The sequence below is a fragment of the Gigantopelta aegis genome, chromosome 7 (genome assembly GCF_016097555.1).
Source record: "Gigantopelta aegis isolate Gae_Host chromosome 7, Gae_host_genome, whole genome shotgun sequence".
Taxonomy (NCBI): domain Eukaryota; kingdom Metazoa; phylum Mollusca; class Gastropoda; order Neomphalida; family Peltospiridae; genus Gigantopelta; species Gigantopelta aegis.
This window is the reverse complement of record NC_054705.1, coordinates 14,160,057-14,232,145: the sequence shown is the minus strand read 5'-3', so window position 1 is coordinate 14,232,145 and position 72,089 is coordinate 14,160,057. Positions and strand designations below refer to the sequence as shown.

General features: G+C 39.6%; 1 protein-coding gene across 5 annotated transcripts; it reads left to right on the top strand.

Annotated features, from left to right (window-relative positions):
• Positions 1-25,625: 25,625 nt before the first annotated feature.
• LOC121377667 (protein FAM167B-like) lies at positions 25,626-61,855 on the top strand. 5 transcript variants are annotated; one of them, XM_041505741.1, is made up of 4 exons: positions 25,626-25,925; positions 40,354-40,448; positions 58,407-58,845; positions 60,683-61,855. In XM_041505741.1, exons 3-4 carry the CDS (start codon positions 58,471-58,473, stop codon positions 60,932-60,934), a joined length of 627 nt encoding a protein of 208 aa, XP_041361675.1. In that variant the 5' UTR covers positions 25,626-25,925; positions 40,354-40,448; positions 58,407-58,470; the 3' UTR covers positions 60,935-61,855. The 5 variants fall into 5 exon arrangements, with proteins under 5 accessions (XP_041361675.1, XP_041361671.1, XP_041361673.1 ...); XM_041505737.1 differs by having other exon boundaries at positions 25,644-25,925; positions 60,680-61,855; XM_041505738.1 differs by lacking the exon at positions 25,626-25,925 and adding an exon at positions 33,742-33,782 and having other exon boundaries at positions 60,680-61,855.
• The last annotated feature ends 10,234 nt before the right edge of the window (positions 61,856-72,089 follow it).

Sequence of the window (72,089 nt, the reverse complement as noted above, 5' to 3'; positions counted from 1 at the left end):
CGCGTTTATAATTTCGGAATTCACCCGTTACGATTCGAGTTGACACAAATCGTTACCACACAAATCGCAACGTGTTAACGCCCCTTAAGCTGTATAAATGCTAAAAGACGGATACCCAAGACGCCAGCTCTAAGGTTATTTGTATTTGGTTTGAGTAATCTTCCTCCAACTTGTTCGGTTGTGATGTTAAATAGGGCAGTTAGAACATTTTCACTACTGAAACTGATCTTTTGTTTCTGATGAACCATGGGCACATGCGGGCTTATTGTCGGTGGCAGATCCAGAAATTTAAAAGTGTCCATATTTGAAAGAGCTAAAACGCTAACCCCTGACACTCCCCCCCCCCCCCCCCCCCCCCCCAACTCCTGCCGACTAATACGTGTTAGGCTTGAACAGGTAGTAGAAAATGCCACTTTAATGATCGGTCCGATGTGTGGATTTAAGATCCCCAGTCTTTGTATTTTTATTACGGGTTTACTTTGAAAACTGGGTTTGTTTTGTTTGTTCCTTGCATATTTTATCCTAATTACATATCATTTAACGTAAAAAGCAAAACGAGCACTGTCGTGAAAAAAATAAAGTATTGTTTATGTCTTGATTTTGCAGCACATGTATAGGCATGTTGACAAATGTATTAAATACTACGCTTTTTTTCTAAACTTATTTTTCTTCTCTGTTTTTTAAAAATTATTTCCTTGTATTAAAGACTAGGAACCAGGAATTTTCTAATAAGACAGCCAGTTTTCTGGAAAGATTTCATCCATCATAAATGTAATTTTTAAAAAGCTATTTTGGCACTGAATGATGTGATCAGTATTCGTGTGGGAATTTTCCATCCTGGCAAAGGGTTTTGCAGCTATGCTACCACCTCGAATGTTCTATTTTAAGCCCCCCCCCCCCCATCCTACCGCCATTGAAGATCCGGAATAGGTGCCAGTTTTGTTTTGTTATTGTTCGATTTACTGTATACACTGTATAACCCAAGTGACATGCTTATGTACAATTATATTTGTATGCAAATGACTTGTTTTTACTATATTATATATTCATATCATTTAATGTATTCAATTTCTATGCAATGAACAAATCTTGTTTTTACTGTTAACTTTCTAGTCTGTGACACATTGTCATGATTTCAATATGCAATATTACTAGGTCAAGCCAATTAAAAATCAGATTTAAAATGTATATGCAATGTTACGAGGTCAGTCTAATTTAAATCTGATTTAAATATGCAATGTTATGAGGTCAGTCTAATTGAAATCCGATGTTACTGGCTGATCTACCGTTAGGTCTCTTTCAGTAGATCTAATAAAAACCAATGTTATAAAAATAATAAAAAGACTGCAGGCACTAACTGAAAGTAGTCTTTGGACATTAGCAATGTCTGTTTGCGAAGGAAGATAATTTGAACAGGTTATCTGTATTTTGTTGGGGGGTTTTGGTGTTATGGTTCGAGCATGTGTTGGTACAATAAAAAAAAAGAAGAAGTTGTATTTACAATACTGGCATTCTAAACATTCATTTCAAATTATTTTCGTGCTTATGTTCAATTAAGGTTTAAACACGCTGTCCTGGGCACACACCTCAGCTATCTGGACTGTCTGTCCAGGGCAGTGGATTAGTAGTTTGTGAGAGAGAAGACGGTGTAGTGGCCCTATACCTTCACATTGAACATATCGCGAGTTTTGTTGTCATTGTATTCATTTTGGAAGACTAAAAGTACACATTAAATACATTTTCCTGTTTAGAAGGCCTCGGTGGCGTCGTGGTTAAGCCATCGGACATAAGGCTGGTAGGTACAGGGCTCGCAACCCGGTACCAGCTCCCACTCAGAGCGAGATTTTAACGACTCAATGGGCAGGTGTAAGGCTGTTACACCCTCTTCTCTCTCACTAACAATTAACAACTAACCCACTGTCCTGGACAGCCATCCCAGATAGCTGAGGTGTGTGCCCAGGACAGCGTGCTTAAACATTAATTGGATATAAGTACGAAACTAAGATGAAATGAATGTTTAGAATGCCAGTGTCTGTAAATACAACATGTTTTGTGTTTTATTGTCCCAAACTCGATTTGACTTCCTAATAAAAAGAAAATTCGTACGTACGAAACCATTGAGACGTAAAATCAAGTTGGTGCTACTGCAAACATTAGCACGACCAGAAACTTCCTGTCAATACAGACACTAATAAATATATTGTAAATAATGAGATATATATTTAATACTTATGTACATGTATTTAGTTGGGGTTTTGGGGGGTTTTATTAGTCAAAAACAATGTCTGTAAACTCTTAAAAACCCTTTCAAACTCATCGTAACTTGGAGATGATGCTAGGACTTGAGCCTAGGACCTGCCAGCCGATGGCTTAACAACTACTGTAGATCTTGAAATTAATGCGATCATAATATTAATGCGAAAAATACGAGTTCATGTTATTCGCATTAATAATATGACGCATTTATTTCTATGTTTTGTCTGTCCAACATTATTAAAACAACAAAAAACAACGAAGATTAAAATTCTAATATATTTATAAAACACATCTGGAAAACAATTCATCGTAGGCGAGACAGACTAAAACAACAAAAAACAACAAAGATTAAAATTCTAATATATTTATAAAACACAACTGGAAAACAATTCATCGTAGGCGAGACAGACTAATTGCCCTATAGTCCAGGGACCCGTCTCACGAAGCGATCTTAACCCTAAGATCACCGTAACTGCACAGCTAATATATGCACTTAAAGTGATCTTAGGGCTAAGATCGCTTTGTGGAACAGGACCCAGCAAGATACCAGCCACATGTGACGATTGCAGTCTTTGGCCACCCTGTCAAAAGCCGACACGATTCCTCGCGCGTGAATTGAACCTAGGACCTGCCAGCTGTTGGCTCAACAACTACTAGTATATAACTTTCGGTTACAAAATGTCGTTGGTTGATGTCACTTTAACATATATTAAATAGGAGTGCCAGTAAGATCGGGTTTCTGTCAGGTTGTTATGGTATTACTGGTGGTGTTTGTTTCCTGCAAAACATATATTTTGTTTATAAATAAAGTTTTTGTTTACAACAAGTGTTATTGTTTGCTCTGTCGTAGAGTATCTACAGTGGCATATATATGTATGTGTGTGTGTGTGTGTGTGTGTGTGTGTGTGTGTGTGTGTGTGTGTGTGTGTGTGATGGCGTATGCTGCCATGTCTGCAAGAGCGCACACAATTGCGTGTAATATTAGGAACAAGACCTAGGTCCGCCGGTAGAGCGCTTACCTCAAGTGCTTGGTCGTAGGATCGAACCCCTTCGGTGGACCCATTCTCTGACTTGGTTTTGCTAATTTAGTTTTTGCCATCCCCAAAGATCGTGGTCTGTGCTGTCCATGTAATTTTCATTTTATTTTATTTCTAACTTATTTTCATGGTTGTATCCAATTACGGTTCAAGCACGCTGCCATGGATACACCGAATTTGACCTAGGAATGTTAATATTGTTTTTTAAGGGCGCAGCCAAAATTTATTAACCCCAATTTACCCCTTTTTTTATACTTTTGGTGTTAATATTCAAAATTTCAAAATTGACTGTATTTGTTAGGTTATCACTGTCCCGAGTCAGACCCTCGATCCTATCGGAGGCCGAACTCGGGATAGGCGTGTTCGAAACCCTAGTGGTATATGGACACGTTAAACTAGTTATTAAGCTAAACAAAAATTAGGAATAAAAATACTGATATTCTAAAGAACAACAAATATTTATTGTGTACCTGCAGTCGTTAAAAAGGCCTGAGGTGCTTGCGTCGCAGGATCGAACCACCTCGGTGGATCCATTCAACTAATTTGGGTTGAGTTTTTCCTGTTCCAACCAATGCACCACAACTGATCAAAGGCCATGGTATGTGTTTTCTGTCTGTGGGGAAAGTGCGTATAAAAGACCCCTTGCTACTAATGGGAAAATGTAGCGGGTTCCCTCTCTAAGTTTGTCAGAGTTACCAAATGTTTGACATCCAATAGCCGATAATCGATTAATCAGTCTGCTCTAGCTGTGTCGTTTGTTTGGGGGTTTTTTCGTTAAAAAGGCTTTTAATAGTTGTGGGAAATGTTATAATGGCGACAAACACGGGACAGTCCCTTTAAGTAAAATTCAAGTATCATTAAAATTCTGGCGCGTACCAAAATAAATATATTTAAAGGCAAAATCTTTGGGCCGATTTCATATGTCTGGGTTTCGTAACACCGGGTTATATTAAAACCTAGGTTTAACACAGGTTTACGTAAAACGCTGAAAAACCTGACCAAGACATACACCCGTGGTATATTTCACATGTGTGTGTTTTACCCGTGTATACAAAACTACGCTTTTTACATGGGTTACCCGTAGATTTGGAAAGGGACATAAGCGAGGAATAGCTTTCACTGCATCACTTTGTATACTACTCAAAAGAATTTAAGGGTCAGACGATATTTTCGACATTATTTTCTGAATGTCAATTATATTAGCTAGACCATAATGTCACGCATGGTATTGTTCCATTTTGACGAAAGTGGGTCTAAGCAACCCATAAATGAATTAAAATCCACTGTCATTGACACTGTCGACTAGTTCTAATGGCGAAAACATGCTTACATTTGCACGTAAATTAGGGCGAAAGCGAAAGGTCTGCTAAGTGCCCATAACTTGCTTTTTCACAAAGCGCTTCATTTGCACGCTTTGCATGTGTATTCCATGTTCCCAATGCTGAATTTCCGTATAATTGGAGCTTGCGTTCGTGTACGGTGCACACTCCAAATTCGACAATGGTACGATGTCAACTGACTATCGAAGATCAAGGAAGGGCAATTGCTTGGCTTCAGGATGGCAATACGCAAAGAAATGTTGCTCTGAAACTTGGTGTCAGTCAGAGTGTCGTTGGCCGACTGTGGCAACGGTACCAAGCAACGAATTCTGTTCGAAATCGTCCACGTTCGGGAAGACCCCGAAGCACTACAAATAGAGAGGACCGCTACATCACCAATATGGCTCTACGTCAACGCACAACCACTGCACGCCGATTACGTGACAATCTGCGGACTGCGACTGGAACTCGAGTGTCTGATCAAACCATACGCAATCGTCTGAGAGCCAATAATCTACGCTGCCGTCGCCACGCTGTTCGACCACCACTCCTACCACGTCACAGAACGGCCAGACGTCACTGGTGCACACTTCATCTGCGGTGGCAACGTGTTCAGTGGGGTCGAGTGATGTTCATTGATGAGTCCAGGTTTAGTCTCCAGTTCAACGACGGTCGGGTTCGTGTCTACAGACGTCCTGGGGAGCGCTTCGCTGACGTTAACGTTAGACAACGTCACCGGTTCGGTGGTGGCAGCGTCATGGTGTGGGGCGGCATCTCTATCCACCACAGGACCCCCCTCCCTCTATGTGGTGGATGGCAATGTGAATGGAATCCGCTATCTGAATGAGATTATCCGGCCGTTGGTTCTCCCAGGCCTTCAGCAGATTGGCGGCGGCGCAGTTCTGCAGGATGACAATGCCAGACCCCACCGCGCCAGGGTGGTAACGGACTTTCTCAGACAACAAGGTATCGCCAGGATGGATTGGCCAGCATATTCGCCTGACTTGGCCCCAATAGATAACCATGCCCCTCCGGCCAACCTTCATGATCTGGGTCAACGTCTTATGGCAGAGTGGCAGGCCATTCCCCAAGAGTTCTTCAGACGTCTGATCAACAGCATGAGGCAACGATGTGTCGAGTGTATTCGCGCCAGGGGTGGATTCGCACACTATTAAACGAATGTTCTAATGTGCAAAATCCATGTTTGACAACCTTCAACTTTGACAGCATGTCATGTGACTTTCTTGTATACAGTGACGTTTATTTGTGTTTTTTTTAAAATATGGAACAATAAATTAAATTTTTGGTGTAGTTTACATCATCAATCTAATACACTCTGAAACTTATTTGGTTATAAATTTTTGACCCTTAAATTCTTTTGAGTAGTATATTTGAAACTCGTTACCGGTATATTATTAGTATTCGCATTCGAGATGGAGGATTAGCTACCTCCTCCCCTCCCTCTCCCCCCTCCCTCTACCCCCACCCCCCAAATGTGGAGCTGGCCTGAAAACGTTTCACCATGTATTTTTATAATTTCACTCACAATATTAGTTATAATCCATGTCAAATGCTTACAGAACCCTACATAGCTGTCGGTAATAATGCAAAAATGCTTACAGAACCCTACATAGCTGTTGGTAATAATGCAAATATCAATAAACGTTTTGTTATTGGCATTTCCCTTTAATTCTAACATAATATTAAAAAACAAAAGATGGGACGCGTATGCCTGAGGGCACCGACATAACGTATGGTCAAATTTTCAAAACTGTGGGCCTGTACCGCCTTGTTCCCCCTTTATTAAGACGAGACAAACACGAAAGTATGTCATTATAAGACTGCAGTCTATACTCTTCAAAAGAAGAAACGCAAAACCACATTGTCGTAACATTTGGAGAATTGATTTAATTATTGAATGGTGAGTCCGATAATTACCAAATGTTGCAGGATTGTTCACAATTCACTCTAGTCCATTGTGAGTAAGTGATAGGACACACCACCAAGGTCAAGGTCATCTGGAGTCAATATCGGGTGTGGCCTCCGCGTGTGTTGACAACTGCCTGGCACCGCCTGCCCATTGAAGCAACCAGAGTACGGATGACGTCCCGGGGGATGGTGGCCCACTCGGCCTGCAAGGCTGCTGCCAGCTCGGGCAGGGTCTGGGGCTGTGGTTGTCGCTGTCGGAGGCGTCGGTCCAACTCGTCCCATAGATGCTCAATATTGGGTTCAAATCCGGTGATATCGATGGCCAAGGAAGGACATTAATGTTGTTGTTCTGTAGGAAAGCCGTTGTGAGACGTGCTGTGTGAGGCCTGGCGTTGTCATGTTGGAACACTGCGTTGGCGTTGGCCATAACTGGAACGATGTGTGGCCGGAGGATCTGGTCAATGTAGCCCTGTGCATTCAGGTTGCCCTGCACGTGGACCAGGTTAGTTCTGCCAGTGTGTGAGATGGCTGCCCACACCATGACACTACCCCCGCCGAATCTGTCCACTTCCTGCACGCAGTTTGCCGCTTAACGTTCACCACGACGCCTATACACGCGACATCTTCCATCATGACGTCGGAGCAGAAATCGGGACTCGTCACTGAACCACACCTGTCTCCATCGCAGTTGAGGCCATTGTCGATGAATCTGGCACCACTGCAGTCGGAGTCGACGGTGTTGTGGTGTTAAGATGACACCTCGAACTGGACGTCTGGCACGAATTCCTACCTCACGTAGGCGGTTCCGTACGGTCTGGTCGGATATCCTGCGCAAACCTGGTATTGCTGCGGCTGTGGAGGTGGCAGTAGTCAATCGTTCCCGAAGGTGGCGTACCCGGATGTAGCGGTCCTGCCATGGGGGTAGTGACCCGTGGTCGACCGGATCTAGGGAGGTCACGTGTTGATCCATGTTGCTGGTAACGGTCCCACAGTCTGGAGATGGTGCTTGGGGACACATGGAATGCCCTGGCAACGGCCGTTCTGGATTCGCCTGCGTCTAGTCGGCCGATGGCATTGTTTCTCTGCGGTTCACTGAGACGTGGCATGTCCTGGATTGTCAACTGTCGGCCAGATACAGAGGCCAGGCAAGCGAACACCCTGCACTTTTATACTGTCGGTGTTCATGTTGCACGTGCAGACAACGCACGTGCAGTGGTGACATGGTTTGCACGTGGCTGCGTTTTTGCGAATATTCACATTTTGGAACTTTATTGTACAGTAGCTGCGTTTTATCGAATGTAACCGTGGGAATGTGTTTGGGACATGCAATGACCTTATATTCACAAAGCATGAACCGGTAGGAAACATAAAATCGGAGTTATAACCCATTTGTACCCTTTTGCGTTTCTTTTTTTGAAGAGTATATGATAGACGTGTATTGCTTTAATACCGGTGGTAACCGATCAACTTTCATTACTAGTACTTCCTGTTTTCGTGCAGTTCATACACCATGAAGAAAATGTTTATTTTTACTAATTTAATAAATAACTATATTTATTACCCCCAGTGACCACTCATAACAAAAAAATATATATTCCGTATTTTCTCAATGAGAAATATTATGCAGTGTTGTGACGTACAATATTACTGGATGATTGACGCTTACAAAGCAATGACTTTGTCGGTACTAAATATAACATTATCGCGATTTGGCAAACACACAAAATGGCGTCATGTACTTTAAAGGGACATTCCTGAGTTTGCTGTAATTTAAAAAATATTATCGACTGACAGAGACTTTTTAACGATTGTAATTACATATCAAATATATTTTTCTGCATAATATATTAGTGGCTGTATATTAAATGTATTTCCGATCGTTATAATATTTGTACTAGGTTAAATTTCATTATATTTCCTAAGTACGAAATTATTTGAAAACAAAATCCAGTTTGGGCTTCTTACAAATATTAAGACAACCAGAAACACATTAAATATACAGATAATGATATTCTAAAGAAGAAAATATATTTAATGTATAAGTTTAATAAGTACAAATATTTAATTAGTCGGAAACATGATACAATGCAGCAAACTCTGGAATGTCCCTTTAATGAGTTTGCGTTCACGACTGTTTTAATATTACATTTATAACAAAATGTCATTTTAACGCAAATCATTATTTATATTTTTAGCAAAATAACGAAAATTTTGTTTTTGAAAATTATCTGTGAACGTGATTAAAATGCAAAGTTATAGCAATACCCAGAACAGTGTGTAAAGTGGTTTACATTGTTTCTATAGCCTACATATACGTGCATGTGCGCCTAAAATAAAGGCGTTTAGAGAAAACATAGCTGGGGTAATAAACAGAATAGCAAACTCAGTACCAGTTATTATCAATGTATGTCCCGAGTGAAATACTTTTCATTTGTCACTCGCTAAAGCTCGCGACAACTAAAAATGATTTGATTCGGGAAATAATTTTGATAATAACTAGTATCTCGTTTATTATCCTCTATATATCTCAGGCGCTTTGTTGTTCATTCGCCACGAACATGGTGAAGGGGTGAATCTAATTATACAGTCGTGCTAAAAAAAACACACAAAAAACAGGCAAAAGGGCATCTTGTCTAAAGGGGGAGGGAGTTCGACCCCCCCCCACCCCCACCCTGTATTCGTTTCTGTACAGTGGCTTAGGCAGGATTTTGTATTGGGGGGGGGGGGGGGCACCTGGCAGCCAAGTAATCAATGATATTGAGCTCCCCCCCCCCCCCCCCCCCCCCGTCTACGCCACTGTTTTTGTAGTGGCTTCAAATGATCTCTAAAATACGTTCACATTTCATGGCTCTGCAATATTGACGTAAAACACGATTTTGCTGCCGAAATTATCCATGAACAAAAGTTCCTTTGAGCAAACCCAGCGAAAAACCACCCCAAGGGCAGGTTTAAACAAGCAATACAATTGTAACCCAGTGTTAAACTAGGATTACTGAAAACCAGACATGTGAAATGCACAGTAAAAATGACACAGGGTTTAACCTAGGTTTAAACCATATGTTTCCAAAACCCACCGATAACCTAGACATATGAAATCGGCCCTTTAAGTTTCGACCAGAGTTATCCTGCAGTGCATTAGAGGGTGTATACCACCAACTCAAATTCCACAGACGACAATAGTAACACATGCGAAATAAAATTGCAACACACAACATTTCAGTTAACATAAATATAATAATAATTTAATACTGTCTTAAATACTTAACACGGCCTTTAAGAAAATCAGCGGGGTAACTATCCTAGTTCCGCACGACAATTATCTTAATTTTAGTAGGACCATGCACATTTCAAGCACAACAGTAGCTTAAGCATTGGAACTAGTTCAAATTAAATTACAGGTGGTTTACTGAGACGACATTTTTTTTTCTCTCTCTCTTTTTTCTTTTGACAACAAACACTGTAATATTTATCACCAATGACAGGACTGGTAGCGTTAACCGCGATATTAAAAGTTTGGTGTACTGCTACATAAAGGACTATTTATCCAACAATACTGCGATATTTTGTGATGTTTTTTGTTTAAATTCTAAGTTTCCAATGTCCCATATCAATTCATTTTGCTGACAATGTTAATGTGTACTTATAAAACTAATATAAGTATCGACACACCCAGGGAGCACACCAATTAAAAGTGTGGCAAACCTCACATTTAATCTATCTGCAAGAAAATAAGGGGTCATACACTATTTTAAGAAATTTTATTAATGGGTTTTGTTGTTGTTTTTGTTTTTTAAAATTATTATTAAGAATCTAATTTTACTGAAATTCGCAGTTCTTTTTTTGGGTGTACCCTGTACTGCTTTCTCCCTCCTGTGTTCACTGCATAACACCTACATATTAAAAGCGCAGACCCTAGTTTTAACCCGTACAAAAATATACACTAAGTGTAGTTAATTTACAAACCTGTAACTCATTTGGATAAAGTTACAATAGAGTGAAAGAAGAGTCTGTGACGTTAAAATGAGAAATATCCCTTAAAAATAGACTAGAACTCGAATCAATAAACCATTACTTCTCAGACGCACGTTCGTTTTTAAAAATATAAAATGGATAATCTAAACAGTAAAATATAAGTAATGTTTGATTTCATTGATCATGATAGTTAAAAATATGCTGTAGTGTTTAGAAACTAGGGTTTGTCCCTTTAAGTAAAACTATATTTATTTATTCGCAATGGATAATAGTATTTACTCAAATAATAAATGTCACATATTACTACTACCAATCAGAGTCGCGGGTGTTTTCAGTCCGTAAATATTTGATGGTGCACCTCGAACTTTAACACGAAACTTTTTTCTGTGGTACAATGCAACCTTTCCGGCAATGGTAGGACTGGTACTTAGGGATAGCATGGAAGTAAATGGATCAATGAGCGTTGTGTTACACAGGAATGCAGTACCTTGTAAATACAGCCTTGAAAAACAAATTCAGTGTTTGGCAACTAATTAAGGAATTGGCAAGATGGCACCCGTGTATGTTGTTCACAAGTTTGTTGAATGAGATATAATTTTCCATCACCTATTTCTGTGTACGTCGCTGCCCTAAATGCCATTAGGCGTGACAGGAAATGATGATGATGATTCTGTGTACGGAGTATGAATACAAGGTTAGGGTGTAGTGACTTCCTAGCGGCCGTGAAAAGGCAACCTAGGGCTCCCTTCCCTGTTTAGGACACATCCGCCGGGGAAGCTCGGAGAATGTGCCCAAGACAGTCGTGCTTGAACGGTCAGTGGATGTAAACACGAATCAAATGGTTGATAGATTGGGGTCCCCTCAAAAGTAAAAGCCTTTTTTTTTCCAGATTTAGGTTGATACCATCTTATAGTTCTTTTAGGTTGACAAACACTGATAGTTCAGATACCTCTGAAGCACAAACTATGAACTGGCAGCCAGTGGGGGGTCGGGGTTGGGGGGGGGAGGTCGACCCCCCTAACGGTGACATTTTTTTTTCCAATAAGCCCCCCCGGACCCACCTAAGCAACTCGCGCGCTTCGCCTAAACGACCCCCCACCCCTCTCAAAATCCTGGCTTTCGGGCCTGACTGGTTATTATCACTATGTATGTGATTCACCCAGGAAAATTCTAGTTCTCCACTGTTTTGCATTTATGTTAATATGGTGGACAGCGTTTTATTATTTACTTCCCTGCTACCCCTAACGTTAACTGTGATACTGAAGGTGGAGTGCACATTGACCTTTGACCCGGTGATATGCCATTTGGTACAATGCAACCTAGAGGAGTACTATTTAACAATACTGAGCGATTTTGTTATGTTTGTTGTTTACATAGTAATTCAACTGTGTAGCAAAAAGGTAATGACAAGGCGAAAGCGGCACTTGAGAAACAAATAGATGAAGTCAGGGGAAGTAATCGGGTTCTAACGCCATTGTAAATATGTCAGGTGGCAATAATCTAGAGACATACAAGATAAAATTGGCAACAAATCGGAAACAATATTTTTATTTCTTTACAAATTGTATGTTACCGGAATGTCACCGGAGCGAGCTCAAGATAAGTATTACAGAGGTATAAGTAAACAAGTAAACAAAAGAAGGTACAAAATGTTTCAGTAATTTAATTAGTTCACGGGGTCGTACGTGGGATAAACTAACTTGGAGTTGTGTTAGTAGTAAAACAAATAATCGTGGCACAGTAGAGTTTTTTTTTATTTATTTTTTTTAAGGGCAATTTTACGTATGTTTCGGGAGGGGTAACTGTCCCTAACCCTTCCGATCTTTACGCTCTGGTTTAGAATCTATTTTACGTATTTTTCTGGAAGGAGAGGGAAAATCCCTAACCCCTCCCACCTTTACGGCCCTGGGCCCGTATTTTCGAAGCCATCTTAGCTACGACATATCGTAGCTACTTACGAGCAAAATACGAATGTCGTAGATTTAAGATACGACAGATTTTCGAAGGTTTCGTAAAGTTCTCTTAGTGAGTCATGTTTTACGATATTTATCGTAAACAAAAATGGGAACTCTCATTAAGTGGAGATAGAAAAGATGGGGTATTTCTCGGTGACGTCATCAATGAAATTCCCTCTAAACGTCATCTCGGTACAGCCGACTTCCCAAAATGGATACTATGCAAGTGTCCGAACCACGGACAAAGAGGCCCCGTAAGGGAAACTAATGTTCCACTGAAGTGGAAATTTTAATATCGGATGTAGGGAAGAAGTCTAAAAAACATTTTCTCTTCTTTTTGGCTGGTTAACAATGATTAGGCTACATTAGTTCTAGAATACAAAGTACTATATATACACATAATCAGTTTTTAAAATTATTTGATCCTGAATATTTTAGACCAGTGGTCGGCCTGGGATCGATCCCCGTCGGTGTGGGGTCCATTGGGGCTATTTCTCGTCCCAGCCAGTGCACCACGACTGGTCCGTGGTATGCGTTATCCTGTCTATGGGTGGTGCATATAAAATATCCCCTGCTACTAATGGAAAAAATTAGTTTTCTCATTAAGACTATATGTCAAAATTACCAAATGTTTGACATCCAATAGTTAATGATTAATAATCAATGTGCTCTAGTGGTGTCATTAAACAAAACAAACTTTAATTTTATACTTTAATAACAAAAAATCGCAAGTCAAGAACGAAAATGGGCCGTTCAAATATTTGTCAAAATTAGATACCCTCCATAACGCTAAAACCATACACCCCGCAATTTTTTAAAAATTATTTAAAGTTTGGAGATCTCCCCCCATTTCCAAACAAGACGTGCTATGGGTGTAATATGATTTAAGGTGTGTTTATGTACTTAGGAATAAACTGATTTTATGTGATTTGGTTTGTTTTTGTGATTTGGGAAAGCGCTGATCAGTGGTGTGTGTGTGTGGGTGGGGGGGGGGGGGGGGCACGGGGTCATGCCACCCCAATCAAACCTTTTTAAACTATTAAATTTTATAAAATCATACATACATACATAGTGTGGATTTGTCACCTCCCCAATATGGGTTTACCTGCATATACAAGACGTGCATAATCTGCGCCATTGGCGTAGCTAGGATTTTATATTGGGGGTGGGTGGGGGGGATATAAAATCCTGGCTACGCCAATGGCGCAGATATACATGCATTTCAACTCGATTTATAATCATCATTGTGTATTTACATCTATATATATCCTCGCGGTATGGGTTTTGACGCAGATAAGCAACGATCTCCCGTAGTGTAAAAATAACGATGGTTTTTCTTATTATTATTTTACAGAGACATAACCTAATGTATATATATCATTGAAATATAAACATTAAATTCAATATATAGTGAGATTTTTTAATTTTAGTTTTTGCTTACATGTGCATACTGTAATATTCTACCTTTTTTATGCGGTATGTATTTTGACGCGGAACATCCAGATAGCTTGTGAATGACCAGTATTCAAGAAAAACAACTCCAAACAACTGGAAACGATGTGTGGTGGTCCATAAATTCCATATTAATAATACACGTAAAAAATAACACAATTAAAATACATTTTAACCAGATTGTCACATGTAAACCATATAACCCAGTGCAAACAGTCACTATTTGTACATTGATTGTGTGGAAGTAAATTTGACAGCCATTCGATACTTTTTTGTTTGTTTATTATTAGTATTATTCAAAACAGTGTCTACTTTACATTTCATGTGAAATAATTATTTTAAAACGTAATATGCACTTGAACGTCGTTTAATCTTGACCCAATATAATCGTATGCAGTGCATATATAATAAGGACTGGGGACTCATTCGGACGTCCATAAAAATATATTGACCAATCTAATTAAAATTAGCTCCACTATTACATGTGGATCTAAAGACAGCCAGTTGGAGCTCATGTCCACCAATAAAAACCTTACTTGCAGAATCCTGCCAGTGATTTAAAAATAATTTGAAAACATTCCGAATTATCCTGAGGGTATACGACATGTTTCGTGTGAATTACGAATGCCTTAAAACATGTTTTATTTTATAAAATAAATAATTTGTAATGTAAAACTGAAGACTGATTTATTTATTTTTTTAATTTTATAAATAAATAAATAATTTTTAATGTAAAATTGAAGACTGATAACCCACCCCGTACGTATTGATATGGTTCGCTGTACTGCGGCCACTAAAATAGACTCGCCCGATATTTTTGTATGCTCCCAAATAACGTTATAAAAGGCGAAGTGTGATTGGTCAATATTTAAATTATTATTTACAGACGAAATGTTACCTGGACATTGGGGACTACGCAGTGTTGTTAGTTTTAAATCACTGGCAGGATTCTGCAAGTAAGGTTTTGATTGGTGGACATGAGCTCCAACTGGCTGTCTTTAGATCCACATGTAATAGTGGAGCTAATTTTAATTAGATTGTATATTGACGTATGTTAAAAAAGTGCCTTACGGAAAATACTACTTTTAATTACATGGCATTTTTAATTGTTTATACTTACCGCAAACTGGCAAATTGATACATTGCATTATTCTTATAAAAAAAAAAACCAAAACCTTCCGTCAAATTTTTTTTCTGCATTTGACGTCATAGCTTTTCTTTGATGATGCACAATTGCTATTTAAAGATAGCGCGTCAAAATACATACCGCGTCATAATACATACCGAGACGATATCCTTTGTCGCATCCTCCTACAAAAATGTTTTTTTGTAAATAATTTCAGTTTTGGTTTTATTTAAGAAAGGTAAAAGTGTTTCGGAAATAAATTCTTTTTTTACTATTCTGTGTGCAGTTTAGAAAACAATCGCTTAGAAGAAAAAAATATATAGTAAATTTCATAGTATGAAAAAGGCGTTCCCTGTGAGAAGAACTATAGCTGTAACTACCTACGTTATAAACTGTTGCCGTGACAGTGTTTATGAGAAGGTAAAAAAAAAAAAAAACCCGCCCCACATTCAAAAACAAACAAAATATTTTAGTAATAAAAAAGTGCATTACATAATGTTGTTCAATTTTCCCATGTAACGCTACATAACGTTTTTACATACACCCACCCACCCCCTCATACATCCACACAACATATTTTACAATCTTAATAATGCAGTATAAATGTTATTTAATAAAATAATATTTTATTGAAATATTTTTTTTTAATCTTTACATTTTTTTATGTACCACTAAGACATTTCAAATATTAATTTTGGAAAAGTTTCATGTCTATTTTTTTTTTTATTGCTGTAAATAGTGAAAAATTGTCAATTGGGTTAACTTCAGTAATATTTCTTTTATTTGGGCTTTCCGATACATTATTTAGGTGTATATCACATTTCACGCCTGTGCCTTCTTCAACAACCCCGACCAGGCCCCATTATATCGATTGGTACATTTTCTGAAATAGGCAGCTTAACAATCAAAGGTCACGGTTGCAATAAACTGTTTTAAAGTTTTGACGGCAAAATACTTCGAGTTTACACAACTGGGGAGTTGTATCTTCGTCATTATCATGAAATAAGAAGTAAGGTAGTTGGTTCTAGTCTACGACAGGTAGGAACTTGTCGTAGGATCTACGATGTATTTACGATATATCTGAGTTACGACAATTTCGAAAATACGCTACGACATTTGCCGCAGTCACTTACGACAGATTTACGACATATCGTGGCTAAGATGGTTTCGAAAATATGGGCCCTGGATTACCCCTCCCACCTTTACGGCCCTGGATTACCCCTCCCACCTTTACGACCTTGGATTAAGATCCAGCTTTATGCCTGCTTGTACTTCATATACACATTAGTGTTGAAAGTCTAGAAATATTGTTAAAAGTTGCAAACAGGTGTGTTTTTACTATTTAATTCTCTAGAATACACCACCCCTATTAATTTTCATGACAAGCCATTATTTAGTATTATTTAGTTGAAATAGCTAATCGAGTTGACCCCTGGACAATGAAGCATTTCATTTCAACTTATTATGGTGCTTATATCCAATTAAGGTTCAAGCACGCTGCCCTGGGCACACACCTCAGCTATCTGGACTGTCTGTCCAGGACAGTGGGTTAGTTGTTAGTGGTTAGTGAAATAGAAGAGGGTGTCGTGGTCTTACACCTACCCATTGAGTCGTTAAAACTCGCTCTGGGTGTGAGCCGGTACCTGGCCCGAACCCTGTACCTACCAGCTTTATGTCCGATGGCTTAGACCACGACACTACCGAGGCCGGTGGACAATGGAGCAAGGTTAAAGCACTGGCTGAATGGAGCAATACTTGCCGACAAACTTTGGGGCATCAAACAAGACTTGATTCCACACAGCAGTATTTTTCAACAGAACGAGACTCCAAATCTAAAACATGATCAAATACACAAAGAAAAAGAAGATGAAGCTAATCTAACTTCAAAGATCATTTAACGTCCTTTACATAGGTGTACATGCTCCCGTTTGTGTAGGGGATGGGGAAGGAGGCAGGCTGGGTTTTTTTTACCAAAAATGCCCGAATCTGGAAAAGAACGTTTATTCATATTAGCATTACCGCCAAACAGCTATATAGGGTTAAAAACGAACCACTACGCATTTTCGTTCAAGTCAGTGCTCCACAACTGGTGTAACAAAGGCCGTGGTATGTATTATCCTGTCTGTGGGAGGGTCTGTCTGTGGGAGGCTCCAACCCAGAGCGAGTTCTAAAGGGCTCAACGGGTAGGTGTAAGGCCACTACACCCTCTTATCTTTCACTAACCACTAACCCATGAACTGTCCTGGACAGACAGCCCAGATAGTTGAGGTGTGTGCCCAGGACAGCGTGTTTGAACCTTAATTGGATATAGCACGAAAATAAGTTGAAATGAATGAAATACATGGCAAAAAGGTCCAAGGTTAGCACTTTTTTTTTACCAGCACTGGGGGGGGGGAGAGTTGCTCCCTCAGCCCCCTGTCTCGCACGCTTATGGTCATTTACTTGGACACTGAAGGAATGAGTCTGTTTAACTAATAAAGAAATAATACTTAAATACATGTTCTTGTATAATAGTTTTTTTGTTTTTTTTTAATATGCAGATTGTTTCTGATCATTCCTGTGTTTGTAATAGTCAAAATCGGACTTTTATCTCCACATAATTTCGTACGTATGAAAACAAGCAAACAAGTTTCAGCTGCAATAATATTAGCACGATATTTTAAACAATCAAATGTATTTACTAGTAATATGTAATTTCAATTATTAAAACAATGGCGAGTTTATGCCGTGTAACGACACCACTACAGCACATTGATTTATTAATATTAATCGTCGGTTATTGGATGTCAACCATTTTGTAATTCTGACAGGTAGTCTTTAATAGAGAATAGAATAATAAGTGGGTGGAGTAGCTGGGGATTGGGATGGAGTGAATCGGCGGGGGATTACTGTAAAGATAACATTAAACATCATTGAAAGAAAGAAATGTTTTATTTAACAACGCACTCAACACATTTTATTTACGGTTATATGGTTAAGGACCATACACAGATATATTAAGAGAGGAAACACGCTGTCGCCACTTCATGGGCTACTTCTTTCGATTAGCAGCAAGGGATCTTTTATATGCACCATCCCACAGACAGGATAGTACATACCACGGCCTCTGTAATACCAGTTGTGGAGCACTGGCTGGAACGAGATATAGCCCATCAGGTGAGCGCTGTACCACTGAGCTACGTCCCGGAGGGGGGGGGGGGGTAAACCCGATCAGAACACCTTACTTAGGCGGGCGCTCTAAAAAAAATGGAATCCAACCCAGGACTGAAACAAAAAACAAACAAAACCAACTTCTGACAAAAAAACAACAACTTAATCACAGATTTTATTTTTATGGACAGACATGCGTCAGCGATATGTTGGGGCTAATACCTGGCAGTTTTAAATCCCACGTTTTGTCACGCATCAGGGCTAATGACCGCAAACACCCGAGGACGCAATGAAGACAGCTACGTACCACACACAGAGTTAAGCCGCAGTGCCAGGACATGCTCATAAATTGGAATTTCCCCATGTAACTTGATAAATAATGTCTTATAAACAGCGAAATGTATGTTTTGACATGTTAGTATTGTATTCAATAAACAAAAGGGAAGATAAACTCTTTTAATGGCCCAGAAATGTCGATAATGTCAGTGATGGGGTCTTGAATCACTATCTTACAAATAATGTTGAACACATTAAATACATAATTATAATACATGAAAGAAGGAAATGTTTTATTTTACGACGCACTCAACACATTTTATTTACGGTTATATGACATCAGATATGGTTAAGGACCATACAGATATTGAGAGAGGAAACCCGCTGTCGCCACTTCATGGGCTACTCTTTTCGATTAACAGCAAGGGATCTTTTATATGCACCATCCCACAGACAGGATAGTACATACCACCGCCTTTGTAACATCAGTTGTGGAGCACTGGCTGGAACGAGAAATAGCCCAATGGGCCCACCGACAGGAATCGATCCGAGATCGATCGCGCATCAGGTGAGCGCTGTACCACTGAGCGACGTCCCGCCCCTGTAATACATGAAGAGTATTGTTAAGAATAATATGTTCAGATTGATTGTACATTTGTTTGTATAGAAAGAGGGAGGGAAGGAGTGAAAGAAAAGACAGAGAAAGAGAGAGAAGGAAAAGAGACAGAGAGAGAGGAAGAGAAAGAGAGATACAGAGAAAGCGAGAGAGAGAGAGAGAGAGAGAGAGAGAGAGAGAGAGAGAGAGAGAGAGAGAGAGGGGAGGGAGGGAGGGAGAGAGAGAGAGAGAGAGAGAGAGAGAGAGAGAGAGAGAGAGAGAGAGAGAGAGAGAGAGAGAGAGAGGGAGAGAGAGGAGGAGGAGGAGAAAAAAGAATGGGAGGGAAGATGTATCATGTTGTTTACACACTAGCAGATTTTTAAAATATACGGATATTAGATATTATGTTTAACATAATAACCGCAATGCTGGTTTAAAACGTTACCCTAGTTTTTAAACACTAAGGCATATTGTTTTACCATTAGAGGCGTTTTTTTATAACAAAAATCATACTTTACTTAGATTTTATTGGTTAGATTATCCATTTCCGTACATTCGAAGTGTTTTAGTTCATTCTGGTGTTTTTAATATAAAAAAAAATGTATTTATCACTCAGTTGTAATTTTATCCAAATGTGTTACAGGTTTGTAGATTAACTAAACTTAGTGTTAATTTCCACGGGTTGAAACTAGGGTGTATCCCTTTAAAGTTTGTTTTGTTCAACGACACCATTAGAGCACACTGATTTATTAATCGTCGGATATTGGAAGAAGGAAGAATGTTTTATTAACGACTCACTCACTCGACCCAGTTTATTTACGACTATATGGCGTCGTGCATATGGTTAAAGACCACACAGTAAAAGTTTGTTTTGTTTAACGACACCACTAGAGCACACTGGTTAATTAACCATCGGCTATTGGAAGAAGAAGAAGGAAATGTTTTATTTAACGATGCTCTCAACACATTTTATTTACGGTTATATGGCGTCAGACATATAGTTAAGGACCACACAGATTTTGAGAGGAAACCCGCTGTCGCCACTTCATGGGCTACTCTTTCCGATGAGCAGCAAGGGATCTTATATTTGCGCTTCCCACAGGCAGGATAGCACAAACCATGGCCTTTGTTGAACCAGTTATGGATCACTGGTTGGTGCAAGTGGTTTACACCTACCCACTGAGCCTTGCGGAGCACTCACGCAGGGTTTGGAGTCGGTATCTGGATTTAAAAATGCCATGCCTTGACTGGGATCTGAACCCAGTACCTACCAGCTTGTTGACTGATGGCCTAACCACGACGCCACCGAGGCCGGTCGGCTATTGGATGTCAAACATTTTGTATTTGTGATCGGAAGGAACCCGTTACATTTTTCTTAATACAGCAAGGGATCTTTTATATGCACTTTCCCACAGACAGGAAAGCAAGTACTCTTTTATGTGCAGCATCCCACAAACAGGATAGTACGTACCACAGTCTGTGTTACACTGGTTGTGATGCATTCTCTGGAACGAGAAATAGCCCACTGAATCCACCGACAGAGATTGAGTCTAGACCGACCGCACATTACGCGAGCGCTATACCACTGGACTACGTCTTGCCCCTCGTCAGTTATTGGCTGTCTAATACTTGATAATTCTGACGTGTAGTCTTAGAGGCATACTACATGAGTGGTCGTTAGATACATTTGGAAATTTGTTTCAAAACGTATCTCATGAGCGAAACCATGAGATATCAGATAAATGGTACTTAATAGATACGAATGTAGTATTCTATTTCTTACATATCTTTAAAAAAACAGGTTTAAAATAAATTAAAACGTATTTTCTAATGCTAACGTATGTACAAGCACTTGCGCTTAGAGTTTACGTGTGTGTTACAAAGCAGTTAATTTTAGGTTAACTTATACGTCACACAGCAATCAATTTCTATTGTGCGTATTTCATTGGATGGTAATGCAGTGGCGATCGGAACATCACCTAGAAGCAGCAAATTGAATGGGGTAGGGGTATTAATCAGTACTATACGTATGTTATTGATGTATGGTGTCATAAATAAAGTATTATTGTTCGGGTGTTTGAGAAATTGTATTAATATTCCCTCTTGATTAGTCACCGAGGGAACTTTGTCTTGACCGTCTTGGGGGGGGGGGGGGGGGGGGGGGGGGGGGGGTCGTTTAGGGTTATGGTGAGGCAAGAGGGCGCGAAGCTCCCGAGTTGTAATTTTGCGTTAACGAATATTGCCATGTCATGGTTAAAAACCTGGAGTATTAGTATGCTCCTTTAAATCACTAATCGTTCCCGTGTTGTGGTCTCTACAGAACAGAACAAACAGCAGCGTGACTAATTAACATATCGCGTCAAGTAGCCCAGTTTTTTTCGTAATGGTTTTATCTGATCTGCGCTAATCTGAGATCAGGACAATGAAACACTTGTCGAGTGGTTAATCCACCGTGCTGATTGACTAGACGCAGAACAAACACACCCTGATCATCGTCCAATTCCAAGTCTTGTGTCTGTCTCTATGTTTCAGGCTGTCTGTGTCTCTTCCCTCCCCCCCCCCCTCCTCTCCCCCCTTCTTCTCTGTGTCTCTCTCTCTCTCTCTCATCCTCTCTCTCTCTCTCCCCCTCTCTATCCCTCCCCCCCCCCTCTCTTTCTCTCTCTCTGTCCCTATGCCTGTCTGTGTCTCTCCCTCTCTCTTCTCTTCTCTCAATCTCCCTGTTTCTCTCTGTTTCTTTGCTCTCTTTCTCTCTCTCCCCCTCTCTCTATGTTCCTTACCTGTTTTTGTGTTCCTGTATGTTTCTGTCGATATGTATATGTACTGTCTCTATTTGTGTGGGGGTCTCTCTTTCTTTCTGTCTGTCCCCACCCCTCTCTCTGTCTTTCTGTATGTCTGGCCTCTCTCTAAACAAACCCTCTCTGTCAATCTCTCTCTCACTATCTCTTTTTCTCTCTCTCCTCTCTCCCTTCTCCTCTCTGTCTCTCTCCCTGTCTCTCTCTCCCTATCTCTCTGTCTCTTTCTCTCAATCTCCCTGTGTGTTCTCTGTTTGTTTTGCATATCTCTTCCTCTCTCTCTCTCTCTCTCTCTCTTATTTTTTGCCTCTGTTTTTCTGTGTATGTTTCTGTCTGCATGTCTATATTGTCTCTCTCTATAAAACTCGGTGTCCTCTCTATTCTCTCTGTCTGCCTAGTTTTCACGTCTCCCTCTCGACCCCTCCCTCTCAACGAAAACGTAAGTTACTGTCTGTCGTCTCTAAGAGTGCCTCCAGTTACAACTAACACTGCACGTAAGTCGTGTACTCTAATAAATCAAGCACCTCGCCGTTCTGTCTATTTCTGCATCTCTCTAATTGAAGCAGTTTGCTGGCTCGCCCTCTCTCATATCTCTGTTGGTGATCTCTCTCTTCTCTCGGCCAATCTCTCCTGTTATCTTTTCTTTTTTGAAATATCCTCTCTACCCCTCGGATCCTCACCAATACTCTCTCTTTCGCCTCTCTCTCAATCTATTGTTAGCTCGAAATTCGTTTTCATTTGTTATTTCTCTCAGTAGCCATCGTTTCTCTAATGGGTCTCTTTTTTTTGTCCACTTCATTTCTCTAAGTTCGTTTTTTCACCGTCCTTTGTATTGCTTTTCTAAACGTAAATCTACCGTAAGTGCTAGGTTATTTAAAACTCGGTAAGGTCCAGGATATTTTTACCGCAAAGAAATAACTTTCTAATTGGCCTATTTTTGTTTATTTCGAGTTTATTTTAACGGTTATTTGCTACGATGTAAACAACAACAAACAAAAGCAGATCATAGAAAGCGAAATGCTTTTGTCATATTTGTTAAAAGCAATGCTGAAATGTTTATGGCAGGTGTGATCATGTGGTTATTAGTACACCTGTTGTTATTGAACGACGTCAATATTAGTTAAATACTCATTTATAGAACATCGACGTCAGCTGTCAATTAATAAATCATAATCTCCAATCATAAACATGTCACCTCAACAAAGCCGAAAAGTACCGCCCACTGTCGTTACGCCCGTAATGAACACGCCCACTACACGTCAACGCCACAATGAGGAAACGTGCCACCCACTGTCAATACGCCCATAATCAACATGCCCATTATTTACACGCCCCTCATATAATATACGGCTGTATGTGAATACCAAGAGGTAAAATGAATGATGTCTTTGTCACCGATCTCGGTGGTGTCGTGGTTATGCCATCGGTCATAAGGCTGGTAGGTACTGGGTTCGCAGCCCGGTACCGGCTCCCACCCAGAGCGAGTTTCAACGACTCAATGGATAGATGTAAGGCCAGTACACCCTCTTCTCTCACACTAACCACTAACCACTAACAACTAACCCACTGTCCTGGACAGACAGCTCAGATAGCTGAGGTGTGTGCCCAGGACAGAATGCTTGAACCTTAATTGGATATAAGCACGAAAATAAGTTGAAATGAAAAAAGATGTCTTTGTCAAGGTAAGAAGGACCGGCCTCGGTGGTGTAATGGTTAAGCCACCGGACTCCAGGCTGGTAGGTAATGGGTTCGCCTCCTGGTACCTGCCTCCGCCCAGAGCCAGTTTTAACGACTACGCCGACTTTTCTGTTACCAAGCACTAACAACTAACCAGTAACAAACTAACCACTATGCCACTGTGCTGGACAGACAGTCGAAATAGCTGAGGTGTGTGTGCCCAGGAGAGCGTGCTTGAACTGAACAAAACTGAAATGAAATAAACGAAAATGAAGTGACGTATGATGATTTTTGTTTTTGTTTTTGGTCGTGGCCAAAACTATCTGGCGAAGTCAGAGGTTGTGCCCATGACAGGCGTGCTTGGCCGTTTTCTGAAGGAAGGAAGGCTATATGGCATCGGACATATAGTTAAGGACCACACAGATATTGACATAGGAAACCCGCTGTCGCCACTTCATGGGCTACTCTTTTCTATTAGCAGCAAGGGATATTTTATATGCACCATCCCACATACAGGATAGTACATACCACGGCCTTTGTTACACCAGTTGTGGAGCACTGGCTGGAACGAGAAATACGTATACTGAAAGTCCGGTAATGTCAAGAATTACCCAAACCTGTACATTCCCCTTGTCCGTTGTTCGGCGTCCGGTGGTGAAGCGGTTAAGTGTTGTGACATACGGCTGGTAGGTACTGGGTTCGTGTCTCAGAATCGGCTTCTACTCGGGGTGCTTTAAAGGGACATTCCTGAGTTTGCTGCATTGTAAGATGTCTCCGACTAATAACATATTTCTACGATTAAACTTACATATTAAATATATTTTCTTGTTTAGAATATCAGTGTCTGTATGTTCAATGTGTTTCTGGTCCTCTCAATATTTGTAAGAAGCTGAAACTGGAGTTTTCAAATAATTTCGTACGTACAAATTATTTTTTTTAGGAAATAAAAGGAAATTTAACCTAGTACAAATATTATAACGACCAGAAACAAGTTTAATATACAGCCACTAATATTTTATGCAGAAACATATATTTGATATGTAATTATAATCGTTAAAAAGTCTCTGTTAGTCGATAACATCTTAAACATTGCAGCAAACTCAGGAATGTCCCTTTAACCATTAACATACACAGAATTTTGTATTGGGGATGGGGAAGGGGGAGGGGAATGGGTGTAACACACACGGTTTCTTATATTATTATAGTCTTAGAGAGAAAACATGCCACCTCCCGCAGACAGGATAGCACACACCACGACCTTTGATATATCAGTCGTGGGGCACAGGCTGGCACGAGATGTGCCCAATGTGTCCACTGACGGTGATCGATGCCACACCGACCGCGCATCAGGCGAGCTCTTTAAATTTACCGCTCAACAAAGATATGAAAATTAATAAAATTTGTTTTGCTTAACGACACCACAAGAGTACATTGATTAATTAATCATCAGGCTATTTGATGTCAAACATTTGGTAATTCTGACTCGTAGTCATCAGAGGAAACCCGCTACATTTTTTCTAATGCAGCAAGGGATCTTTTATATGCACTTTCCCACAGACAGGTAAACACATACCACAGCCTTTGACCAGTTATGGTGCACGGGTTGGAACGACAAAAAAACCCCAGTTAAATGGATCCACCGAGGTGGTTCGATCCTACGACGCATGCACCTCAAGCGAGCACTCAGCCGACTGAGCTACATTCCGCCGTCACCCCTCTCCCTCCACAAACATATGAAGTGCATATGAAGGACAATAGGGGAAAACATACAAACATGTAAAGCGTCATCAAAATATAGTCATAAATTCACCCTCGGTTTAAACATTCCCGTCTTTCACTACAATAGAATGAACCTCTTTTTGTATATATTTTTTTTATCTCCGTGAACGAAGACGACCAAAACACAAAACAGCGGATTAAATCTTCGCACCATCAGGAGGAATCGTGTGAAAGGAAAGATAAATAATTGGACTATGAAAATGCTAATACCCAAAAATCCTATTTATATAGATATAAAAAAAAAATAGAAATAAAAATATTTTACTATCAGTTCGGTGGGATAACGATGAACCTTAGCTGAGCATGGTTTCGTCACGATTGAACGCGTCTGTGGGACGGAGCTAACACACAAAGGAACGCCGTCTTTTCGTATTTTCCGAAGGAACTTCAATAACAAGGCGTTTGTGTTGTTGGGTTTTTTCAATAATATGTATGGATGAGATTTTCTTTGAGAGGTGGCGATGTTGTCTATACTTTTACTGCGGTTCTGAGCAGACCACTGTCACGGGACGAATAGCTGTCTGTTGTGTTGCGGGGTTTTGTTCGTTGTTGTTGAACAGGACAGTGAGAGACAGAGATAGAGGGACAGAAGGCAATATATGATGTCCAGGTATGTGAGTTTGACATTTATTGCTTTGAACAGGTGTAAAGTTACGTAACACGTACATCTATTTACATAGATTACAGACTAATGTATTTAATTATAAGTTGGGTTTTTTACTTAGGATATGAATTGGAATTTGGAATTTATTTCAATGTAATGCCCCCCAGAAAATAGTAAAACATAATGATGATATTGTTGTTTGTGATGATCATCATATACTACTACTACTACTACTACTACTACTACTACTACTATTACTACTACCAGGGCCGTAGCTAGGATTTTTTTTTGGGGAGGGGGGGGGGGGGCAACTGAGTCTAATAGTCTAAAACTCCTTAAACAGTCAAGAAGAGATTTTCTTTAAGTTTCTATAATGCTTTCCGGATTCCCCCCCCCCCCCCCTGCTAGCTACGGCCGTGACTACTACTACTACTACTACTACTACTACTACTACTACTTCTACTACTACTAATATTGCTACTACTACAACTACTACTTCTACTACTACTACTTCTACTACTACTACTTCTACTACTACTACTACTACTACTACTACTACTACTACTACTACTGCTACTACTACTACTACTACAACTACAACTACAACTACTACTACTGCTATTACTACTACAACTACTACTACTACTACTACTACTACTACTACTACATCACCATTACTATCATCGTCGTCGTTATCATCATCATCATTACCATTGTTGTCGTCGTCATCATCTTCGTCGTCGTCAACATCATCACCGTCGTCGTCGTCGTTATCATCATCACCATTAACAACAGTATCAAAACCGTACTCATATAATACCTTTTTGACGAACAGTAAATACAGTCGGTAAATTATATTTCTAAAAGATTTCCTCGGAAAACTACACATTAAAATTATAGTGGGGGCGGTGGGGGGGGGGGGGTGGGGGTGGTATTGATTAAGTTTACTTGTAGGATGCAGGAAATTGCATTTCAGAATATCTAGTTTTCAAAATTTTACGGAGGAGAACACACACATACACACACACACACACACACACACACACACACACACACACACACACCGAACCTGGGGCGGATTTTAGGGGGGGGGTCCAAGGGGTCCGGATCCCCCCCCCCCTCAACTTTGAGAAGTGCCCCTTATATTATTTAGGATTTTTAGGTTTTTTACAAATTTATTTATTCTGTCAATGTATAGAACACTGTAGAATACGTCTGCCAGCGTCCCTGTTGTAGCACTATTATATTATGGTCCATGTGAACCGTGTGTAATTTTTCAATAGTGCCTTTTCATAATGTTATGGTGCCCTTTTTGTCTTGGACCCCCCCCCCCCCCATCCCCAGAAAAGCTGGATCCGCCCCAGCAAACCTCCTATAAACTTTGCTTTGCGCCCTCAATCTCAGTCCCCCCCCCCCCCCCCCCCCCCCCCTGATAATTACTTGCTTCCGCCGTGCCTGGACATACAGTAGGCGATGATTAATTAATACTAGTAATCATCGTGCTCTAATGTTTTCGTTAAACAAAAACAATCTGTTATCTTTCTTTGGCAAACTAAGTGCTACATAATATCCCCATTAAACTGTAACTACACGTATTTATATTAATATACGATATTTTTGTAAACGCGAGTAAAAACAACTACAATGTCTGTTACAAAGAAAACATAGTTCGGTCCAACCAGTAATTCGACTGGAACGTTATTCCATTTCTTTATGGCTGACTAAGTGTCTACTATAACCAAGTCGGGGCGATATGCCGCGAACCTGTTTCTGCGCGTCACAAAGACACCTATAACCTAATCTAGTAATCATATCCGAGGGTGAAAAAAGCTGGACACACTGGCATTGTGTCAGCATGCTCGGTTTACAGGTAAAAAAGAAAAAAAAACCAACCAACAACTATACATGTAGAAATATTGAGATAAGATACAGATTTTCCGCAGAGCGCATGTTTATATGCATGTTATTCGATACACATTTTATCTTCCACCCCGAACATTCCTGGGGTGCGTGTAATAAATGGGAGACATTAACGAAAGATACGATCCTCTCGTTTTGGTGTCTCCAAATCCAGGGGTCAAAAATACATTAACAGATGGATTACGTAACAAGCATATATAGACGAACTTTTAAAGTCGTCTCAGTTTTGAAAGCGATGATTTATGTCGTCAGATGATAATCATGATCTGTGTCTGTCTAAACGTTCGTCTGTCTCATCAAATTTTTTAAAAAACTTAAATTTTTAGTTTTGTTTGTTTTTTGTTTTGTTCTTTGTTTACTTTACTTTACTATACTTTACCGTGTCTGCCAGTGCCGTACCCTCCGGAGGGGCGGGGGGGGGGGGGGGCGCAGACCCTAGTTGTCCCCATGAAGATTAACACTAAGTTTAGTTAAAGGGACAGACCCTAGTTTCAACCCATGAAAATTTTTTACTCTAGGAACATAGTTTCACCATAGACATGTCAGGGTTTAAAGGAACACACCCCAGTTTCAACCCATGGAAATTAACGCTAAGTTTAGTTAATCAACAATCATGTAACACGTTTGAATAAAGTTACAGTTGAGTGAAACATGAGTCTGTGACTTTGAAATGATGAAATACCCTCTAAAAATAGACTTAAACTCGACTCCATAACTGTTACTTCTCAGAAGCACGTGCGTTTTTAAAAATATGAGAAATGCATGTTGTGATACTAAAAACACCAGGATGACCAAAACACTTCGAATGTACGGAAATTGATAATCTAAACCATAAAATCTAAGTAAAGTATGATTTCAGTCATCAAAAGCGGCTATAATAGTCAAAAATATGCCTTAGTGTTTAAAAACTAGGGTATGTCCCTCAATCTTTATAGCATGTTTCATTCCGTGTATTTTGTATGTCAAAAGCTCAGGTAAAATTCTAGCCCGAGTATTCTGACTGTAGAGGCCTAGACGGACACTGGGACAGGTAAGGCCTAAATATCGGTCCAAATGTCCGTCTAGCCCTCTACTGTAACGTAACAGTCAGAGTACTCGGGCAAGTAATATTCTAGAATCAAAGAAGTGGAAACACCTGTTCCAACATACTCCAGTAGAGTCCAGACCAGCGGATGGTTGTACCACTTTGGCAGCCAGCAACAAAGATTATTCCCCAGCAATTCACCAAATTCTGGTGATACTCTTCACTACTCCTGTTGGCAGTTTGACATGTGAAAGGTCGTTTTCAGCACCACGACGCTTGAAAGTGTGGACCAGGACCCCGTTCCACGAAGCGATCTTAGTGCTACGATCATCTTAAGTACATAAGGTACCTATGTACTTAAGGTGATCTTAGGGCTAAGATCGCTTCGTGGAACAGGGCCCAGAGGCCTAATTCATAAAGGTCTCTTAAGCTCTGCTAGACAACGAAGCATCCTCTTTGCAAGTCTTTTAGCATTGCACTGCGAGATCGCAAAGTTGCGAGAGTTTAGTGAATTAGGCCCCAGAGCAAGTATGGTCTATGCTCGCCTTAGTGGACTGGCTATGATCGCCTTAGTGGACTGGCTATGATCGCCTTAGTGGACTGGCTATGATCTGGCTATGATCGCCATAGTGGACTGGCTATGATCGCCTTAGTGGACTGGCTATGATCGCCGTAGTGGACTGGCTATGATCGCCGTAGTGGACTGGCTATGATCGCCTTAGTGGACTGGCTATGATCGCCTTAGTGGACTGGCTATGATCGCCTTAGTGGACTGGCTATGATCGCCGTAGTGGACTGGCTATGATCGCCTTAGTGGCTGGCTATGATCGCCGTAGTGGACTGGCTATGATCGCCTTAGTGGACTGGCTATGATCGCCCGCTATGATCGCCGTAGTGGACTGGCTATGATCGCCTTAGTGGACTGGCTATGATCGCCGTAGTGGACTGGCTATGATCGCCTTAGTGGACTGGCTATGATCGCCGTAGTGGCTATGATCGCCTTAGTGGACTGGCTATGATCGCCTGGACGGCTATGATCGCCTTAGTGGACTGGCTATGATCGCCTTAGTGGACTGGCTATGATCGCCGTAGTGGACTGCTATGATCGCCTTAGTGGCTGGCTGATCGCCGTAGTGGACTGGCTATGATCGCCTTAGTGGACTGGCTATGATCGCCTTAGTTGGACTGGCTATATCGCCGTAGTGGACTGGCTATGATCGCCGTAGTGGACTGGCTATGATCGCCGTAGTGGACTGGCTATGATCGCCGTAGTGGACTGGCTATGATCGCCGTAGTGGACTGGCTATGATCGCCGTAGTGGACTGGCTATGATCGCCGTAGTGGACTGGCTATGATCGCCTTAGTGGACTGGCTATGATCGCCTTAGTGGACTGGCTATGATCGCCTTAGTGGACTGGCTATGATCGCCTTAGTGGACTGGCTATGCTCGCCTTAGTGGACTGGCTATGCGTCTTTGCCACCGGAACACACCATACATTCCTTGTCCAGAACACATCTACTCAACAACATCTAACCCATAAAATCAATGTCCTCATAATTCATACTTGCCAAACTACTTTTCTTCTTTAGCATTTGTCAAGTCTTCAGCGCTAACATATATAGAATATTGAACTGTAATAAAAAAATAAAAAAAATAAAAATATGCTTCAATGCCACCTATACCACAAACTCAAGATGTGACCACTCTAAATGTGACAAATAATTCACGGTTTATAAAATCCTACAATATACCTAAAATCACTGTTTGAAAATGGCTAACTTTGCAAGACATCTAAATAAGAAAACAAAACAAAACATCCTCAGGTTATAATATTCTGTCAAATAATCATTAATAAAATAGTTCAGAAGAAAAAAAAAGAAAGAAAAAAATGTTTTACTTAACGACGCACTCAACACATTTTATTGACGTTATATGGCGTCAAACATATGGTTAAGGATCACACAGATGAGAGAGGAAACCCGCTGTCGCCACTTCATGGGCTACTCTTTTCGATTAGCAGCAAGGGATCATTTATATGCACCATCTCACAGACAGGATAACACATTCCACGGCCTTTGACATACCAGTTGTGGAGCACTGGCTGGAGCGAGAAATAGCCCAATGGGCCCACCGACGGGGATCGATCCCAAACCGACCGCGCATCAAGCTAGCGCTGTACCATTGGGCTACGTCTCGCCCTCTTTTCGATTGTAATTCAGATACCAGGAAATCATGTTTATGGCCTTCGTTTATGGCCTTCCCTTTTTTTCCCCGGGGGAGCATGCCCACGAGTCACCCTAGCCTCCGTGCCTCGGAGAATCCACAAATATGACGAATTGACTGTCGGCGGCTAGATAGGGCCTTCAGAAACAGATGAGTTGCGCATACAGCAAACTTGTCGGTAACAGCCTTCTGACATAACGTTACGGGGTCATCGTCTCAACTGAACGCGCCAAAATTCCGTCTGTCAAATAAAGTAATAATAATAATAAAAATAATAATAATAATAATAATAATAATAATAATAATAATAATAATTTAATAATACTACTACTAATAATAATTAAAACAATAATAATAATAATAATAATAAAATAAAAATAATAATAATAAAAATGTATTTTTTTTAAATAATAATAATAGTAGTAGTAGTAATAATAATAATAATAATAATAATTAAATAATAAAAATAATAATAATTAAATAATAATAATAATAATAATAATTAAAGCAATAATAATAATAGTAATAATTAAAAATAAAATAATAATAAATAAAAATCTACCAGTAAATTAAATTATTTCATTGTAATTTTTATATACAAGTAATTGTAGGAATGATGTTTACATTTCAATGCAAAAGTTAACAAATAATTTAAAATTTATATTCGCCATTATACAATTTTAAAATAGAACCTTTAAAGGTGCAATATCGAGTAACGCTTTTGTTATTATTTAGAATAGATCAGTTTTCTTCAGGTGCATGTATAGGAAATTATGGGGGGGGGGGGGGGGGGGGGCAGGTCCAGACTGTATCGAGCGAAGTTTTTAGGGGGCTCGAGTCATGCTCCTTCGGAATTTGTTTTTTCTTTAATCGCTTTGAGCGCCCTCTCCCACCCTACCCCCGCCGATGCACACGTGCTTTTCTGAGACATTCTTTAGCCCTGGTGGCTAATTTAATTAACATAAGAATGTGTGATTCTCTCTTTCAACGCCCAGAAACTAGGCGCCACATGTATTCCACTGCATTGTGCTACACAATCATAGTATATTAGCAACATGGCCAAAGATTACAATGTTGCACGAAGGCCCGATAACCGTTGATCGCGATAACACATGCGTTTATTACACACAAATGCAGTTGTGCTTGATTTTTTTATTATTAAACTTAAAGGGGCTTTTCCACAAAGCGAGTGCGTTATAATGTTATCCAGTAGTCTTTTTCCACCAAGCGGACATGATGGCCAAGCGGTTCGCAAAGGTATGTGTTGTCTTGTCTGTGCATGTAATAAAAGATGCCTTGCTGCCAATGGAAACATGTAGCGGGTTTCCTCTGATGACTACGAGTCGGAATTACATACAATAGCCGATGATTAATTATTCAACGTGCTCTAGTGATATCGTAAAACGAAACAAACTTTTCTTCTTTTTTTCTTCTTTTTTTTCTTTGGGGGGGGGGGGGGGGGAGCACCATGTTTTCTAATGTTGAATCGATATTGCCACTTTAAACATTAAAGATATATTTAAGATTGCGACTTTAAACATTAAAGATATATTTAAGATTGCGACTTTAAACATTAAAGATATATTTAAGATTGCGACTTTAAACATTAAAGATATATTTAAGATTGCGACTTTAAACATTAAAGATATATTTAAGATTGCGACTTTAAACATTAAAGATATATTTAAGCTTGCGACTTTCCTAGTCGCAGATCCTAGTTTTAACCCTCAAAATATTAGCTCTACGTTTGGTTAATAAACAAACCTGCAACTCATTCGTCGCTGATACGGAGATTTACCCCTAAAACAGATTAGGCTCGTCTCTGTTTAGGGGATACTATTACTGTGTTTCGTTGTTAACTACATGTATACGGATTTATCACAAAATTTGAATTTAGGGACGAGACGAACTCGTCCAATTTATCACGAAAATTTTCCAATGGCAAAAAGGCTTATAATATGACAGTTATGTTAGAATTACCTTTACTTCTCAGAGGTACGTACATTTTTTATAAAAAATATATATATATAGATATATATATATATATATATATATATATATATATATATCTTGGTATTAAATAACACAATGTAGATATATCAATAAATACGCCCCACTGTATATATAATATATATATATATATATACATCTTGGTATTAAAAACACCAGATTGTCAATAAATACGCCCACTGTATGGAAATAGATAATCTAAACAGTAAAATCTAAATAATTTTGATTTTACTATCAAAAGCGGCTTGTGACGGTACATGCTCTTAATTTTGTTTTCGCCTGTGGCGATATTAATTGTTTTAGAAGGCCGTGTGCAGTTCCAAATTGCACTTAGGCAGGTGGGCAACTTGTTACGTAATACTTCTACGTGACGGTCCTCGATCGGTACGCCTATACACACCCAGAGCAGGTGTGGAGGCCACGTGGCTAGTAGTTACGTAATATCTCCGGTAGTGCTGTTTATGGCCAGGGGATTGCTCGCGGTTGGCGACAGGCAGTCTGGCGATCTAAGAGAAAGATATGGTCGCTGTGGAAATTCAGATGATACGTGAGGTACCGCCTTGTACCCCCAGGCGATTTTCTGATTTTATAATAAATAGCTAGGGTTTAGAGATATCGGAGAGAAGCAAAAAGGACAGAACGATAGGAAGGTATCCCGGGGGAACGTTGGTCCGGTTGGACTTTGGTAAATATTATTTCTGCTCTGTTGTATAACCTTGATGTGATTGATGTGACTTTTAATATTTTAATACTGTATTATACCAATATTATTTAGACAGTGTCTTCGGTCATCTGACGAAGTAAATCGTAGTCTTACTGGTCTATATTTATACGAGTATTTGGTAATATAAAGCTTAGCCAGTCATCCTAGAAGACCTAGGTAAACTGTAGGTTATTGTCTTTATTGTGATAGTTACCAGTATTAAGTCTGTATTACAAGGTTATTGAATGAGTAGTTAGGGTTAATTAAAAATTAATCAGTTAGGAATAGTGTTGTAATTCCTTTATTAATTAAGTTCCCCTAGCAGCGTTTCTCAATTTATCACACGTGTGGGTGTTGTGTCACGGTGAAGTGATTAGCATATTGTGTAAACTAGACACCTAGAGATTAACTAATTAAGTGATCAGTTCTGGGTTGTTATTATTGTTGTTATTAATTAACTACTGCGGCAGTACATTTTGTCAGCGTAGATTAGTACAGATTCCAAAGTGTATTGTGTTTTTGTTGTTTTCTAGTGAACTAAACGTGCTATAATAATATATACTTATATAGGATCGTATCTCTGATCATACCTAGACGAGCCATACTCGGGTAAATACCGCCCGTTACAGAGAGATCTAATAGATATACAGTTAGGAGAGATATTTGGACAATCGTGTTTTATTCGGTTACGGGTATTATAGAATCCCCGTGACACGGCTCTAATAGTGAAAAATTATGCAGCAGTGTTAAAACAATAGGGTCTGTCACTTTAGGTAGTACTAAACGAAATAACTGCAAAGTTCGAGGTGCACCAAACTTTTGGTGATAATTGTAAGTGTATTGGTTGTAAAAAAAAGAAAAAAGTTTCATCTGGGCAAAATTTCATCTAGTACCACTGTGTTAAGTAGTCTTGTGCTTGAAACATATATGGGGTACCTGTAAAAAAAAGTACTCAACTTTTGTGCGGAGCTAGGGTAGTCATAGACGCTACCCGTTATCTCTGAAATGAGCAGCTTCACCCCGAATTTTTTCTGATTCACTTTAAGGGTGACGGTTGGTAGTATTTATATACGTGGTGTTTATGTCGACTGATACGCTGCAGGTAGGAGTTTTAGCCACATATGTTACTATTGTTGTCTACGGGATTTGATTTGGTAGTATACATCCTGTAATTAAGAGGCGGAGCGTAGGCCAGTGTTAAAGCGCTCGCATGATATGCTGTCGGTTTAGGATCGATCCCCATCGGTGGGCCCATTGGGCTATTTCTCATTCCAGCCAATGGACCACGACTGGTATATCAAATGCTGTGGTATGTGTTATCCTGTCTATGGGATGGTGCATATAAAAGATCCCTTGCTACTAATGAAAACATTTAGCGGGTTTTCAGTTTAAGACTATATGCCATATTTACCAAATGTTTGACATCCAATAGCCGATGATTAATTAATTACTGTGCTCTAGTGGTGTCGTATACACCCTTTAATGAGATATGACACGCTAATCAACAACACGAGTGGAACCTTGTAAAAAAAATTCATAAACAAGTTATATACTGTTAAAACAGGATGTGTATAAATATTATGTATCCTCTTTAATCCGATTTGACGCGGCTATGACAGTTCATATTCTCCTTGGAAATCCGTCATTGTAAGAGGCAACAAAAAAACACCATTAACTCGGGTCGTTGTTCGTTTCTAGGGTCGTACCTAGTTGGCGGTGGGAGGGAGTGGGGATGGTCATGAGGGCAATTTTCTCACTAAAAGGTATAGGAATAAATTTAAAAAACACTTTTAAATGTGTTCTTTGTTGCCAAGTTGGAGGGGACCCTGTGTTACTGTGCCTTATTTTTTATTGTTACTACTTCACACCTCTTCTATATTAAGCAGGCGTGTGTTCAAGGGGAGGGTTTTGGGGTTCGAAACCCAACACTGCTCAAGCAAATTTTGTTTCTTTTTTCCATATATTTTCCAGAGGAGCATGACTCGACTGTAAACTCCCAATAAACTTCGCATGCCTTAGTCTAGACTCCCTCTCCTGCTGGGGCGGGGACGTAGCCAGCCCAGTGGTAAAACGCTTGCTTGATGCGCGGTCGGTTTGGGATCGATCCCCGTCGGTGGACCTATTGGGCTATTTCTCGTTCTTGCCAGAGCACCACGGCTGGTATATCAAAGGCCGTGGTATGTGCTACCCTGTCTGTGGGATGATGCATATAAAAGATCCCTCTCTACTAATGAAAAAATGTAGCGGGTTTTCTCTCGAAGACTATGGGGTGGGATTTAGCTCAGTCGGTTGAGTGCTCGTTTGAGGTGCTTGCGTCGCAGGATCGAACCATCTCGGTGGATCCATTCAGCTGACTGGGTTTTTTCTCGTGACAACCAGTGCACCACAACTGGACAAAGGCTGTGATATGTGTTTTCCTGTCTGTGGAAAAGTGCATATAAAAGATCCCTTGTTGCATTAGAAACAAATGTAGCGGGTTTCCTCAGAATTACCAAACGTTTGACATCCAATAGCCGATGATTAATTAATCGATGTACTCCAGTGGTGTCGTTAAACAAAACAAACAAACAAACAAACTCTATGACTATATGCCAAAATTACCACATGTTTGACATTGAATAGCCAATGATTAATAAATCAATGTGCTCTAGTTAAACAAACCAAACTTTCTTCTTCTTCTCCCCCCCTCCTGCTAAATCTCCCGCACACGAGCCTGTTCGAAATAGAATCACCGGTCGTCGATTTTCTAGGGGGGGGGGGGGGCGGAGGAGGGGGGGGAGCATATTTCGCGACACTGGCCCTAGATTCTGCGTTCAAGACAGCAAAGTTACGAGCGTGAAGAGAAATTATTAGGCTGTCAACTCAGAAGAACGCTATCAGATCCAGCGACAAGGGAAATCTCAAAAGGACATTTGATCCGGTACACTTAATTTTACCCGACACATTGTTGGAATATTTTTAATTCCTTTTTTTTACCTGATATATTGTTATTATCTTTAAAAAAAATCTTTTTCTGTCACGTAAACGGATCTGTGTAAGAGATGAGTCAGGCGATATTAACATAAAATTCCACGTGTAAGTTGTCGTTACATGATGTTCATGCTGGGAACGAATACAGAGCGGGTTTTGTGTACAGACGGAAGAACAGTTTTATGCTCGAGTAATCGCGAGCGGACCCAGTGGGTGATGTTTATATGGGGGTAGGGGCACACGTCTGTTTCATCTCCCCGTGGATTCAGAAGTGCCTCGGAAATCTAGTATTTAACGAATGTATATAACTAATGAATGAATTTCTGTGGTGAATAGTCGGTTGGGTGTTTCTTGAATAAATAGACATTTGACATACATGAAATCACCAGAAATGTATGCACGGTTGTAACTTACGGGGGTAGGTGGCAGTCCCTGTAATAAAAAACACGAAATACTAGTAGCTTAAATGTATGTAGTTCATAAGTGCCTCTTTTGTCTACCCGTACTTTGAATTTTATTTATTTATTTATTTATTTTTGACGCTCCAAATGTGTTTGTGTGTACAGTGTGTGTATGTGTGTGTGTGTGTGTGTGTGTGTGTGTGTGTGTGTGTGTGTGTCTGTGTGTATGTGTCTGTGTGTGTGTGTCTCTGTGTGTGAGAGTGTGTGTGTGTGTGTATATATATGTGTGTATGTATGTGTGTGTATGTGTGAGTGAGTGTGTGTGTGTATGTGTGTGTGTGTGTGTGTGTATGCATGTATGTGTTTGTGTGTGTGTTGTGTGTGTGTGTATGCATGTATGTGTGTGTGTGTGTGTGTGTGTGTGTGTATGTGTATGTGTGTGTGTGTGTGTGTGTGTGTGAGAGATGTATGAGGTTGGAGAGAGAGAGAGAGTGGTGAGAGAGAGAGAGAGAGAGAGAGAGAGAGAGAGAGAGAGGGGGGGGGGGGATCAATTATGAACTGAGCAGACCCTTTTGTCTACAATTCCCCAGGACACCTATAAGTCAAAAAACGTTTTATCCTCGGGGGTTCGTTTGAAACTCCCAGCCTATGTCTCCGTACACCCTCTACCTAGACGATTACCGTACCTGCCCCTTGTAGGCCTAATGACGGATGTTTTCTTCTTTTGAATATGTGACGCGCCAAGTAGATTTTTCGATAAACTGTTAATGCTATATAATTATGTAGCCAACTAGACTTTTGGACTTTAGATAATTGTCAATAAATGTTATGCTTGTCAAAGAAAAATGATTATAAGTGTTTATATTAAAGGCATACTGTCACGGATTTAAAGGGACATTCCTAAGTTTGCTGCATTGTAAAACGTTTACGACAGAAAAACACATACCACGGCCTCTTCCAGTTGTGGTGCACTGATTGGAACGAGAAAAATATCAATCAGTTCATTGAATCCACCGAGGTGGTTCAATCCTGCGACGCAAGCACCTCAAGCATGCACTCAACAGACTGAGCTAAATCCCGCCACCTGGATGAAACATGTGCCGACTCCAAGTAAAAATAGAATGGTAATGTTTGTGCGGAACTACTACAGTCAAATTCGCTTCCCACTATGTCTCAAATCAGAAGCTTAACCCCCATTTTATTCCGATTTACTTAAAGGGACATTCCTGAGTTTGCTGCATTGTAAAACGTTGACCACTAATAAAATATTTCTACAATTAAACTTACACATTAAATATATTTTTTGTTTAGAATATCAGTGTCTGTATATTCAATGTGTTTCTGGTCGTCTTAATATTTGTAAGAAGCTCAAACTGGATTTTGTCTTTAAATAATTTCGTACGTACGAAAAAAATTATATTTTAAAAATAAAATGAAATTTAACCTAGTATAAATATTAGAACGATCAGAAACATATTTAATATACAGCGATTAATATTTTATGCAGAAAAATATATTTGATATGTAATTACAATCGTTAAAAAGTCTGTGTTAGTCGATAACATCTTTAAAATTGCAGCAAACTCGGGAATGTCCCTTTAAGGACCTTATTTCTCTAAAAATGAATAATAAATCAAAATAACATTAATTTTTACGGACAAAATCTAGCTATTGCATCACTTTAACTACACCATGATGAAGTGAAATCCATGTCATCCCTCTCAGCAATATTAGTTTTTAAGTTATGGACCATTGCCATAATTCAATTATTTTTACAAAATATCATTAATAAGTGGAGTATGGTGGTTACGTAGATGGTTGAATAAAGTACAATTTAGGGACAAATCAAATTCATATATTTTTAAGTAATACTTTGTTAAGCCATGTAATAGGTCAGTGGTCTGTGACAATATGCCTTTAACCTGCGGTTTAAGCACGATTTCCTGCGATTTCTTTCCAGTACGGATGTCAGTGGATAAGAGATGTTAGAGGTGAAACCCGTTGTCACCACGTTGGTTACAATTATTGGCGATTAACTAGCAGCAAGTGATCAGTTATATGCATTTTTCCAGATACAAGATAACACACTGTTTCGCCGTTCAACAGTTATGTAGCGCTCATGGGAGAATGGGGGTACGTTGTTTCTATTCAAAATACAGGCAAAGACAGAAAGAAAAAAAGAAATATTTATTTAATGACGCACTCAACACATTTTATTTACGGTTATATGGCGTCAGACATATGGTTAAGGACCACACAGATATTAAGGGAGGAAACCCGCTGTCGTCACTTCATGGGCTACTCTTTTCGATTAGCAGCAAGGGATCTTTTATATGCACCATCCCACAAACAGGGTAGTACATACCACGGCCTTTGATATACCAGCCGTGGTGCACTGGCTGAAATGAGAAATAGCCCAATGGGCCCACCGACGGGGATCGATCCCAGACTGACCGCGCATCGAGCGGACGCTTTACCACTGGGCTACGCCCCATTCCTCACGTAGAAGGAGACAAAAAGATAAACGGTTTTAAAAATCCAATTTAAAAACAGAAAAAGGAAATCGTTATTGTATATTCGAGTAAAATAGTGTTTAACAAACACGGGTATTTTTTGTAGGGTTTTTGTTTGTTTGATTGGTGTGGGTTTGTTTTGTTGTTTTGTTTTTTTTGTTTTTGTTTTTTCACATTTTTATTTATTTTATATACCACTTTTCGTTGGCATTTTATTACCTAACCGTGTCAAGCATATACAATTTCAAAGAACAATGAGTTAAAATGTTTTATCTTATTTACATAATGCATAAAAGGCACTTTACCTTATTGAAAATAGTGTTTAGTTTTTTTTTTAAAGCCCATAATTTAGTAGTCTTGTTCAACTCGAACAGATAAATGACGAACGTATGTCGGGTGATATTTATTTACTGCGTAACGTTGGGACAATACCAGTGCTGCGTTCAGCCAGACTGAGCGGGGAAAAAACGTCCGCTAGACTGGTTCGTGCGCTGCACGGTAAACCAAATGGCCACGTTGGGAACCAATCAAATAGTTCGCGAACGTTAGCGAAACGTTCGCTGGCTGAACTTGGGGTTGTGCTCTGTAGATAAAATGTATTATATTTCAATACTTGAAAATATTTTTCCTCAAACAGGTTTTTTCTTTCTTCTTTTTTTGTCCTCCTAGGAAACCCCAAAATCAATTTCACTGAAGCTGTTCAGTTGACGGTGTATTTGTATGTGTGACGTTATTGTACCCGACGTAACAGATGGTGAAATAAGGTAATACACTTAAAATTATATAATATAATTATAAACTTTTGTTTTGTTTAACAATACCACTAGAGCATATTAATTTATTAATCATCGGCTATTGAATGTCAAACATTTGGTAATTTTTTACCTATAATTTTCGAGATGAAATCCGCTACATGTTTTTCTATTAGTAGCAAAGACGACGTTTGTTTTGTTTAACGACACCACTGGAGCACATTAATGTATTAATCATCGGCTATTGGATGTCAAACGTTTTGTCATTTTTAACATATAAGTTTCGATATGAAAGCCGCTAAAAAAAATTTTTATTAGTAGCAAGGGATCTTTTATATGCACCATCCCACAAACAGGATAACACATACCATGGCCTTTGATATACCAGTCGTGACGCACTGGCTGGAACGAGAAATAGCCCAATGGGCCCTCGGACGGGGATCGATCTTAGATCAACCGCGCATCAGACGAGCGCTTTACCACGGGCTACTTCCCGCTCAATACACTCATATAATTATACATATAGGTTAATACTAAAACAATATAAATTAATCGCCTATCATATTTATTTATTTATTATTTAGTTAGTTATTTGGGGTTTTCTCGTACCAACCAGTGCACCACAGCTGGACAAAGGCCGTGGTATGTGCTTTCCTGTTTGTGGGAAAGTACATATAAAGGATCCCTTGCTGCATTAGGGAAAATGTAGCGGGTTTCCTCTGATGACTACGTGTCAGAATGACCAAGTGGTTGCCGATGTTTAATTAATCAAGATGCTCTAGTGGTGTCGTTAAACAAAAACAAACTATATTTACATCTCAAAGCATATATGATGTTTAAAATAAATAATACGTTTTAAAAATAAACTTGATTTTTTTTTAATTAAATTTTAATTTTAAAAAACGTGCTTTGAGAGGGACATACACAAATGCAACTATAAACCAAGTTTTATTTATCTATGACTTGTATTCTGTGAGATATGAAGCTGAACGCAGACATATATGCCTATAAAAATTACAATCAAATAATTTAATTTACTGGTACAAATATTTTTATTGGAGAATCTTTAGAGAACGACCAATGGAATTCGGTGCGTTCAGTTGAGGGTAACACTCCGTAACGTTTCGCCAAGAGGATGTCGACAAGTTTGCTGTTTTTGTACAACTCCTCTGTCTTCGACGACCTTAGGGGCCGTCCATATAGTACGTACGGAATTGATGGGGAAGGGGGGTCCAGTCCAATACGTACACTATGCGTACACCTGGAGAGGGGGGTCAGGGTAGATGTGTGTGTACGTAAGTTCAACCCAGTGTAACGAGTCGTAGCCTACATTTAATATAGGCATATAGTATTTATGGGCAACTAGTAGAAGACTTGGGAGAGTATTCATTTATGTTAATTAAACAATATTCAATGAATCGCTCAATGAATCGTTAAACAAACTTCTATCAATCCTTTATAACATGAGATCTGTGAAGGGTGAAGGAAATGTTTTATTTAACGACGCACTCAACACATTTTATTTACGGTTATATGGCGTCGGACATACGGTTAAGGACCACACACATATTGAGGGAGGAAACCCGCTGTCGCCAGTTCATGTGCTACTCTTTTTCGATTAGCAGCAAGGGATCTTTTATATGCACCATCCCACAGACAGGATAGTACACACCACGGCCTTTGGTACGCCAGTTGTGGAGCACTGGCGGGAACGAGAAATAGCCCAATTGTGTGAGGGGTGACGTCATGATCTAATTGTAATTGTACGGCGGTTTAAATACGAGTATGTTCACACTTTCATTGCTATTAGATGTGTATGCGTACAGGGTGTGTGTGGGAGTCTGGCCCACTAGGTATGTCATGCGTACGGGAGGGGGGAGAGGGGAGGGAGGAGGGAGGGGTTCAAAATATTTAGTTTTTTGCGTACGTACTATATGGACGACACCTTATCTAGTCGCCTGTCAGTCGTCTTGTCCGATTTCATATGATTTGATAAGTTAGAATCATAGGCGAACGGGCTCCCAATTTTTGTAGGGAAGCAGGCTGGCTTTTGCCCGAATTAAACAAAAATGCCCGAATCTGGAAAACAACATTTATTCATATGGTTACTAGTCATTTCGTACCAAAGTCATTTCGTACCATCCATTTCGTACCATAGTTTATGGTCATTTCGTATCATAGTCATTTCGTACCATAGTCATTTCGTACCACAGTCATTTCGTACCATATCCATTTCGTACCTACTTTTTACCATCTCGTACCATAATGTTTGGTCATTTTGTACCATAGTCATTTCGTACCATAGTCATTTTGTACCACAGTCATTTCGTACCATAGTCATTTCGTATCTACTTTTTACCATCTCGTACCATAATGTTTGGTCATTTCGTACCATAGTCATTTCGTACTCGGTATCTTATTTTTGTCATGGTATGCCACTTCTTATTTTTATTGTTGACGAGTAAACGTTTCCGTGTAAACATACCTTGTAACACACGATCTTCATGGGTAATTAAGGTTTTTTCTGAGATCGACTTGTCTTAGAAGATCTTGATATGTTATTCTAACACAAGGTGCTCGTTGGTAATTAATATAATGATGAACGGAAACGTGAGGCGATGAAAGTAATATATCAAAATTTTCTTGTTCTTTCTTTCTTTTTTTTCTTTATTAAGGGTGGGGCTTCAACAGAGTTGCATTAGTCTAATGTTTATTTTTTAAATCAGTAATTCGACATTTTACTATCTATCATTCATCTAAGCTGCACAATAAATGACTGAGGTACGAAATGACCAAGGTACGAAATGACCAAACAGACATGGTACGAAATAACCATTGTACGAAATGACCAAGGTACGAAATGACCAAATAACTATGGTACAAAATGACCAAGGTACGAAATGACTTGGGTACGAAATGATAAAATTGGATACGAAATGACTATGGTACGAAATGACTATGGTACGAATTGACTGGTTACCATTCAGATTAGAACTACTGTCAAACAGCTATGTAGGGATGCAAACGAACCACTACGCATTTTTACATGGATTACAACTAATTTTGAGGGTAGAATGATGGAAATACATGGTAAAAAGGTCTCACGTTAGCACATTTTGCCCGAATATCTCTATCAGTTTGATGTTTTTGCCCCCCCCCCCCCCCCCCCCCCCCCCGTCTCGTATGCTTATGGCTAGAAGTTACTGGACGCAACTGTTTACATGACGAGTTATTTCTGCAAAACAATTTTGAAGTTACATTTGAAGTTATTTATCACACATAAATGTAAAAATAGCGCAATATGGAAACTGTAAATATGACATAGCATCTTTCAAAGTTTTAAACCATTTTTCACTAAATGTTAAACGAGACTGCAAAGATAAGTAAATATTACCTTAATTTATTTGGCCAACAAGTTGGTTAAAAGCGTAAGGAATATTAAAATATTTACAAAGCTAATAACTCACAACGGAAAAATAATTTCGACCATCTCCTGAAAATGTTTTGCTTGTTGTTGTTGTCGATTTTTTGTTTCTTTGTTTTTGTTGTTGTTTTATTTTATTTTGTTGTTGTTTTGTTTTGTTTTGTTTGTTTGTTGTTATTTGTTTGGGATTTTGTTTTGGGGGGTTTGGGGGGGGGGGGGTTAGGGTTTTTGTTGTTTTTGTTTGTTTGTTTTGTGTTTTTTGGGGGGTGGGTTTTTTTTGGGGTTTTTTTGTTGGGTGGGGTGTTTGTTATTGGGGTTGGGTTTTCTTTCTAGGCGGGATGTATCTATATATATATATATATATATATATATATATATATATATATATATATATATATATATATATATATATGAGATATATATATAAAATCCCCTTCTACTTATTTTCGGATCCATGGAGTAGTATAGTCCAGGGGTGTGCAGGAATTCTCATAACAAGAACTATCGAGACTATTCTCAGGGTCATTGGATCAAACTGAACCACGTCCGGTCAAGTGGTCGTCACAGACAGAGTGTGTGTCACGTGACACTAACAAGGTGATTCGGCTGTTGTTGAACGCGCTAATTGGGGTTACCTGCAACACTCCGACATTGTTATTCAGCCCCCAATCTCATTTACAACACAGAGGGTCGTACAAGAACCGCAGTAAGAGCGAACTATAATGATAATGTTTAAACCGCGACCCGGTACTCAGTTTGTCGAAAGTAGGATACCGCCCTCTAATATTAGAATACATGCGCGTTATTACAGTAACCATAATGCCTATCATTATACTAAAAAGTATGGTATTATTATAATGAATGTCTATTATTGTGTTGCATTTTTTTTATCATTATAGTGACCTATCACCATAATGCGTTTATCACTATTACAATGTTCTATATTAAATAGTATCATTATTTACACGTCTCACTATTATTATAATAAATATCACAATTAAAGCGACAGACCCTAGTTTTTAAACACTAAGGTATATTTTTCACCTAGACTCTAGTTTCAACCCGTAAAAATAGGCACTAAGTTTAATTTACAAATCTATAACAAATTTGGATACAACACTGTGACGTTGAAATACCCTTAAAAATAAATTAAAAACTAAAACGCGATTCTATAACCGTTAGGTCTCAGACGCACGTGCGTTTTTAAAACTATGAAGAAACAACCATTTTGAGGTAGGCCTATTAGAAAGACCAGGATAACCAGAAACACTTCGGTTGTGAAACATGTACCTTAGTGTTTGAAAACTAGGGTCCATCCCTTTAATATGTCTCACAACAGCTGCGTTCACATTTACGCTTTAAACTAGTTTAACTAAACTGGTTTACCTAAACCGGTTTAAAATGTAAGCGTGAACGCGATCTTTTTACTATACTGATATAGCTAAAACACTTGTGTATGTGGTTTGGTTAAGAGACTGTCCTGAGTTTGCAGCCATTGTAAGATATTCGCATTAACAGAGTCTTGTTGGCGACTACTATTTCATACTAAATACATTTTCTTGTTTAGAATACCAGAGTGCGGGACGTAGCCCAGTGGGAAAACGTTCGCTTGATGCGTGGTCGGTCTAGGATCGATCCCCGTCGTTGGGCCTATTGGGCTATTTCTCGCTCTAGCCAGTGCACCACAACTGGTATATCAAAGGCTGTGGTATGTGCTATCCTGTCTGTGGGATGGTGCATATAAAAGATCCCTTGCTACTAATGGAAAAACGTATCGGGTTTCAGCTCTATGACTGTGTCAAAATGACCATATGTTTGACATCCAATAGCCGATGATTGATAAATCAATGTGCTCTAGTGGTGTTGTTAACCAAAACAAACTATTAGAATACCAGTGTCTGTATATTGAATGTGTTTGCGGTCGTATACTAATATTTATAGCACTCGGTTTCTACTTTAATTCTTTAATTGTTTCGTATTACGGTTTGGGCTACTACAAGCATTAGGACAACAACAAACACCTTGTAAATACAGACACTGATATTCTAAATAAGAAAATGTATTTAATATATATGTTACGTCATCGAAAAGGCTCTATTGGTCTGACTTTGATATACCAGTCGTGGTGCACTGGTTGGAACGAGAAATATCCCAATGGGCCCACCGACGGGGATCGATCCCAAACCGACCGCGCATCATGCGAGCGTATTACCACTGGGTTACGTACCGCCTCCATTCTTACTAGGAGTCGGCACATGTTTCAAGCAAGGAGCGGGATTTAGCTCAGTCGGTTGAGTGCTCGCTTGAGATGCTTGCGTCGCAGGATCGAACCACCTCGGTAGATTCATTGAACTGAATGAGCTTTTTCTCACTCGAACCAGTGCACTACAACTGGAAAGAGGCCGTGGTATGTGCTTTCTTGTCTGTGGGAAAGTGCATATAAACGATCCCTTGCTACTGATAGAAAAATGTAGCGGGTTTTCTCTCTTAGACTATATGTCAAAATTACCAAATGTTTGACATCCAATAACCAATGATTAAGTTAACCAGTGTGCTCCAGTGTCGTTAACCAAAAAAACCTTTATGTTTCAAGCACAACAGTAGATGTTACATTGATACTATTCAAATTAAATTGCAGGAATTTAAAGGGACAGATCCCAGTTTCAACCCGTGAAAATTAACACTAAGTTTATTTAATCTACAAACCTGTAACACATTTAGATCAAGTTACAATTGAGTGAAACACAAGTCTGTGACTTTGAAATAGTGAAATACCCTCTAAAAATAGACTTTGAATGGTGAAATACCCTCTAAAAATAGACTAATACTCGACTCTTTACCTGATACTTCTCAGAATCACGTGCGTTTTTAAAAAATATGATAAATACATTTTGTGATATTAAAAACACCAGGAAGACCAAAAAACACTTCGAATGTACGGAAATTGATAATCGAAACCATGAAATCTAAGTAAAGTATGATTTCTTTTATAAAAAAACGGCTATAATAGTAAAAACAATATGCTATAGTGTTTAAAAACTAGGGTATGCCCCTTTAATGCCCAGGGAAAAAAACCTAAAAAACGTTTTACGACTAGTCCTGTCACCAATGGCAAGCGTGGACTTATTTAATGCGCCATTCAAAGTTAGATGCACTTTGAACTTTGACCTGGTGAGATACTATTTGGTATACTGCTACCTAAAATGTGCTGAAGTGTCGTTAAATAGGAATTAACATTAATGTAATAGTCCTTTCTTTTATTATGATCATAATATGTAGTTATTTCACTATATTCAAAAAGACAAAATTAATATAATATTCCTTTTTTTCACTATCATAATAAATATGTTTATTTTATTATTTACATGTATAAAGATAACATTAATGTAATCTTCCCTTCTATTGTTATCTTAAGACATGTTAAAGTGTCTTTAAAGTTTGTTATGTTTAACGACTCAACCAGAGCACATTGATTAATTAATCATCGGTCATTGGATGTTAAACGTTTGGTAAGTCTGACACGTAATCATCAGAGGAAACCCGTTACATTTTTCCTAATGCAGTAAGGGATCTTTATATGCATTTTCTCACAGAAAGGAAAGCACCTTAATAAATAGAGGATGTTTCATGTTTTTTGTCAAATATGATTTATATATCTCATCGAGTGAAGTTTACAATCATATCTCACGAGTCGCGCTTTGGCGACGAGTGTGATATGATAGTAAACTTCACGAGATGAGAATTAAATCATATTTGACAAAAACATGAAATTTTATATTTATTTTCAAAATGCCAGCAGCAAAATAGTTCCGGCTTTCTTACAGTGAAGATAACACTTTCTACAGTGACGATAACACATCTTAGAGTGAAATAGTGAAATTTTCACTCTAAAATGTGTTATCGTCACTGAGTGACTGATAACACTTTTATTGATATTTTAAGATTTTTCACTAAATGTTATCTAATAAATGTAGTTATTTCATTGTTTTCAAAGAAAAAAGATAAAATCATTCTAATATTCCTTCTTTTTATCAATTATCATAATAAATGAAGTTATTTCACTATTTATAAAGATAAAATTAATGTCTTTTTTTTTCTTGTAATATCACAATACCTGTAGTTATTTCACTATTTTTATAATAAATATATTATACTTCAACAAAGTAATTCAATTATCCAAATTTACTTGGGAGGGGGTCTGGAAGTTTAATTCAAATCTTCTAAACCGCTTAACATTAAAGGGACTGTCCTGAGTTTGCAGCCATTGTAAGATTCGCGTTGGCGACTACTCTTTCATACTAAATACATTTTCTTGTTTAGAATACCAGTGTCTGTATATCGAATGTGTTTGCGGTCGTATACTAATGTTTGTAGCACTCAGTTTTTGCTTTGATTCGTGATATATATTTTTTTCTTTCGTACGTACGAAATTATTGGGAGGTAAAATCCGGTCTGGGCTACTACAAGCATTAGGACAACAACAAACATCTTGTAAATACAGGGACTAATATTATAAATAAGAAAATGTATTTAATTTGTATGTTACGTCATCGTAAAGGCTCTGTTGGTCGGAAACATTTTACAATGGTTGTAGACTCAGGACTGTTCCTTTAATAGATACTCAGTTATGTGTATGTAACTATGTAAAATGTTTGTAAACTCAGGACTGTCCCTTTAATAGATACTCAGTTATGTGTATGTAACTATGTAAAATGTTTGTAAACTCAGGACTGTCCCTTTAAAACGCGTGTGATGAAATTGTACATACAACGAGCATACCAACAACGCCTCACTTCACAATTACATCAAAGCTAAATCCAATTTTCTTTGTGAGGTACCCCGCCAGCCTCGCATATGATGCGTGAGATTTATTGTCTAAATAAAAACTCCAAGCTTTATTAGAAAAATACCATTATTCTACCCCGGGTCAAGTCCCTGGCTCTCCAGAGATCGGATCCAGGATGGACATGCCTGAAACCTTAATGGTATAGGGGCATGTTAAACAGTTTCAAGGCAAGGAAAATACCTCGTTTTCGCTTTGTATTGTAAACGTATAACGAGAGTATATTTTTACTGATTACACCTTTATGGTGTAGTGGATAAGCCTTCGAACATAAGGCTGGTAGGTATTGGGTTCGCATCCCGGTACTGGCTCCAACACAGAGCGAGTTCGCAATGGCTCATTGGGTAGGTGTAAGGCCACTACACCTCTTCTCTCTCACTAACCACTAACCAATTAACAACTAACCCACTGTCCTGGACAGACAGCCCAGATAGCTGAGGTGTGTGTGCCCAGGACAGCGTGCTTGAACTTTAATTGGATATAAGCACAAAAATAAGTTGAAATGAAAATGAAATGTATAGTAATAGTATAATGAGAGTATATTTTGACTGATTACACTTCGGATGGTGTAGTGGATAAGCCCTCGAACATAAGGCTGGTAGGTACAGGGTTCGCAGCTCGATACCGGCACCCACCCAGAGCGAGTTTTAACGACTATTGAGTCGTTAAAACTCGCAACTACACCCTGTTCTCTCTCACTAAGCACCAACCAACTGTCCTGGACAGGCAGCCAAGATAGCTGAGGTATGTGCCCAGGACAGCGTACTTGAACCTTGATTGAATATAAGCACGAAAATAAGTAAAAATGAAATGAACTGACTGATAAAGAATTTGTTTTTACTTATTTAAATGCTTATTTATTTGAAGATGAAAAAGTCACGTTCTGATTAGCATTGTAAGGGTATAATAAGTATATATTTAATCAAATGAATGAATGAATATTTAACGACACTCCAGCACGAAAAATACATCGGCTGTTGGGTGTCAAACGATGGTAAAAATATTTAATCAATTACTATGTGTTTGCTACTTTACATTTTTTATTATTAAAACATAAAACAGTTGGTGGTTCTTTTAATTAATATTTACCACTTTATAAAAAGAAACCTGTTATTTTTTTCTAAAAGTAACTCTTCAACTTCATAATAAGTAAAATGGGATTTAAAGCTAAAATAAATAAAATAAAAATAAAAATTAAATTAAATTAAAAAATATATAAATAAAATACATAGACAGACATATATAAATAAAATATATAGACATATATATATATATATATACAGGTAAGTAGGTAGACAGGTAGACAGACCGAAAGGTAGGTCAGTAAGTATGTAAATAAGTAACTAAGAACTAAATAAGTAAATAAAAAGTACAGTATGTATTGTATAACGACACCACTAGAGCACATTGATTTATTAATCATCGGCTAATAAGTTAATGAGTAAGTAAAACCAGAGTAAAAAAGGAAAAATATCTGATCATAGATTTTTTTTTTTTTACACAATACTGAAATATTGTAAAATAAAAATATTTTATTGCTTTTGGGGGGTTTGCTGTGGGTGGGTGGAGGGTTTCTCGTTCTGTTTGGTTTTACATTGTTTTCTCTTTCCTTTTTTTTTTTTAGTTTTGGTTTTGGTACGGTAGGGGTTTTTTTCTGTTAGAGCTTAAGGTTTTTATTTAAATTACAAATCTCACGGTCAACAAGTTGACTTCACTATTATACACTTTGTATCTTTATACTTTATTTTCTATCATAGCCAATCAGGTCACAGAGTTCGTCCAAATTACGGGAATTTTCGCGTTTGTTGTAGTTTCCATGGTGATCTCGACTGTGCAAAATAGACCCCTTTATTACAGTTAATACCCCGGGAACTATTGGCCAAACTTTTCTTCTTCTTCTTTTATTTTGCTTTCTTTACATTTGACTGGTAGTACGCTTTATTGGGATACATCCAGTGGCAACAAAAGATGGACCTCGGACGAGAGACAAAAATTTATAAAAAGCGACAGTGCCCCTTTAATGAAGCATATAATTCTTTGTGAGCCTCGCATACCATATGTCTTTAAAAGTATTATTCTGTATTCTGATAGAAACAGAAAAGGGAAGGAATGTTCGTTTAAAATATGAATGGCATCCCGCTCAGGTAATATTTTATTTCAATGTTTTGTTTTTTGTTTAACGACACCACTAGAGCACATTGATTTATTAATCATCGGCTATTGAATGTCAAACATTGGGTAATTTTGACCAAGTCTAAAAGAGGAAACCCGCTACATTTTTCCCTTAGTAGCAAGGGATCTTTTATATGCAACAGCAACTCTGACATACGAGAGTTAAAGTTTGTTTTGTTTAACGACACCACTAGAGCATATTGATTTATTAATCATCAGCTATTGAATGTCAAACATTGGGTACTTTTGACCAAGTCTAAAAGAGGAAACCCGCTACATTTTTCCCTTAGTAGCAAGGGATCTTTTATATGCACCATCAATGCGCTCTAGTGGTGTTGTTAAACAAAAGAAACGTTTTTAATTTGTATGATCGTTGTTCATTGTACCGTTGTGATCGCCAGAAGCTGAAGGCTACATAGGGGCGGATCCAAGATTTTAGTTGGTAGTTGGGGTGGAGAAGGAGGCACCAAAAGTTAGTTTTCTGTACATGAATAATATAAATTGCGGTTCATCTCTCACCCGTCCCCAACAATATATACCTTTCAATTCATTCATCTATCTGACAGACATGAAAACAAAATACGATTCTCTCTCTCTCTCTCTCTCTCTCTCTCTCGAAAAAAGTAGTCCATGAAGTGGCGATAGCGGGTTTTCTCTCTCAATATGTGTGGTCCTTAACCATGTCTGACGCCATATAACAGTAAATAAAATGTGTTGAGTGCGTCGTTAAAAACATGTCCTTCCTTTGGATGAGTCTCTCTCTCTCTCTCTCTCTCTCTCTCTCTCTCTCTCTCTCTCTCTCTCTCTCTCTCTCTCTCTCTCTCTCTCTCTCTCTCTCTCTCTCTCTCTCTCTCACTGACTCTATTTTTCTATCTCTTATCTGTCTAAGAAGAAATAAAAACGACTGGATGATGTCTGTCTCAGCTTTACAATACGACGACAATGAAGCTTTAAGCGACAAAAAAACCCTACCAAAACATGCACTGTATGTCATAAAGCTGTAGGCTTTATATTTGAAACTCCAGCGCTCATGGGATGCTGATTTTCGGCCTGTCAAATGAATAGGGAGGCAGAAATCTTTTCAACTCTATTAAATAGCACCAAACAAACGTCGCACGCTGTTCCCGTGTCCGATTTAACATTGGAACGACCCCCGTAAACGGTCTTGCACTCTGCGTGACAATTTTGAGGACCTGAGAGTTTAAACCGATCACGTGAAGCGGAACTAATTGACTTTAGGGCTTTTGGTTGCGAGTTTTTCTTGCGGATGACATTTTCTATGTAAAGGCATTTTTACATTGCCTCACGGGGAACAAATGTCACTGCGCATCCACAATGCGCTTTATGGAGTAGACCGGCCCGCGTGTATGCTTCGCTTGCGTTACACTAATACAGTATTGTTAGAAGCGTAACAAAAAGATGAATTGCAGTGTCACTCACCTATCTTCATTATCATGAATACATATAAAAAATATATAAAGACTTATTGTTAGCGAATATGAAATTAAAAAAAAAAAGCTTTCATTTTCAGACAGAATATCCAGTCATCCAAAACAAAATATAGGTTTCTTCGTTGTAACTATGACTGAAATGTAAATATAGTAAAGTGAAGGGTGGTGTTACGACGGTGATCAAGTATAGTTCGTGTACCGGCTAGTCCTGAAGATAATGACCCCGTCAAAACTTCGCTAGTCACAATCGAGACCCCCTCCTGCACAGTTATAGTCTGCACACGCGCCCTGCCACGCGAAGTTTAAAACTGCACATAAACAAATACAATTAAAATAATCCATTTTAAAGCATGAACATGATACTCACACGCATGCGTACACACACACGAACACACACACACACACACAGACACACATACACAAACAAACACAGACACACACAAACAAAGAAACACACAAAGAAACACATACAAACACTTGCACAAAGAAACACACACACACACACACACAAACACACACACACACAAACACACACAAACACAAACACACACACACAAACACACACACACACTCAAACACACACACACACATACACACACACACACACATACACACACTCAAACACACACACACACACACAGACACACACAAACACACACACACACACACACAACAAACACACACACACACACAAACACACACATACACACAAATACGCACACACACGCACACACACAAACACACACCCACACAAACACACGCACACACACACACACACACACACACACACACACACACACACACTCAAACACACACACACATACACACACACTCGGAGCTGGAGCAAATCCTTTAATTCGGGTAAACACGAGAGAGATATTCAGACAAAATGAGCTGGTATGAAACCTTTTCACCATATACATTATATTTCCATCATTCTACTGACAATATTCGGCCCACCACACACACACACACACACACACACACCTACTGATCTTCAACACCGTGACGGGGTTCGATCCTAGACCAACCATGCATCAAGCTAGCGCTTTACCACTGGGCTACGTCCTGCCCACCCCATGTAAAAATACCTATGTAGCTGTTCGGTGGTAACCGGTCTCGGTGGCGTCGTGGTTGGGCCATCGGTCTACAGGCTGGTAGGTACTGGGTTCAGATCCCAGTCGAGGCATGGGATTTTTAATCCAGATACCGACTCCAAACCCTGAGTGAGTGTTCCGCAAGGCTCAGTGGGTAGGTGTAAACCACTTGCACCGACCAGTGATCCATAACTGGTTCAACAAAGGCCATGGTTTGTGCTATCCTGCCTGTGGGAAGCGCAAATAAAAGATCCCTTGCTGCTAATCGGAAGAGTAGCCCATGTAGTGGCGTCAGCGGGTTTCCTCTCAAAATCTGTGTGGTCCTTAACCATATGTCTGACGCCATATAACCGTAAATAAAATGTGTTGAGTGCGTCGTTAAATAAAACATTTCTTTCTTTCTTTTTCTGTTCGGTGGTAATGCTAAAGTGAATAAATATTGTTATCTAGATTTCGGCATTTTCGTTTTAATTCAGGCAAACATCAGCCTGCCCCTACAAAAATGGGAGCCCGTACGCCTGGGCTGCGTTCAACCAGACCGAAGGGGGGGGGGGGGGGGTGTGAGGGGGACGTCCACTAGACTGGTTTATGCGCTTCAAAGGTAATAAACAAATGACCACGTTGAGAATCAATCAAATAGTTCGCGAACGTTAGCGAAGCGTTTGCTGGCCGAACTTGGGGCTGACGTCGCCTAGAGAGTTATAATACATGCAAAATAAAAGTCATTTTATTTCATTTCAACTTATTTTCGTGCATATATCCAATTGAGGTTCAAGTACGCTGTCCTGGGCACACACCTCAGCTATCTGGTTTAGTTGTTAATTGTGAGTGGTTATTGAGAGAGAAGAGAGTTCTAGTGGCCTTACACCTACCCATTGAATGGATAAAACTCGCTCTGGGTGGGAGTCAGTATCGGGCTGCGAACCCTGTACCTACCACCCTGTAGTCCGATGGTTCGCAAAACAAAATTCAGTAGTCTGATTTTTATGAAAGGGATAAAACTCTGGTATACGTCAAATGTTTGTAATTTACTGCTGGGTGAAGCGTTAATTCCTATTTAACGAGGTAACGTGATACTCTCACTGAACACGATGGGTGGTCTTCGAGATACGTTTTTAAATTTCATTTCACACGTTAGTGGGTGAAATTGCTCCCCATATAATTATCATAATTTATTCTGCCATATTGTAGACAGGGCTGCGTTCAGCCAGACCGAGCGGAAAAACGTCCGTCAGACTGGTTTATGCGCTTCACGGTATACCAAATGGCCACGTTGGGAACCAAACAAATAGTCCGCGAATGTTTACGAAACGTTTGCTGGCTGAACTTGGGCCTGGTATTTGTGTTACTTTGCGCTGTTCTAAGGGGGACCGATCTAAGGGGGACCCCACTAAATTTGTGCGACAGTGATATATATATATATATATATATATATATATATATATATATATCTTATATATATATATATTCATTTTACTTTGGAGAATCCGAGGAATACTTCCGGGAACGTTTGTGGCCTTCGACCACATGGCCTTCGTCTGGTAGATAAATACGATTTTCAATATGATAACAGATTTACAGTTTATTTACAATACTGATAGTTATCTTCTCTGTCATCGTAGTTGTGAAATATGGTCCCAAATAATGACAAAGACAATCATTGCTTTCACAGGCTGATTATGTTTCAACTACCAGGACAGCACATATCACGGCGTTTGAGCGTAAGACAGAGCGAGAGAGATAGAGAGGAGAGAGAAAGAAAGTGTGTGTGTGTGAGAGAGAGAGAGAGAGAGAGAGAGAGAGAGAGAGAGAGAGAGAGAGAGAGAGAGAGAGAGAGAGAGAGAGAGAGAGAGAGAGAGAGAGAGAGAGAGAGCTTGAACTTGTAAACCCAACAGTCTAACCACTACACTACACCTTCGAGGCGGGTCGCTACTGTGATATCCAGAGTATATCTGATACATACGATTATTTCTGACATGTTTTAAACAAACCACTCAGCGGAACAGTACACCTGTCTCGAACTTCCGAGTTACCGCTCGGCTGATTCCGCATTGATAGATATAATCTTCGGAACAAAGACAAGAAGATGTCATCTGAAATGACTAGCAGGTTTCTCTTACAAGATCACAAATATTAGAAACCAACAATGTCAGCTGGGGTTTAGTTTTTTTAATGTAAATAAAGAGTTGCAGATTTTTGTTGCCGGTATAGTTGTCATGCTATTTAAAGTGATCAGTTTGACGTGTGTGCGGATTAGCTGGAATGAATGAACAAACTTACTGGGATAAGTTAAAACTCTAGAACGTTGTCGGCTGTAAAAAAAAAGAAAAAAAAAAGAAGAAAAAGCTTCGAGGTAAGAAAAACAAATGCGTTCACTACTGCTTTTCGCCATTACGGTATACGCATTGTGTGTGTGTGTGCGTGTGTGTATGTGTATGCGTGCGTGTGTGTGTGTGTGCGTTCGCGCGTGTCTATGAGTGTATGTAAGTAATGTATTAGGTAGGTAGGTAAGTAGGCGTGGGTAGGTGGGTATGTATATATGTAGGTAGTTTGGTAGGTAGGTAGGTAGATGTGTATGTATAAATGTATGTTTCTCGGTGGATCCATTCATCTGATGGGGGGGGGGGGGGGGGGTCTTGTTGTAACCAGCGTACCACAGCTGGTCAGAGACCAGGGTGTGTGGTTTCCTGTCCTATTTGGAGGGAGAAGTCCCAACTCCCTCTAATTTTGAGAGGGAGGCGTTTTTTTTTTGTGAACCGGCCTCGGTGGTGTCGTGGTTAAGCTATCGGTCATAATGATGATAGGTACTGGGGTCGCAGCCCGATACCGGCTACCACCCAGACACGAAGTCTTGGAAGAAACCCGCTACATTTTATCAATTAGCATTAGGTATCTTTTATGTGTTTACAAATAGAATATACCAGAGACTGGTTGGGACGTGAAAAAGCACAATCAGAGAATGGGTCTACTGGGAGGTACGATCCCTACGACGCAGGCACCTAAGGCGAGCGCTCTTCTGCTTTTTTTTAAATTAAAATATTCTCATATAATCTAACTGGAAACATTCCTTTATTGATGTGCCCTAGTTCTTGTTTTATTGTTTTACCGGCCTCGGTGGTGTCGTGGTTAAGCCATCGGACGTAAGGCTGGTAGGTACTGGGTTCGCAGCTCGGTACCGGCTCCCACCCAGAGCGAGTTTTAACGACTTAGTGGGTAAGTGTAAGACCACTACACCCTCTTCTCCTAACAACTAGCCCACTGTTCTAGACAAACAGCCCAGGTAGCTGATGTGTGTGTACCCAGGACAGCGTGCTTGAACCTTGACTGGATATAAGCACGAAAATAACTTGAAATGAAATGAAATGAAATGTTTTTGTAGTCGTTGTTGGTGATAATTATGATATAAAACAAATTACAGGAAACTAATTTCTATTAAACAAGTTTTATGTTACAATTTCTACATATTTATTTGCATCTTGATTTTACAGATTTACACACATGGCCCATAATTAATGCGGTCTGTTGTCATACAGCTGTCAGGCGGTGTAAATATAATTTACTATCCATAATAAAATTGTAATAAAGGACAGTCATTTTGGCTACTTTTAAAAAAATGAAAAATTTCGAATATTTGAGGGTTTGGGGAAGGGGAATGTTTTGTTTTTTGTTTTATTTTGTTTGTTTTTGTTTTTGTTTTTCTTGTTTGTTTGTTTCATTTTGTACTAGTATTATTAATAGAATAAACAGTTAGCATCAACAAAATATCAATAAGAAGTAATTCTTTGATCGAATCGAAATGTCAATGGCTTATAACCGGTCATTTAGTTATAGGACACAAATATGGTACACACCGTACAAATAAAGCACTGCGCCGCTGTAAATTATTTATTTACTTTTCATGCTGTGTTGATGTTGGAAAAGGCGGAAACACATCTATACATATATGACTTCTTAATGATCTATTAGGGTAATTTAAAGGTTAAAGATACAGCTGGTGATGTCCTCTGTACCTGAAAACTATTCTCATTATTTATCGTTTTCCCTATGATCCACCCGTTCTTATGGATATAGCCTACGTGAAAACGTGTTAGTTTCTTCGAATCGTGATCACTGAAAGGTCGATGTTTCAGTATTTTTATTTTAACTAAAGTTAACTTAAGTCCTGGGCATACAACTCAGCTTTCAGGACTGTCTATCCAAACTGTCTTTACAGGATATTTTCTAGTGGGTTAGGCGCAGATCCAGGGGTTTATGAAAGGGGAGGCGCCGGACAAGGTAAGAGGTGTTTGAACATTTATTTTTCTCGTCGGCGAAAAAAAAGGGAGCCCACCCCGCCCCCGGATCCGCGCCTGGTGGTCAATGAGAAAGAAATCGGTGTAGCATTGAGCCATTATAACACAACTCTAGGGAGGAGCTGGTACCGGGATGCGAACCCAGTATCTATCGGATGGCTTAACCACTGTACCATCAAGGCCCTTCTTTTTTTCAAACAGTCGAGCACCATTGTGTCGAATTTGTTTAAGTCGAATTATTGAAGTGTCGAAGCTATTAGCTGGTACCGGCTGAAAAGATATTAGTTCACCATGTTTGTTGTTATAGTTATGTATTTATTTCTGTTTTGTTTGTGTTTGTATGAAGCTTGTTTGGATTTTTTTTCTGGTTTTTGGCTCATGGTTTCTATTTATTTTTCCGATTTGGTCTTTGTTTGCCCTTAGTTTATTTCTTTTATATATATATATATATATATATATATATATATATATATATATATATATATATATATATATATATATATATATATATATATATTTTTTTTTTTTTTTTTTTTTTTTTTTTTTTTTTTTTTTTTTTTTTTTCGTTTGTTTGTTTTTTTGTGGGGTTTTTTTTATTGTTGTTGTTGTCGTTTTGTTGTTTTAAAACAACAAACCAAACAAGAATAACTATAAATACAACTGATTATTATACCAAATATTCTATTTGCAGATGAAATAAATCACGTGATAATGATCGACAGCGTCTGCAAACTGCCATCTACCAGTACTTGACAATGGGCGGGAACAAGGAAGACGGAAGCCACACCCCTAAAGAAAACCGACGCCCACTTCCGGTAATTAAAGAAGTCGACTTTGACGACGATAAAAACAATGTCGATGACATTTTCACAGTGCCCTCGGAATACGCGAATGGCCGTCGTCGTAGTAGTAGTAGCGACTCGGTGTCCGCCCTGACGCGGTTGAAGGAGACGACGGCGAGGTTGAAGCTGACGACACGACGCGCGAGCTACATCGCGTGGCAGGCGCAGTGTTTGGAGAAACCAGACTTCCCGCCCAGAGAGGAACTGGAAAAGGGCAAGCACGGGAAGTTAACTGCGGAGCGGATGAAACGAATGGACGACGCTATTGACTGGTTGAGAAATGAACTGGTGAGTAGTCTTGTTGTTATCTCAGTAAAAAAAACCCACCTTATTAAATGTACGTCGGTAGACCCATTGGGCTGTTTCTCGCTCCAGCCAGTGCACCACGACTGGTATCTCAAAGGCCGTGGTATATGGTATCCTGTCTGTCGGATGGTGCATATAAAAGATCCCTTGCTGCTAATCGAAAAGAGTAGCCCGTGAAGTGACGACAGCGGCTTTCCTCTCTCAATATCTGTGTGGTCCTTAACTATATGTCCGATGCCATATAACCGTAAATAAAATGTGTTGAGTGCGTCGTTTGATAAAACATTTCCTTTTTATTAAATGTATTTTGTGTCTAAAAATTGGTTTAAAAAATTAGAGGCAAAACCCGCAGCCACCATTTAGGGACATAGACGTACGGGCTCCTATTTTTAGGGGAGGGGGGAACAAACTATTTTTTGTCCGAACTAAACGAAAATGCCCGAATCTGGATAACAACGTTTATTTATATTAGTATTATATTACTACTAAACAGCTATATAGGGTTGCAAACGAATCGCTACGCATTTGTACATCGATTACAACTAATGTTGAGGGTAGCATGATGGAAATCCATGATAAATAAGTCTCAGGTTAGCACATTTACCCCGAATATCTTTATAATGTTTGCCCGAATTTAAGGTTTTGCTCTGGCAATAGGGGGCAGTTGGCCCCTCACCTGCCCCCTGTCTCGTACGCTTATGTTTAGGGTACTATTTTCAAATAGCAGCAAGGGATCTTTTATATTAAGACAGACAGCTAGAATTAGTTGTGTCCATTCTTTGTGAAAACCAGACTAGTCCAGTATTTCGCATGTTTTCTTTTGTTTTGAGCGGGACGTATCCCAGTGGTAAAGCGCTCGCTTGATGCGCGGTCGGTTTGGGATCGATCCCCGTCGCTGGGTCCATTTGGGCTATTTCTCGTTCCAGCCAGTGCACCACGACTGGTATATCAAAGACGGTAGTATGTCCTGTCCTGTCTGTGGGATGGTGCATATAAAAGATCCCTTGCTGTTAATCGGAAAGAGTAGCCCATGAAATGGCGACAGCGGGTTTCCTCTCTCAGTATCTGTGTGGTATATAACCATATATCTGACGCCATATAACCATAAATAAAATGGGGGGGGGGGGGGGAGGGAGACATACACATAATAAGCAAATGGAACGTTGCTGTGTTTAATTGTACGGTATCGCTATAGCACACTGAATAATTATTCGAACATTTGATAATTCTGAAACACTTCAGAGGAAACCCGCTACATTTTTCCATTAGCAGCAAGATATCTTTTTTATATGCACTTTCCCCACATGTAGGACAATACTACATACCTTGGCCTTTGATATACCATGCGTGGGGGGGGGGGGGGCACTGGTTGGAATGGGAAAACCAGGCAGAGAATGTATCCACCGAGAGGATTCGATCCTTCGACACAAGTACCAAAAGCGAACGCTCTACTGTCTGTACTATGGGAAAGTGCTTATAACTTAGTCTTTGTAGGCAGTGTCTTTTGTCAAACTCCCCCCCCCCCCCTCTCTCTCTCTCTCTCTCTCTCTGTTGAGTGCGTCGTTAAATAAAACAGCTCCCTCCTTCTCTCTCTCTCTCTCTCTCTCTCTCTCTCTCTCTCTCTCTCCAAAGTGTCGAAAGAGCCATACGTTACTAAAATACACACACACACACACACACACACACACACACACACACACACACACACACACACACACACACACACACACACACACACACACCAAAAACGCAAAACAAACTAACATGCATCGATGACCATAAACATCTTCTTCTTTTTCTTCTTTGAATTGTTCAGCAGGAGATGAAGATCCAAGACCAGACTCTAGCTCGACAGTTCCTCATAATTCGTAATGACATTCAGCAGCTCAAACTGATCAAGAGCTGCGAGGCGCATAAGGAAATGCTTGAAGACGTTCACTCGGAAATCGAGGATTTGGAATCAATGGCGGGCGTCCTTGACCTTCCCACGATATGCATCAATGACAATCCGCTGAAGCATCTCGGTATAACCCGGATGAACATAACCAGAAGACGATTCTCCATATTTTAGATTATTTATTTTTCAATCCGATTCCGTATGTTTCTGAAGGAACGAGTTTTGGAACAGTACCTCAGGCAGACGATTCAGTCTATTTGCATTACATTTGAATCTCAAGGAAATGTTTTGGAACTGAAGTTTGTTAAAGAAACGATTCAGGGCGTTTCGCGGACCATTTTGTGACGAGTTCGGGTTCGTGGGTGGGTGGGATGTGGGTGTCAAAACACCCAAAAAGACGAAAAAGAATGATCTTAAATGGAAAGAACGATTTAATATCATGCATTGACTAATGTTTTTCTGTTCTCGACTCCGACTACACCCTCCTTTTTTTCTTCTTGTTGTTGGGGTGTTGTTGTTGTTGGGGGTTCTTTTTTTTTTTTTTTTTTTTTTTTTTTGTTTGGGGGGGGGGGGGGGGGGGGTCAGGGGATTTGCGCCACAAACATATAACATGGACAAGGACTTTATTTTGACATTACAAACATATATAAATAATTATTAGATGAACCGGGAAGCTGCAGTTTTTCCATTTCGGTAGGAGAATAGTTGAGCTATATCGGTATCACACGAGCCCATGGTACACAGAACCTGCAATATCAGCCGGGTAATCATTCTCCATATGGGGTCATACAGTCACTTATATTCTGTTGTTTAGATTAAGTACAGCAATGGACTGAGTTTGTATCATTATTGTCTCAATGAAAAGGTTCCGATCATGTCTCAGTTAAACTATTCCATCCATTTCTGTTTCTTTTCACATGAATTGGTTTTTAGCAGCACGGTCCTATTAGAATGAGGGGCTTATTGGTACTGCGCTCGCTTGATGCGCGATCGATCTAGGATCGATTCCCGTCGGTGGGCCCATTGGGCTATTTCTCGTTCCAGCCAGTGCTCAACAACTGGTGTAAAAAAGGCCGTGATATGTACTGCCCTGTTTGTGGGATGGTGCATATAAAAGATACCTTGCTGCTAATCGAAAAAGTAGCCCATGAAGTGGCGACAGCGGGTTTCCTCTCTCAATATCGATGTGATCCTTAGCCATATGTCCGACGCCATATAACCGTAAATAAAATGTGTTGAGTGCGTCGTTAAATAAAACATTACCCTTCCTTCCTTCCACCTAGGTTTGACCATATGACGTATACTTCGCAAGTGATTTTGATCATTTCTCGGATACAAAACACTAAAATTAATGCTTTTGGAAAACAGAGGATATTGAAAAAATATTGAAAGAAAGTAACTGTATCGTTACATCAATATTTAATGTTTTGTAGAGAACAAGACGGAAGCCGTAAATACACATGAAAAGGTATGGAGCAGAAATCACACTGATTTGCTTCCAATAAGTTATTTATTCAGGACATCTCGGTAAAGGAAGGAAGGAAAATGTTTTATTTAACGACTCGCTCAGTACATTTTATTTACGGTTATATGGCGTCAGACATATGCTTAAGGACGACACAGATACTGAGAGAGGAAAGCCGCTGTCGCCACTTCATGGGCCTCTTTTCGATTAGCAGCAAGGGATCTTTTATAAAACCTAGGTGGTGTTTAAATCATTTCCAGATGTATATTAGTTCATTAGTTCTGTATTATTTTACTAATAGTGTACGTCCATGACTGATTATTACAATACTAATGTATACGGTGTATTGCTGTACTATAGTGTACACATCTTGCGATGTTGATTTGTCTATACCGTCGTCCAAATCATTTACGTCTATAAATAAAACATATCGAGACACTATACTGCTCATTGTGTATTGGCTGTCGAAATGAGGAATCACTATAACTATTACAAAACTGACCAATCAAAACCTGAAACAAACAAGTAATAACCGCCGTTAGCGAACACATCTAGGCGGACTATCTGTCATGGACGGAAAATTTGTCGTGAGCCAACACTCGCGCCCATGACACGCGTGTTCTACAACAGCTTGTTCTGAACGTGCACGTAAAAACCTAGCTAACTCACTCACTCACTGCGTTCAGCCAGACCGAGCAGAAAAAAAGCTGAAAACCATGGAATGAATGAATGAATGAATGAATGTTTAACGACACCCCAGCACGCGAAAAATACATCGGCTATTGGGTGTCAAACTATGGTAATGCAAATAAATAAAGTGATGATCAACATCAATATAAAAATTCAAGACTTACAAAAACAGTGTAAAGAACTGTGCAAAAACACAAATATCACAGAATTTTACGGATACTGAATTTTACTCAAAACTTCAATTTTGTGCTGTATTGGCCATTCTCAAAGAGAATGTTACACCCCTGCACCACGGTGAGGTTACAGCACACGCAGGGGTGAAAACCATGGTCGACAGCAGGGCCAGTTGAAGAAAAATCTTACTGTTTTTTGTTGAATAATAACCATGCGCTCACCGTATATAGTCAGTTTGCGTCAAAAGAAAACCGATGAATGGGCGTTTTACTTCATAATGAATAAAGTTGAAATTCATATAAAACATGTTATTAATATTTAAACCATTTAAACTCAAATAAAAAAAATTGAAAAAGAAATAAAAGTATAACTAAAAGGGTTACTTTACAAACTACCATTAAATTATACATATTAAATCTCATTTTTATATGGGGTGAAGGCAAAATGCTAGAACAGCCAAAGTATGCTGCTTGACTTGCATTATTTCTTAAGTAAAAGATAATACAGTACAAAGAGACTAAAGGTAGAACTGCGCGTGTGTTAGTAAACTAGTCTGGGAGTGGCAGTCCTCTGTGGGATGCAAGAGGGGCGACATCCCCAGTAAATGATTTCCCCGAGAGTGGCTTTTCTCCTATAGTCGAGACACTAGATAGAGATCCATGGAATCATCCACTAGTTTGCCAAATGCCCATTCGACTCTGCTTTGTGCAGAGATACGGCCCTGGTCATGTATTACTGTTTTATCATTCAGATTACCTTGGATGTTCCACCAATTGCCAAATCTGTAATGTTTTGTCACATTCGATTCAGAAAAAAAGTTAACCAATGCAGTTGGATGGTAATTTGTAAATAGATTTTTGTTTTAATTTACACTGAACCTTTATCCCCAATAAAATATTATTTGAGATGGTATGGGTTTAAAACGTAAAAAATTAATATGTTTTTTTTATATGAATGTTATCTTTATTCATTATTTTGGCGCTGGAAAATATAGAACATGTTCTATGTCTTCTGCTGCCAGACCTGTAATGTTTTGTCACATTCGATTCAGTTTTAGTGTTTCGTTTTTTACTGGTACCATACTCGTCAGGCCCTAAAATCGATGGTCGCCCAACGGACTACCTTTGTAAAATTCTTAGTCGCCCTTAGCTAATAAAGATCGCCACAGGCGACCGGGCGACTGCTAATTTTCAACCCTGCTTGTTTATGTGCTTCACTGTAAACAAAATGGGCACATCGGGAACCAGTCAAATAATTCGCGGACGTCAGCGAAACGTTCGTCGGCTGAACTTGAAGGTGACGTCGTCACTGTTTGGACAGCGATTCACGCGTATAGCCTACAACCACAACTGTTTACACTTCCAATCATCTCAGTATTCTTCTTTTCATTAAGCTCGTTATGATAATTTAGCGTGTGTTTCCTCTAATACTCTATACTAAATGTCACGATGTCTATTTATTATTCTATTTCTTACATATCCTCAAAAAAAAAAAAAAAAACCCCAGGTTTTAAGCTTTTAACATCTTTTTTTTTTTACTAAAAGTTATTTACAACCGTTGCACTTGTAGCTAACTTACGCGTCACCGACCCATGATTATCAGGTTAACTATACGTCACAGTGTAATCGATTTCCATCGTGTAGTTTTTTCATTGGATGTATGGCAGTGGTGACCTGGTCATCACCTAGGAGCAGCCAGTCGTATGTCTTGAAATTGTTGACACACGTACATCTGTAAACAACCATGTGTTATCAAAAATAACGCATGGTGTTCTCACCAACGGGTGTGTAAGAAAACCCAAAGCACAAGCCGTAGACACATCTGACGCAACAGTAGGACCGCACGCACGCGCCGCATCCAATTTATATGAGCCATAATAGTGAAAAATACGCCGTTGTGTTTAAAAACTAGGTCAGATATAGTGAAGAAACAAAATACAGCTTAACGACAAGACAAGAAAAAAAACAATATTTTTTGTTTATTAGTCTCACCTTAGCTATAAAACATACACTATTATATCATTAAAACACACAAATTTAAACTAACACTAAGCCACTTCATATGTAGTTATCATAGACTATACTGAAACAAAACCGAAACTTGACTTTTGGCATATATATATATATATATATATATATATATATATATATATATATGTGTGTGTGTGTGTGTGTGTGTGTGTGTGTGTGTATATGTATATATATATATATATATATATATATATATATATATATATATATATATATATATATACTAAAACGCAAAAGAAACGCAGGTCCTGAAAATGCGAAAGAATTGCACTTTGTAAAGCAGTATCTTTGGTGGAATTGAACCTCAACTGTGTTAAAGGACATGGCACACACCCACACCGCAGTCCCACCTGCGTGTCAATTTCATTACCTGTGTGACGTCACGAATTCTCAAAACACGTTGTTTGCACGTGCTGGATCATCCGTATCATGAATCCAGTGCAAACACACTCATTGAAATGCTTATAAAGCCTACACACCTGGATTTAATCGCATAAATTCAATTTGAGTAGTGACAGACAACAGAATCACATTTTAAAAATGCCGCGACTGACGCAACTCCAGCGAGGGATGGCCATCGGGATGTTGCAAGCCGGACAGACCCGTACTGCTGTAGCCAGACAATTGGGATGTCATGTTTCGACAATCGCACGCCTTTCTCAACGTCACCAAATCACTGGATCTGTGAACGATCGACCACGCACCGGCCGCCCGAGGGTGACAACCGCAGCCCTAGACCGGTACATCCGGGTGACCCACCTTAGGAATCGGATGCTGCCAGCAGCTAACACCGCTCACCAGGTGCGTGGTCCACGTGGTCCAGTGTCCGCCGATACCGTCCGACGCCGTCTGAGGGCAGCAGGACTCCGTAACCGCCGTCCTTATGTGGGACCAATATTGACCCCTCGGCACCGCCAACAACGTCAACAGTGGGCGCAACAACATCAAAGATGGCGACGTGGCCAGTGGCAACAAGTTCTGTTTACTGATGAGAGCCGTTACAATGTTTCCAACGCTGATGGCCGAATCCGAGTATGGCGACGTCGACATGAACGTTACTCCGACTGCTGCGTTCTGCAGGCCGACCGATGGGGCGGGGGTAGTGTGATGGTGTGGGGTGGGTTCTCATTCAACCACAGAACACAACTTCATGTGTTCAGACAACGCGTTAATGCCGCCGTGTACCAAAATGACGTCATCAACAATCACGTCGTTCCCTTCTTTGCCGCTCACCCACGTGTGCGCTTGCTGCAGCAAGACAATGCCAGGCCGCACACTGCCAGGGCAACACAGGCGTTGCTGGCTCAGCACAACATCCCAACGTTGCCGTGGCCAGCCTTATCACCGGACATGGCGCCTATCGAACACGTCTGGGATGAAATCGGACGTCGCCTTCAGGCTCGCGGACAACCTCAGAATATGCAGGCGCTGGAGGCAGCATTGGTCCATGAATGGAACTCACTCCCTCAGGCATTCTTTCAACGGCTTGTCAACTCAATGAGGAGACGTTGCACTGCCTGTTTGAATGCCCAGGGTGGTCACACGCGATACTGACTTTGACAATGCTACAGGTCGTCTCTTTCACATTTTTAACATGGACCCCCACCCTACTTTATGACATGAAACAATAGCCAAAAAGGAATTCAATCAAAAATTTCCAACACCAATGTGTGCCGAATTGGTGTAGCTCCAAAATAAATGTTGAAATCTTCATTTCGTTTTGTTTTTTTAATATTTTATATCCAATTTAATGAGAACCTGCGTTTCTTTTGCGTTTTAGTATATATATATATCTATATATATTATATATATATGCCAATTTCACATAGATACGATGCAAAGAAACATTTTTGCTGGAACCTTATCTAAACTTCAGTTTCGAGTGCCACTATCGTACTGACAACATTGCACTCAATTTCCAGATACCTTATTGCTCTCCACTGATTTTATCGAGATTTTCTGTTGAACTGAAACGTTCCGTGATAGGTTACTTCACTTTAACACCGCCATGGGATATTTCAGTTATTTTGTTTCCAACTTCTTGTCACAGAGTAAAAACATTTTCTAGAAATCATAATACTAACATCTTAATCATGCTATTATTACTATCTGAACTTCATGATTGAATGATCATATATACCCCAAAATGAAGTAAAATTCCGTAGTAGTTTCAAACATTTCACGGTCAGAAATCCCCTGACCGTGATTTGTTACAGGCGCATGTTTAGAATTTAGGCTGGCAAAAACGTCAAAAAATCTGTGAAATGGCTCACGAATGCGACCTTTTTATGGATAGACGCACGGAGGAATATAATGATTCTAATCAATAAGTTTTTTCGTATTATTTTTTATTCTACCTTTGCATATAGTCTTGTACGCGTGGTTAGCAGGTATTGTGAGAATGACCCATATATTGCTGGTTTGTGGTTAACATGCAAGTTTATTTTGAACTTGCATGTCAGAATAATTTATTTGTTCAAAGTAAAGTTTGTTTTATTTAACGACGCCACTAGAGCACATTGATTTTTTTATCTTATCATCGGTTATTGGACGTCAAACATATGGTCATTCTGACACTGGTTTTTTTCAGAGGAAACCCGCTGTCGCCACATAGGCTACTCTTTTACGACAGGCAGCAAGGGATCTTTTATTTGCGCTTCCCACAGGCAGGATAGCACAAACCATGTCCTTTGTTGAACCAGTTATGGATCACTGGTCGGTGCAAGTAGTTTACACCTACCCATTGAGCCTTGCGGAGCACTCACTCAGGGTTTGGAGCCGGTATCTGGATTAAAAATCCCATGCCTCGACTGGGATCCGAACCCAGTACCTACCAGCCTGTAGACCGATGGCCTAACCACGACGCCACCGAGGCCGGTCTTATTTGTTCAAATTTATCGCGGTAGCTATATACATGTATATATAGGCCTATTTAGCCACCTTTTCTGTCAATATACATTTTCAAAAAAAAAAGAGAGAAGAAAAACAGAAAACAAAAAACCCAGAAATCACGTCGCCGCATCAATTCTGGAACTGTGGTCTATATAAAAAGAATTTGTCTCACGGCTTGTCGCAAAAGACGACGAGTGTCATATGCTGTGCAGACGACTCTAGAACCGGAAGTTCGAATTTTGTTCTCCCTTCCGAGTCCACGACCCCTGCCTTTCCCGCAAAGTTCAAGGTCACGAGACTGCCATTGTCATACCGAACAACGCTCTTACATCCTGGCAACACCTTGTGCTTCACAGGAAGTCTTTTCTCGCTAGATTTACCTGGACTTGCTGACGTGTGGCAGACGAACAGCAGGTTCCGGGGAGTAACAAACAGAAGGTCGGAAACCAGTCTGTGGAAGAACACAGTGTCCAGCAGCGTATTCCTGTTGTTGGCTATTCTCGTGATGAGATCCGCATCGAGTTTGGGGAACCGATGTACGTCTTGACGACTCCGTCCGGTTGAGATTCTAGCGCGACCACACAGCGTAGGTTATCTCTGACGCCTCTCAACTCGCCATCTATGGATATTATCTGTATTCGATCGCACGTGTAGGTGTCGTGCTCCGCCATCTTGACCCAGGCCAACGATAACCAACCTCCGACCAGTAACACCTTTCCGTCTATTTCGTTTAAAGCCATGTCGGCGAAAACCGTTCCATCGGCAATTGTCGTACAGGCTTTCGTCGGCTCATGCCCACAGATGAGTTCATTGGACAAAAGATAGGCGAACGTGGTCGACAACGATAACTCTGGCAACGTTCCATTTTGAGTACATAGTTGTCCAAGTTCTGGCATCTTCCGTGTACGTCATGAATAACTGTTGATCAGGGATCCCTACCCCAATAACAAGATGACCTGTCCCGGTTGAACAAGGAGCTGTCCGAATCAAATTCCTGACTGTCTTCAACTCGTCTTCTTCTGCTTCTTCTTGTTCCAGTGACACACACTTAGGCTGGTGATGTCGGTTCAGTAAAAATTCAAACCCGGATGGACAAATCTGGTTTTTCTGATGCTTCGACGCTTCTTCGGACTAGCCGGACAGTACCCCGGCCGATTCTTTTCCTTCCAGGGCTATCTGTTTGTCACGTGACTCAGTAAGCACGCACTTTAGCTGGTCCTGTTTGTACCGTGCTTCTAACATACCGCCATATTTGAAAGCAGTTACCCGACACATTGCCGGGCCGAAAGGGCTGAAGACCCGTGGTTATGTTTTAAAACTGGACACGACAGAGAAGCTAAAGAGAAAAGGTGCATGCACGTGCATTTCGTGTGTTACAGATATAAACCTCACTACCTGTATAATGCTACTATCCACCTTTATGGTTTCCGAGATTTGGTCTGCGACAGCATCAGTGAACGAACATAGCTATATATATTGTTCGTACATTAAATATGGAAACCTCTGCGTAAATTAAAGGGACACACCCTAGTTACGTTTATTTGTTTTTCGCTATTAAACCCCATTTTTCACAAATAAAATTGCACTTTACTTACATTTTATTATTTAGAATACACATTTCCATTCACCTGAAGTGCTTTTTGGTAATCCTGATGTTTGTAAAACCACGAAATGCATTTTTTGTCACAGACGTTGGTATATCACGTGACCGTTATCATTTTGGATCGGTTTGTTTTCTCGTGCACGGTTCGCGCAATCAACATCCGATTTGTTGTTGTTCATTTGTGAGATTTTTCTTCACAGTTCGTGAACATTTTCAGTAACAATAAAGTTCAGACAAGTAAGTGTCTCAATACAAAACGTTACAAACCCTTAAAACCAATAATTTTGCTAAGTCTTACGATATCTGGAGAGGGAATACAACCAGGACAGAACAGTTGGAACATGTCCAGGAGAGGTGAAACGAACGCACCCCAAATCTGTGAAATTTGTCGTTACGTAGGCATTGTTGTGCTTCGAGCGACATCTACCGGTGACATCAGAATACTAACTTTCAAAATTATTTCAAGCAATTGGGACATGGGGATTCCCATGGTATTTATCGATATAAAACCTGCTTTTTCACTCCATTTAATAAAAACGTGATCTAAGTGTGTTACAGGTTTGTAGATTAACCAAATTATAATTTATTTTCGCTGGATGGAACTAGGGTGTGCGGCTTTAATTTATATTCCTGGACGTGAAACCGCTACTCGCAGTAAATCAGTGAATCTAGGTCAATGTATTGATACTGTATACACATGGCGCTACTGGATGTCGAACATTTGGTTATTTTGACATATAGTCTTAGAAAGGAAACCCGTTACATTTTTTCATTAATAGCAAGGGATCTTTTATATACACCATCCCAGACAGGATAGCACATACCACGGCCCTTGACATACCAGTCGTGCACTGGCTGAAACGAGAAATAGCCCAATAGGCCCACCGACGGGGATTGATCCCAAACCAACTGCGCATCAAGCAAGTGCTTTACCACTGGGCTACGTCTTGCCCCTGGTCATTGCAAGGCCGTGTGCATTTCACTGTGAGATCGCAGAGAGTTTAGTGTATTAGACCGCGCGATAAATCTGTAATATAATGCCCGATTACATGGCTTTGTACATTTAACTGCGATCGCGAAAATGACTAGAGTTTAGTGTATTAGACCGCGCGATAAATCTGTAATATAATGCCCGATTACATGGCTTTGTACATTTAACTGCGATCGCGAAAATGACTAGAGTTTAGTGTATTAGACCGCGCGATAAATCTGTAATATAATGCCCGATTACATGGCTTTGTACATTTAACTGCGATCGCGAAAATGACTAGAGTTTAGTGTATTAGACCGCGCGATAAATCTGTAATATAATGCCCGATTACATGGCTTTGTACATTTAACTGCGATCGCGAAAATGACTAGAGTTTAGTGTATTAGACCGCGCGATAAATCTGTAATATAATGCCCGATTACATGGCTTTGTACATTTATCTGCGATCGCGAAAATGACTAGAGTTTAGTGTATTAGACCGCGCGATAAATCTGTAATATAATGCCCGATTACATGGCTAGTTACATTTATCTGCGATCGCGAAAATGACTAGAGCTTAGTGTATTAGACCGCGCGATAAATCTGTAATATAATGCCCGATTACATGGCTTTGTACATTTAACTGCGATCGCGAAAATGACTAGAGTTTAGTGTATTAGACCGCGCGATAAATCTGTAATATAATGCCCGATTACATGGCTTTGTACATTTAACTGCGATCGCGAAAATGAGTAGAGTTTAGTGTATTAGACCGCGCGATAAATCTGTAATATAATGCCCGATTACATGGCTTTGTACATTTAACTGCGATCGCGAAAATGACTAGAGTTTAGTGTATTAGACCGCGCGATAAATCTGTAATATAATGCCCGATTACATGGCTTTGTACATTTAACTGCGATCGCGAAAATGACTAGAGTTTAGTGTATTAGACCGCGCGATAAATCTGTAATATAATGCCCGATTACATGGCTTTGTACATTTATCTGCGATCGCGAAAATTACTAGAGTTTAGTGTATTAGACCGCGCGATAAATCTGTAATATAATGCCCGATTACATGGCTTTGTACATTTATCTGCGATCGCGAAAATGACTAGAGTTTAGTGTATTAGACCGCGCGATAAATCTGTAATATAATGCCCGATTACATGGTTTTGTACATTTATCTGCGATCGCGAAAATGACTAGATCTTAGTGTATTAGACCGCGCGATAAATCTGTAATATAATGCCCGATTACATGGCTTTGTACATTTATCTGCGATCGCGAAAATGACTAGAGTTTAGTGTATTAGACCGCGCGATAAATCTGTAATATAATGCCCGATTACATGGCTTTGTACATTTAACTGCGATCGCGAAAATGACTAGAGCTTAGTGTATTAGACCGCGCGATAAATCTGTAATATAATGCCCGATTACATGGCTTTGTACATTTAACTGCGATCGCGAAAATGACTAGAGCTTAGTGTATTAGACCGCG

Bases quoted from the DNA above. Each gene is read 5' to 3' on its own strand.
- LOC121377667 (XM_041505739.1), top strand. From the start codon at position 58,471: ATGGGCGGGAACAAGGAAGACGGAAGCCACACCCCTAAAGAAAACCGA. The intron at 58,846-60,679 runs GTGAGTAGTCTT...TGAATTGTTCAG, and splicing joins ACTGGTTGAGAAATGAACTG to CAGGAGATGAAGATCCAAGA.